This window comes from Peromyscus eremicus, chromosome 8a, assembly GCF_949786415.1.
Source record: "Peromyscus eremicus chromosome 8a, PerEre_H2_v1, whole genome shotgun sequence".
Classification (NCBI taxonomy): domain Eukaryota; kingdom Metazoa; phylum Chordata; class Mammalia; order Rodentia; family Cricetidae; genus Peromyscus; species Peromyscus eremicus.
The window spans coordinates 68159718-68229492 of record NC_081423.1 but is presented as its reverse complement, the minus strand read 5'-3'; the positions used below and the strand labels follow the sequence as shown (position 1 = coordinate 68229492).

Here is a 69775-nt window from a genome sequence, read left to right as displayed (position 1 = left end):
AATAAATACATCTCTCCCCCAAATAAATTCCCCCTCCCCAGCTGAAAATCGAACCCAGGGCCTTGCTCTTGCTAGGCAAGTGCTCTACCACTGAGCTAAATCCCCAACCCTAAATCTTTAAAAAGGAAAAGAAAAGAAAAGGAATCTATTGCAAGTGGTCTGGGTTCCCAACATCTCTGTATTCACAGCTCCATTTCACAGACCTGTGAAACAACACCTTAGAGAAACCAGGCGACTAGGAGTCCCCCTTCACTAAGTAGGCTCTGCTTTTGCCAGAGTGAGGTTTCTGGATACACAAATCTGGCCAAACCACCCCCCTGGCTCACTGGTACCCCGCACGGTGGCCCCTAGCCCCAGTATTTCCCTCACTGAGTGGAGAAAGGTTGATTTTTCTTGCTGATTTTATCTCCAGCCTTCCTCTTTATCAATGCCTATCCCACCCACATCCCTTACCTTGGTACTAGTTTGGGTGGGGGTTCAAATAACAATGTCACTGAAATTAAGGTGCTTCTGGGCATGGTGGCACAGCCTTTTGTGAACTGAGGTTCCCAGAACAAATCCACACCTGTTGGTCTATGGACCAGAACTTCTGTGATTAGCGAGAGTTACAATGTTCCAGATCCAATGCCAAGCTGTCTTGGGCTCTCCTTAGCCCCTCCATAGCCACTTTTGGGATGATCCTGAAGAACTTTGAAGTGCAGTAATGCTAAGAATGTTACCAGACAGCCTTTACCGTCTGTTGCAAATATTCGCCCTGCCCTGCTGTAACTTCCCTGGTGATCCTTCCCACCACTGTGTTTGAAAGTGCCGTGATTTATGACCCACTTTTGCTCTGTGCTGATAAAAACGTCAAGCATCTTCTGCCACGTTGGAACGGGTTATTTGGAGGAACCCGAGTCTGTGTACCTGGGTTACTAAGGTCATTCGTATTTGGCTCCAGAATAAACTTGCTTATTGCCTTTGAGATGAGAACTGTATTTTGTATTGACATCTGTAATACCCGCCCTTGGGAGCTGGAGACTAGAGTATCAGGAGTTCAAGGCCAGCCAGCCTAAGCTCTACATCGAGTTTGAGGCCAGCCTTTGGCTCCAGAATGAACATTCTTGTTTTCTTTGGGTTGAGAACTGTATTTTGTATTTATACCTATAATCTCAGCACTTTGGAGATAGAGGCTGGGGTAGCAGGAGTTCAAGTCCAGCTTAAGCTACATGAGACCTTCTTTCAAACAAACAAAACAAAACAAAAACAAAACCCCAACAACATAAAAACCTAAACAAACAAACAGAAAACAACCAAATAAACACACACAAAAACCCCACAAAAAACAACAACCAAAAGGTTGGAGATAACCCAGTGATTAAGAGCACATGCTGTGCCGGGTGGTGGTGGTGGGCGGTGGCGCATGCCTTTAATCCCAGCACTCGGGAGGCAGAGGCAGGTGGATCTCTATGAGTTCGAGGCCAGCTTGGTCTACAAAGTGAGTTCCAGGACAGCTAGGACTGTTACACAGAGAAACCTTGTCTCGAAAAACCAAAAAAAAAAAAAAAAAAGCACACACGTTGCTCTGGCAGAGGACCTGGGTTCAGTTCCCAGCACTCACACGTTGGCTCACAACTGTCAGCGGTAACTTGTGTGTGCTAGGGGATCTTCCCTCTTCTGACTGGGTGTCCTGTGACTCAGGATAACACGAAACCAGCCTTCTCAGAAGTGAATTACTGTTCCAAGCTACATGAAACTTGAAGGCACTATGCTAAGTGAAGGAAGACCATACTTCATGAGAGACCACATACCACTTGATTCCACTTATACGAAATGTTTGAGACATGTCGAGGCAAACACAGAGGCAGGAGTAACTTAGTCTCTGCTGAGAGGCTGGGAGGATTTTGAAGCGGTGAGTGGGGTGTCAGGGTATCTTTGTTCTAAATTTGACGCGGTGCTGGGATTTGAAGGTGATTTGTCCCTTGAATGAATGCAGTCATTGATGACCAAACTCATGTGTTTTAATGATATTGAGGGAGTAGAGGGCTGGGATGGTGGTATGTGCCTCTACTCAGAGCACTTGAGAGGTAGAGGCCAGAGAATGTATGTGTGAGTGAGGCCGACCTGATTTTCACAGTGAATTCCAAGCCAGTCAGGTCCACATGGTGAGATCCTGTCTCAGAAGACAAGTGCAATAACAAAAGCTAACAGGCACGATGGCGTGAACTGAAGTTCCCAGAGTGATGGGAGCCACACCTGTGATAAACGTTTTACGATCCCGACTGACTGATTAAAACTCCGGTGACTGTAGATACCTGGAATGTTACAGATTGGGAAGGAAATCATCTTGGGCTATCTATAGCACCCTAACAGCCAGTTAGCACCCACCACCTCTGGGTGTGACCTAACATCCTGTGACTATTAGGTACATTAGCTTGGAATTTACAAGCATCCATCCAGCTTCCACCAACCTACAGGCTAAAGCTGTCATATAACATCCGAGGTCTCCAGTAGGTATGTCCTAGCTTTACTGTAACCACCCACAGGATATTTCCCCCAAGGAAGGTCAGAGGACAACTTTATGGAGTCAGTTCTGCCCTTCCACCTCCCTGGAATGTGGTTTGATAGTTAATCTTGGTGGTCACCTTGATATACCTGGGAAGAAGGAGCCTCATTTGAAGAATCGCCTCCGTCAGATCAGCCTGCGGACATGTCTGTGGAGCATTTTCTTGATTGTTAATTGATGGAAGAGGGCCCAGCCCAAGGTGGGGGGTGTCATGCCTGTGCACCTAGGCCTAGGCTGTATATAAGAAAGGTAGCTGAGCCTACCTCGTGGCTCACTCCTTTAATCCCAGCACTTGGGAAGCAGAGACAGGAGGATCTCTGTGAGTTGGAGGTACATAGCAAATTCCAGGCCAGACATGGCTATGTAGAGAGACCTCGCCCCCAAAAAACAAAACAAAACAACACAAAGGACAGGAAGCTGAGCTGGAGCCAGAAGGAGCAAGGCAGCAAGCAGTGTTACTCTGTTGGTTTCTGCTCTAAGCTCCTGCCCGGAGTTCCTGCTTTGGCCTCCCTCCACGACGGACTATAACCTGAAAGCCAAGTAAGCCCTTTCCTCCCCAAGCTGATCTTGGTCATGGCATTTTATTACAGCAACAGAAAGCCAAACAGGAACCCGTGGTTCTGGAGATCGGACTCCATTGTCAGGCTTTCCCAGCCCCTCCCCATCAATGTGTTTCTGTTTATTTGTTGGTTTTTATCTTTTGGTTTTTCAAGACAGGGTTTCTCTGTGCAGCCTTGGCTATCCTGGAACTTGCTCTGTAAACCAGGCTGACCTCCAACTCAGAGATCCTCCTGCCTCTGCCTCCCGTGTGCTGGGATTAAAGGCGTGCACCACCACCGCCTGGTGTTCATCAATGTATTTTTAAAGGACCTTGATTTGTGATTCTGGTCATGTTGTTACCATTTAAAAAAGAAAAAAAGAACTCCATGAAATCATTACTGCGATGCAACATGGTATTTGGGGCAACTTAAATCTACGTTCCTAGGCCATGGTCACATTTGGTCACAGGTGGGCATATTTGGCTTCAGAATAAAATGATCTCTCATTTCCTTTGAGGGGAGAGCTGAGTTTGCATTAGTGGTGATGATTACACAGCTCCAATTATACCATCAGGCACTGAATTATGCACTTTAAAAGAGTGCATTAGAGTCGAGTGTGGTGGCCCATTCCTGTGGTCCCCACAGTGAGGAGGTAGAGGTAAGAGGATCCAGAGTTCAGAGTTATCCTTAGCTACATTGTGAATTTGAGGCTAGCTTGGGCTACATGAGACTCTGCTTCAAAAACAAAACAAACAAATACCACAGCCAACCAACCAGAAAAATAGTGAATTATTTGGCTTGTGACTTATATCTCAATAAAAATTTTTTCATGTATCTTGGGGTTTTGCCTGTATGTATGCCACATCCCCTGGAACTGGAGTAACAGATAGTTGTGAGCTGCCATGTGGGTGCTGGGAATTGAACCCAGATCCTTTGGAAGAGTGGCCAGAGCTCTTAACCGCTGAGCCATCTCTCCAGACCCTCAATAAAGTTATTAAAGACAGTCATTCATCTTAACCCAGAGAGGGTCTGTTGGCATTTTATGGGTGGCAGCAGTGAATCTGACTTCATTTTGTCTTACTATCTCATGGCCGAAGTAGCCTTTTCTGAGGTTGTTTATGTCCAATAGGAGGACCAAATGATCTGGCTGAGGTCTGGCTGTGAGAATTAGGTCCATTCTGGACATCAGGGTCTCTGCTTTTGATCCTTCTCTGGTGATCCTGGGAAGGTCAGCCAAACCCTTGGGGCCCACAGGAATGTGAGTAAACACTCTGGGAAGGCCCCCTGAAGCTCTCATCCCAGCCTCCTGCTGCTGTCAGCCTGCTTCCTTCGGTGGGACACTTGGTGGGGGTGGGGTGGGAGACATGGCCAGAAGAGAACTCTTTCTCTTATTTCAAGGTTATTTTTTTTTTTTTTTAAATGCATCTGTTGCTGTGGTGATTCCCCTGCAGACTTTACAGGCAGGGGAAAAAAAAAACAATCCATGAAGAGACAAGAATGAAACTCGGTTCAGCCCGATTTTATTGTAACTGGTGTTGGACCAGGACCTCTAGAGTCTGGCCCTAGGAGAACATAGAAGTCCCTTGGGCTGTTGTAAGCACAGGTGACATCACTTGTCAGAGAGGGGGTTATCATGTAAAAGCAACGCTCAAGATTCAGGGGGAAAGGTCTTGGATAAGTAAAAAGATAAATTCTTCCGAGTCAGAGTCTGTCTCATCACCAGGTTGTGAAAGGACACCCTTCCCTGTGTTTCAGGAAGAGCAGCTACGCACCTCGTTCCACTGAAGAGGTGAACTGTGCGTTTAACTTTCCCGGCTTCTCCGGTGCTTATCTGTGCACAAGGCCTTTGGTCCTCTCCATGTTGCTCTGCAAACTATTTAACGGTGGCCTTCCTTGTTCATTCTGCGGTCGTAGTCACACCCGCCATCTCTTGTCCCTACTCTTCATCCCCAAGGCTTCCCGCAACTATCTTGTCCATCCAAGGAGGGCAGTAAGCTGGGTGTGAGAGGAAAGGGGGATGAGCTGCCCCCATTTCAGGCCCTGGCAAGGTGGGAAATTTGCCTGGCTCCCCCTCCATCGTGAGACTCAGGATTGACTAGGCCTTCTCTCAGCAGGTACTGAGTGTTAATATTCTGACCTGCGCCTTGGGAACCAATGATAATATTCTGACCCACCCCTTGGCGCCGCCCTGGGTCCTGACATAAAAGCCTCCTTTTGGGGAAAGGCCCTTCCCCTTCCTTTCTCTCTTCTGCTTTTCCTCCCACAAGGTGTGCACCCCTTGATCTCTCTCTCTCTCTCTCTCTCTCTCTCTCTCTCTCTCTCTCTCTCCCTCTTTCCTATCATCTCTTCATCTCTCTAGTATAATAATAAACCATTTCTGCATGGATGCAACGTCTGGGTTGTGAATGTCTACCCACTGCCCCACTGCTATGCCTGCATGGGGTGGGTCACCTGCCAGCCTGCCGCTGCATCTGCCCAGCATGCCGGCATGCTTCCCTACACAGGCAGAATACCCTCAGGGTCCCCTGTGAAATATATCATAACAGGGAGGGCACCTGAAGTCACTACGTATTTTTGTGATCAGAGACCATTAGGGTCAGTTCTAGAGACAAAGTTGGTTGGAGGCAGAGGAATGGCCTTGAAGGAATACCAGAGTGGAATAGATCAGGTTTGGAGTCCCAGCCCACCTCCGCCCCAGCTTCCTAACCTATAACAACTCAGAGAAAGGCAGCTGAGCTTAGTCATCTGAGCAGGCCAGTAGAACTGGGTTAACCACAGCCCTGAAGGAGGTACTGTCTTCACCCCATTTTCCAGATGGAGACACTGAGGCTGAGGAAAGTGAATGTACTTAATCTCTGTGCTGTATGTAACACAGGAGCTCAGGATAAGTGTTACCCACAGGTCTCGAAAGTCTGCCCTCTCCATTTCTTCCCCCTCCCCCCCACTCCTCTCTCTCAACTGTCACAGGAAGCCCAGGCTTTCCTGTCATCCTTTACACAGTACCTCTGACCTTAAGCCACACTGGGTTTGTGTTTTTGAGGAGAGTATTAGACCTTTTCCTGAGCTGTGAACATCAAGGTACAAAATTAGCTCCCCTGTGTTCTGACCTCCATCTAGAGAGGGCCTAGCAGCCAGGTGTGGTGGCATATGTCTTTAATCCCAGCACCCGGGAAGCAGAAGTAATTGGATCTCTGTGAGTTCAAGGCCAGCCTAGTCTACAGAGTAAGAGTCTTATCTCACCGCCCCCAAAATGGCCTAGCAGAATTGAATCAAAATTTTGCCTAATCTAGTCTACAATTCCCACCCTTTCACTGTCTTCCCACTCCTGGGCCTTAGGGGCCTGGAAACAATCCTGCCACCAGATCCCACAGACAGCAGAGGGCTTGGAATCATGTTTTGTGGACTGCAGGGACCTGACCATCCCCTCCTGGCTTAGGCTAAAGATCCATATTATGGTTGGATGTAGTTTGTCCCCTAAAGGTCTATGTGTTGGAGGCTTATACCCAGTGTGGAGATGTGAGAGGCAATGGATCCTTTGAGAAGTTGGACCCAGGGCTGGAGGGATGGCTCAGCCACCTGGGAGCTGAGCTGCTCTGGAGGACTTGCATCAATTTTCAGCACTTACACAGTGTCTCACACTTGTATGTGTCTCCAATTCAAAGGCAAGATTCCAGACTCCAAGTTGCAAATTCCTTTGCCGAGGAATTCTGACCTTTCTGAGTGTTTGGCCATACAGAGGAGGGAAGGGCTGTGGGTGTCTGTGGAAGCTGGCTAGGTCCTTCTGGAGACCTGGGAGAGAGAGACTGTCACTGCCTGGCATGTATACGGGGCAGTCAAGGCTTTGCTCTGACCTATCCCATAGGTAACAGTACCTGCCATTTGGCAGCTGGGAGGAAGACTTGAGATCATGGAAGGTCAGAGGACCTTCCTCTGGGATTTGTTTTCCCACAGAATTCATAGGACAGTCCTGGAATGGTAGGTCCAGTGTGCAAATGCCTGTGACTTCCACGTTGAGTACAAACGTTGTCTGGCCTTCTAAGCTGCCTACCCTCTAGATGGGCATTGCCCTCCTTGCCCTTCCTCAAAATTTCCAAGGTGAATTCAGTTTTAAATCCGTGGGGCAGGTCATGTCTGAGGATTAGCAGTCTGTGTGGTAGCAGTCTGGAGTAGTCTGAGTTTAGAATGGTGGCTGAAGGCAGGCAAGCCCAGAACGCTTCAGCACCCTGGGCTGGACAGCACCTTCAGGCTTCAGTGGTGCCCTCCCTATGTGGAGGGCATTGGCTGTGCTCACTCCCCATGCAAAACATCTCACAGAGAGGGCCAGGTGTGGGGAGGAGATTCATGGCATGGGAGAGTGGATTGTCAGGTGCCCTTGTCTGAGTGGTGCTCAGGCTGGCCAACAGGAGGAATTTGGAGATCATAGCAGTTTGTGGTCCAGCAAGATCTGGGAAGCTTCAACAGGCTAGCATGGCTTGGGTCAGGATGGGGTGCAGGGTTCCTGTTAGAGATTCACACCATCTACACACCTCCCAGCTCCTGAACATGGACTACCTTGACCGGATGCACCCCACAGGCGTGGTCTCATCTGGGGACAGTCCATGTCCTAAGGCTCCAGGACCCCAACCCTTCTGGGGGGGGGGATCAGCAGTGTGTGTGTTGGGGGGTGTTTGGTGCAGAGGTCAGCAGGTCTGCATCCTGCTTAGTCTCCCAAGTTTCCTCTCCACCAGAGGTCTCAGCTCCTGCTCAAGGCTTCAGGCAGTTAAAACAACCTCCATGGTTGTCAGAGGACCAGCCCTGCCTTTTTTTCCTCAGCAAACATGTTCTCAACTGGCACGGAGGACCAAAGGACCTATTCCTGTGTGTAAACAGGCTGAACTCACAAATCCTTGACTGATTGTGGTTCGCACCTCATTTCAGTATTTGGAAGGCTGAGGCAGGAGGATTGCCTCAGGTTTGGTGACAGCTTGGGCTATGTAGCTCAACCATGTCTCGAAGTACATATATCTCAAAAATACATACATACATATATACATATATTTATGAATACATATGTAAAATTGCAGGACTGGGTTCTCTCAAGAGTGGGAATCCAGGGGCCAAAGAGATGGCTCAGTGACGGGTGCCATCCCTGGCGGTGGATGGGTCCTGCAGAGGGTGTGAGGAGTCAGCGGGAGAAGGAAGTGAGCCAGGCCATGGTGGTCGGGAGAATCTTGCAGGCTGACTGACTTGCAGCCAGAGTGTTTCTTTATTTATACAGAATTTAGTAAGCAGGGATACATCCATGATGTTCCAAAATATAGACCATATCATTTTTGGTTTTCAGCATGTGTTTCACTTCCTCTTGTTCATCTTTTAGTCATCATTAACAAGCTATGACAGAACAGAGTTATTTACAATCATTTCCCCTCAAGTTTTGACATAATTAATAAACAGAGTTATCGTTCTTACTCATTAACCCCCTAACCTGAGAATAGGCTAGTTGCTTTGGTTGCTTCAAGGACACTAGGCCAAGACAAAATTTTCAACCACCCTGGGCATTTTGCCATGTCCCAAGCAGTATATTATTTACGCTTAGTGGTCAGAGCACCTAGGAAAAATCCTCAGGCTAAAGCTGCTACGATTATTATTCAAATTGTGGCACAATATAATCAATGTTCACATTTATATCTTTATAGAATTTGTCTATATGTCTAATCCACTGCCCGGTGCCATGCTTAGCTTTTTAATCAGCTTTTTATTAGTGATTCATGCACTGGGTGATACCCTATCTAAAGATTTAGAAAAGTTGCCGGGCGGTGGTGGCGCGCGCTTTTAATCCCAGCACTCGGGAGGTAGAGGCAGGCAGATCTCTGTGAGTTCGAGGCCAGCCTGGGCTACAGAGTGAGATCCAGGAAAGGCGCAAAGCTACACAGAGAAACCCTGTCTTAAAAAAAACAAAACAAAACAAAACAAACAAACAAAAAAAAGATTTAGAAAAGTTGCCCCAGTTAGCTGAGCTGGCTTTACAGGCAAAGTCAACTAAGGTCCATGGAAAGAAAGCCACACCTGATAAAGATTCTGTAAGCCTGACTGACTGATTGTAGAGAGTTGGAATGCTGGAGATGCAAATTATCTGGCTTTCTCTACCTGCTCATGGCTGCTCACTTGTGTGTCTAACCTGACACTCTTGTGACTATCACATGAGACCTTTGGGTTGTATACTTTAACAGACCACTAGCTTCCAACTTCAAATCCAAGGCCTCCATGTCAGGTCACGTCTGAGTCCTGTGGCACAAATTGCCCTGCCTATTATAACCTGCCTACCTATTTTTCCCAGCCATGTATTTGAAGAATACTTTAATATAGGGCTTTCTTTTCTTACCATAAATATAAAAGTGTCATGAAACTATGACCGTGTTGGAACATGGTAACCAGAATCTGTGTTCCTGGGTCATAGTCACTCACATTTGGCTCCAGAAAAAATTATCCCTTTTTCCCTTTGAGATGAGAGCTGTGCTTCTTATTAGAACAGTAGGAAAGAATGGAGAAAGGAAGAATAAAGAGAAAAAAAGCATCCAGGCAGCGGTGGCGCATGCCTTTAATCCTAGCACGCAGGAGGCAGAGGCAGGTGGATCCCTGAGTTTGAGGCCAGCCTGGTCTACATAGTTTCAAGGTAGCCAAAAATACGTAGTAAGACTCTGTCAAAACTAAAGAAAGAAAGAATGTAAGGAGGGGGGAGTTTCTGCCTTGGTCCTGTCTGTTGGGCCTGCTCAGTCCTACACCTCGGCTTCCCATGTTTGCTGAGGAAGGTCCTGGAGCCTGTGACTATTTTTAGACCTCATCTTAGAGCTTCCTGTGGCTAAGCAGTCAGCCGAGGGGCAGCAGGTCTGCCCTTCACTGTATCTGTCCCTGCCAAATCCCCATGAATGGACAATGTGTCCAAGAGCCTTCCTCAGTGTCTCTGTATACCCCGATACTCCACCTAGCTCCCCTGACCTCATCAACTGTCTCTTTACCTCAGATGCTTACTGCTGAGCTGTGGCCCTCCAGGGATGTCCTAGGACGTGGCTCCTTCCAAGCCCACCATAGGCAAGAGCCATGCAACTCGTTTACAAATGCCTCCAAAACCAAAATAACGTGTGTGTGTGTGTGTGTGTGTGTGTGTGTGTGTGTGTGTGTGTGTGTGTACTTGTCATGACTCACATTTGGAAGTTCTTTCTGGTGTCAGTTCTCTCCTTCCATCATCTGGGTCCCAGGGATTGAACTCAGGTCATCAGGTTTGGTGGCAAGTGCCTTCATCTTCTGAGACATTTTGCATCTCTCCCTCTTTTCAAGACATGGTCTTACCTCTAACTGGTGATTCTCCTGCCTCAACCTCCTGAGTCCTGAGATTACAAATGTGTACCACCATGCCTAGCTTAATGTCTTCCTCTTTTTCTTTTTAAAATATAATTTATTTTTCTGTGTGTGAATGAGTGTTTTGCCTACATGTATATATGTGCACATGAGTATCTGGTGTCCTTGGAGGTCAGAAGAGGGGGTTGGATCCCCTGGGACCCTTAGAGTTACAGATGGTTGTGAGCTACCATGTAGGTGCTAGGACTTGAACCCAGGTCCTTTGCAAGAACAAATGGTCTTAAGCACTGAGCCATCTCTCCAGACCCTTGGTGTCTTTCTTAACGATATCTAAAAACAAACCATTAAAACCATTAGCAGTAGGTAAGTCTTGTTTTCTTTCCAGAAGGAATTTACCACTTGAGTCTGAAACATTCACTGTCTTTTCGGATAAGAGGGAAGGCCCAAACTACCTGTGCCAGCCTCTTCACAACCTGAAAACCAACCTTCCTTGCAAAGGGCTCCCTTACACCTTCCCCTGGACAGGCTGGGCTCCTGGGGAGAAGGAAACAGTGAGAGCAGAGAAGGTTCTGGGATGCTGGACCTGACCGAGCTCTGCTGCTGTCGCCAGCTGGAGACTAGCCACCTTGTGGAATACTTTGAACCAGAAACTTCTCAGTACTTGTAGATCTCTCTCTCTCTCTCTCTCTCTCTCTCTCTCTCTCTCTCTCTCTCTCTCTCTCTCTCTCTCTCTTTTTCAGGGGCGGGGTTGAGACAGGATTTCTCTGTGTAATAGCCTTGACTGTTCTGGAACTCAGTTGTAGACTAGGCTGGCCTCGAACTCACAGAGATCTACTGCCTCTGCCTCCTGAGTGCTGGAATTAAAGTTGTGAGACACCACACATGGCAAAAATGTAGATATATTAAGGGGAAAACCCCTGAGACAGAGTAGGAGGGGCTCTGAGGTAGGGTTATCCCTCGCTGTATATTTTTCCTTAAAAAGGATTTATTTATTTAATTAAAAAATTTTATTTTAATTTTTAAAACTTTTTAAAATGAGCATTAATGTTTTGCCTGCGTGTATGTCTGTGTGAGGGTGTCAGGTCCCCTGGAACTAGAGTTACAGACAGTTGTGAGCTGCCATGTGGGTGCGGGGAATTGAACCTGGGTCCTCTGGAAGAGCAGTCAGTGCTCTTAACCACTGAGCCATCTCTCCAGACCCTATTTATTTAATTTTTATGTGTATGAATGTTTTGCTTGCATGCATGTTACATGCATGTATGTGAGTGCACCATGTACATGCCTGGTGTTCAGGGAGGTCAGAATAGGGCATCGGATCTTTTGGAACTGGAGTTACAGATGATTGTGAGCTGCTGCTGTGTGAGTGCTGGGATCCAAACCTGGGTCTTCTGCAAGAGCAGCAAGCGCTCTTAACCACTGGACCGTGTCTCTAGCTGCACTCACTACATTTGTAAGCCATTGTACTTCTTAATTGTTAATGAGCGATCACTACCAGGATCCAGGGGAGAGCTGTCTCTGTTCCCATGACCTCATGCTCATTTTTATAAGCTGTCTCATTTCCATGAAACCATGCTCGGTTTTTTATAAACTCTCTCATTTCCATGGAAGTCACGCTCACTGTCTCATTTTCATGAGATCATGTTCATTTTTATAAACTACTTCAGCCCATCGAGTACGTGCCAAATAGCACTGTTATCAAATGAACAGGGTAAGCAGTATTACCATCCATTTCAAAGCTGGATGTGGTGGTGCAGACCTGTAGTCTCAGCACTTGGAGACAGAGGGAAGACCACGAGTTCAAGACCACATAGCAAGACTGTGTCAAAAGACAAAACAAAACCCCAAAAAGTCATCTTCTCTAAAAAAAAAATATCAAAATTTCTACTTACAGATCTCAGCTGAGATGAATACCAGGGACGAGGTAGAAGGGGGCGAGGTGTAGCTAGTAGGGGGCAGATACAAATTACTGTCAAATTCCAAGTGGTGTAGATTAGCAAGTATTCGGAATAGAGAACATTTGTGCTTACTTTTGGCTGACGGGAAACATTTCTGCACAGAAATGGAACATTTACTGAGAGTTAAAGGAGGGGCAGAAATGTACTGCCCCAGTGAGATAATTCCAGGAAGATCGGAGAGGGCCGTGAAGTGAGAGATGGAAACCTGGCAGGAGCAGGAGGCCTTGCCTGGAAAGCTAAGCGCTCAGGATGGTGAGGACAGCTTGACTGGCTAGTAAGTTTGCTAGCTATCATAGGCTATCACTTATGAGCCACGTACTAACACAGCTTGGGGCGGGGGAGAGTCATACTTGGCACAAATGAAATGTACCCAGTGGCTGATGTGGAGAATCTAGACTCTGTTAACTACTTTTCGGGGAAAGGAAAAGGAAGTAACAGTTGTTTGATGTTTAGATTCGAACACTATGAGTTTCCACTCGTCCTTGGGATTGGAGCCTAAAGTCTACAAGGTTCCTTCTGACTCATTCACACGTCAGTCTCCAGCCCTGTGGATGGGCCAGAGAATTAGGTTCTGTGAAACCTTGCTGAGCAGAATCCCCACAACGGCAGATGTGACCAGCCTAACCCTGCTCCAGAAGTTTCTCAGAAGACAGCGGTCCATCCCCTCTCTGTGAATTTTCAATTTGAGGTCATCTTGGACCCCTTTTTTAAAGTGAACAAGCAAACAAGTGCCCTCACCTCAAGGGCCATCCTCCTTCATCTTAATAAGAGCAGATTTGTCTATTTGCTTGTTGTGTGTGGAGGGGAGGCACATGTGAGCAGTCTGAGGATAACTGGCCAGAATCAGACCTCTCCTACCAGGTTGGGATCTTGAAGACGGAGTTCAGGTCTTCAGGCTTGGCACCTAATACCTGCCGAGCCATTTCGTGGGCCCTGCCTTCTCTTATGTCCTAGGATGGAAACGGATACCGGTGAGAATGTGGAAATAGTCTCCTGAGGACCAATGGTAGCCAGTTTTCAGTGCTGGGATGGAATGGATATGTTAGAAATGCAGAGAGGAGCTAGAATATAGCAAAGCACAGCTTTATCAACTTCAGGCCTCTGGGAAGGGCATATGTGGTGCATGTGAGGAGAATATATATTGAGATGGTCTCAGTATCCCAAACTTACCATGTAGCCTTGGATTCCTGATCCTCCTGCCTCCACCTGCAATTCTGGGATTACAGGCATGCATGTTAGATTTGTGCATTGCTGAGGCTTGAACCCACGACCTCCTGCATGTTTAGCGAATGAAACTATATCCCCAGCCCCCAAGAATAGATTAATCTGCTGATCCTATCAGGACAACCAAGAAAAGTCCACAGCAATGGATCAGGTTCTAGTTCAGTGGTCCTCAACTTTCCTAATGCTGTGACCCTTTGAGACAGTTCCTCATGCTGTGGTGACCTCCAACCATAAAATTATTTTTGTTGCTACTTCATAACTGTAATTTTGCTACTGTTATGAATCATAATGTAAATATCTGTGTTTTCTGTTGGTCATAGGCGACCCCTGTGAAAGCGTTGTTTGACTCCCCCAAATGGGTCTTGACCCACAGTAGTAGTTGAGAAACACTAATCTAGTTGGTAACTCCAATGTTCCCCCAAGTACAGCTAAATTTTCATTAGGCTAAAACAGGTGGCCAGCTTCCAGACGGACCACCAGTATCCTGGAGATGTACATGAGTTCGTAGCTAAGAGACAAAGGGAACTGGTCTTGGACCGTTTTCAGCATTTGGAGCCCTAGGTTGGCGCGTGTCCTGCTTTTCCCCCAGGAGACCCTGTTTTCATCGCCTCACGGGTCTAGCATTTTTCTATCCTGCCAGTTTAATCTGCTGGATAAAGTGGAGTGTGAGCTGGGCTCGAAGAGTACGCGCTACATCAGTTCCAAAGGCGACCTGCAGCGCCCCCTGGCGGTGCCTGTTGCTGGCCCGCAACACCACGAGCGTCTCTGGAGCTACCTCCAGGGCAGTGCCCGTCAGGTGCCAGAGGTTAAAACCCTCCTTTGCTACCTCGCTTCTTTCCAAGGTTTTTCACTGCGCTTCAGGCTCGTGACGAGGAGTAGGTGGGTCTGATAGGAGTGTGTACAGAGCTAGGGTGCTCTCTTTGGGACCTCAAGTGTGGACAGCTAGATGATGGGTCTGGAGTCATACAGTTCCGTCTTCTCGGTATTCCCCAACCTGGTCCCCATCACACTTCCTTTTCTGCCCTGGACATTGAAGAAAGACTGACTGTGATCCCCGAAGCTCCAGAATAGAGGGAGCAGCATCTCTTCCACAGGAAGTGTGCTTAGGAGAGATTCCCAGCCTCAGCCTTTATACACAACGCACAGTAAAAACCTGGAGTGGTCAGTGAAAATTTCTACCCTCGCCACACAGGACACAGATTCAAATGTGGTCATGGATGAGTTGCTGGCCTTCTCTGGCTGTCTCACATTAATTTGTACCTTCTGGGAAGATTCAGGTTCAAACCAGAGCGGGTACAACTGTTGATGAATAGCAACGCGAAGGGTTAGTGGGCCAGTGTGGATGCGTATTGGATCCAAAGCAACAGGCAGCTGATGGAAGCAAAGAAAGACGGCCCAAGGGCCCTTCCGCTTTGGCACCTGGGCCTGGACACCATTCCCATGGTCTAGAAGAGATACCAAAGGATTCTCACTCATTTCCCAGACACAGAATTGTACTGGACTGTCTTGATATTCGGACCCAAGACTTAGCAGCCTGTGCTGGTGGAGTCAGTAGCAGAAATCCAGATTAGAGTCCTTCCAAATATCATAGAAACAACCCTTTTGCCAGCTACAGATTACAAATCCTGTTATGTATCCTTTCCTTTTGACTCTCAATAGCTGAAGAACTCAGGCCTGGTCATCCACTCTACTTGATGAAAGGTCTCAGTGGCGGCAACCAAGCCTCTAAGACACATACTCAGGGAGCACGAGCCAGGACTCCAGGCATCAGCTATGTTGTAGCAGATCATCTCTGTGGAATATTATTTTAAGGTGTGTTCCTTTTGTTTATGTTGCATTTATTTAACTCTGTGAAGCTGTGTTACTTTGCCTGTCTAAAACACCTGATGGGCTAATAAAGAACTGAATGGCCAATAGTGAGGCAGGAGAGAGAAATGGGTGCGGTTGGCAGGCAGAAGGAATAAATAAAAGGAGAAATCTGGGAGGAGCAAGAAGAGAGTTGGAGGAGTGAAGAAGTAGGCAGAGAAGGAGGAGGAGGACTCCAGGGGTCAGCTACCAGTTACACAGCAAGCCATGGAGTAAGAGTAAGATTTACAGAAGCAAGACAATGGGAAAAGTCCAGAGGTAAAAGGTAGAGGGGATTATTTAAAGTTAAGAAAAGCTGGCTAGAAACTAAGCCAAGCTAAGGCCGGGCATTAATAATTAAGAATAAGCCTCCATGTGTGATTTATTTGGGAGCTGGGTAGTGCCCCCCCCCCCAAAAGAGCAAAGAGCAAAAAACAACAACACATCTCAGCAGGCTCAGATGCTCATGGGCACCATTATTAAAAAGGACCCTAAAAGCTGGGCAGTGGTGGTGCACACCTTTAATCCCAACACTTGGGAGGCAGAGGCAGGTGGATCTCTCTGAATTTGAGGCTAGTCTGGTCTACAGAGTGAGTTCCATGACAGCCAGGGCTGTTACACAGAGAAACCCTGTCTCAAAAAACAAAACAAACAAACAAAGGGACCCTAGAGACTGAACAGACAACATAAAAGAGAAGGCATTTGGGAGGAGCATGATTTAAGGTCCTAGGAGCAGAGGTTAGGTTGGACCAAACTCAGAGCTTCAAAGAGGAGCAAGGTTCTTAAAAACATAGGACTCTGAGCAGAGTGTGATGACACACACCTTTAATTTCAGCACTTGATAGTCAGAGACTGGTAGATCTTTGTGAGTTCAAGGCCAGCCAGGACCCTGTCTCAAAAAAACAAAACAACCATGACACTGTCTATACCTAAAGTCTAGAATGGCCTTCAAGACTAATCATAGCCCATCTATCCTGACTCATTAGCCGGCATCCCTTTAGCCTAGAGGCCACTGATCTGCTCTGTGGTCGGTCCACTACCTGCCACAGCTGGTAGTGGAGTGAATTGAGATGAAACGGGGTGAGGGGTTGGGGGGGAGGGGGCGATAGTTAAAGAACACTCATTCTCAGAGTCATGCAAATACAGGGCTTGACCCTAAAAACGAGTCTCGTCCTTTGTCCTTTCTTCTGTCTTCACTTCAAGCCTTATGCTCCTGGGGAAGAGACCATTTTCTAACCACCCCCCAGTATCTGGACATTGTAGGACTCACGGCCGAAGTTCGGCCCAACCTCAAGACAAGTCTTCTGGGCTGGAAGAAGGAGCACTTGCTGCTGTTCCAGAGGATCCGAGTTCAGTTGCCAACACCCACCACAGTAGGTGGTTCAAACTGCCTGTCTCTAGCTCCAGGGGATCTGACGTCCTTTTCTGGCCTCTCAGGGCAATAGCACCGACTGCCACAGGCGCACACGTAAACATATAATTTAAAAAGAATGTCTTTGACTGGGCGTGGCGGTGCACACTTGTGATGGCAGCGCTAGGGATGAAGAGTCAGAAGGTTCGTGAGTTCCATGGCTTGACCTAATCAGAGAAAACTCAGAGGCACTTGCCTAAATGGGTATCGAATGTATCGGCTCTCTACTTATGAGGCCTGGAACAGCGGACAGGATCAAGCCACTGCTTTTGCCTGCCAGGAAGTGCGGAGCGCTGTGATTGGTCCTTGCTTGGGTAAAAGGGAGAGCCGGGGCTGGCAGCGTGGCGTCTTCAGGGAAGCCATGGCGTCGCTGAACTCTAAAACTGTGGTCTGCGTCATCTGTTTGGAGAAGCCGAAATACCGCTGCCCGCTTTGCCGCGTGCCCTAGTAAGCCGGGGCTCGTGGGGGTTGGGGAGCGCGAGCACCCGGCCAGGAGGGAGGACCGGGCTGCGGGCTGCGGGCTGCGGGCTGCGGGCTGCGGGCTCCGGGCTCGTACTGCGGCCGGGGGCTGCCGGCCAGAGGGACGTGTTGCGGCTGCCAGGGCTGACGGCGCCTGTCTTTCTTGTTACAGCTGCTCGGTCACTTGTTTCCAGAAGCACAAAGGTAAGACCCTTGACCGCGGTCGCAGCCCTTGGCCCTTCCTTGCACTCGACAGGGCCCCATGCCCCGTAATCCCAGCACACAGGAGCCCGAAGCAGGAGGATTCCCATGAGGTCAAGGCCAGCCTGGGCTACAGACTGAGATCCTGTCTCAAACCAAAGCAGGTCAACTGCTTTGCTGGAAAAAGTCAGCCCTAGCTGTTTTTTTTTTTTTTTTTTTTTTTTCTTTTCTTCCGTCTTAGCAGTCTATTGTAGCTCTTCGCTATTGCAGAAGCTGCCTGGCCGAGGTGGATTAACCAGCAGCGTTTCTGTCTTTCAAATAACGGTTGTTTATTGTTTACAAAGAGAAGTTTTCTTTTTCTGTGTGTGGTATTTTGAGACAGGTTTTTTTTTTATATTGTCCAGCCTGCCCTCAAACTTACCATGATCTTGTTTTCTCTACCCCAAATGATAGGATTATAGGAGTACAGACCTGGGCCACCAGGTCTGGCTAAGACAAGTTACTGACCTATTGAGAAAAAACCTGGAGATGGAGAAATGGCTCTGCCGTTAAGAGCTTCTAGTTGCTTTTCTAGATCTGAGTTTGGTTTCTAGCACCCACCTACTATTTAGGTAACCTGTAGGTCCATTACCAGGGTATCTGATGCTCCTGTCTGGCCTCAACGGCACCTGCGCACTGCTGTATATACAAATAAAAACAAAACCTTTAAATGGGGGTGGGGGGTGGGGGTCATTTGGGAGTGATGGTGCAGACTTGTAACTCCAGCATGGGGGAGGCTGAAGCAGGAGGATCCCTACAAGTTTCAGTCCATTTTGGCTTCATATTGAGACTGTTGAGAAAGCCTGACACCTGGTAAGTTATGTGAGCACACTTTGTGCACGGTAAAAGTGTTTACTTGTGCATATACATCCACAAATACATTGATTATGTGTGCTTAATAGGTCCTTAAGTATGTATCTTTAAGATTGCCATTATGCTATGTGACTAGAAAGTGTAATTATGGCTTTTTAGTTACTTCTTTTTATTTGGGTGAACCCCCCACCCCCCACTTTTTTGGTAATAGGGTCTTACGTATTCCGGGCTGGCCCTGGATTTTCTTAATTCTCCATCTTCCTGCCGTATATCCCTCTAATGCTGGGTTTACAGGTGTGTCATCCCACATGGTTTAGATTTTTCTGGTTTTTTTTTTTTTTTTGGTTTTTCGAGACAGGGTTTCTCTGTGTAGCTTTGCGCCTTTCCTGGAACTCACTTGGTAGCCCAGGCTGGCCTCGAACTCACAGAGATCCGCCTGGCTCTGGCTCCCGAGTGCTGGGATTAAAGGCGTGCGTCACCACCGCCCGGCGATTTTTCTGGTTTTAATATCAGCGTTCAGGAAGCAGAGGCAGTTGGATCTCGAGTTCGAGGACAGCCTGGTTCCAGGAGAGCCAGGACTACACAGAGAGATCTTGTCTCGAAAAAGATAACAAAACCCAAAAAACCCCCACAACCCCCTCAAAAAAAACCAGCTGGAAATTTTGGTCATCAGTAGCATTTGCCTAGCATGCACTAGGCTCTGGGTCTCGTTGGCAGCATGTGTATGCTTTTTCTGCCTCAGTGGCCTTGATTATTTCTAACAAGAATTTAACGATGTTTTGTTTTTCAAGACAGGTATCTCTGTGTAACCCTGGCTGTCCTGGAACTCTTAACTTTTATTTTTATTTTTATTTTTTGGTCTATTTTGTTTGTAATAAAAAAAAGTTCTAGGACTGGAGGGATGGTTGAACAGTTAAGTGTGCTTGGCTCTTCCAGACGACCTGAGTTTGGCTCACAGCACACATGTTTGTGGTTCTGTGGGAGCCCGTTCTCGGGTTCCTCGTGGCTTTACCCAGCAGGTCCACATAGAGGATGATTAGACCACGGGCCTGAGTGCAGGTGTCTGAGATGGTCTGCACTTGCCTGTGCTGGGGGAGGAGGTCTTTTGCTCCACCCCTTGGTGTCTCTATAAAAACCCTGGGGCAGAGACAGTCGGGGCCCGTTGGAATAGGTTCCAGGCCCTCTCGAGGCTATCCTTTATTTTCTATCTGTTTATCTCCGCGATATTCTCCGCAATAAATCCTTCTATCTAATATTTCCTGCTGCTCGCACTCAAGAAAACTCTGGGGAACTGTGGGGGTGGTTGGGTAAACGCCCCACAGAATGGCGCCATGAACAGGGACTAAAGAAAAAAGAAAAAAAAGGGACTAAAGAAAAAAGGGGGGACTAAAAAAAGGGGGGACTAAAGACAAATGAACAGGGACTAAAGACAAAGTAATAGGGACTAAAGATAAAGGAAAATAATAGTTTTATTACAGAGTTTTTGGCGAAAGTGCTGAGTTCAGCCCTGCCAGTGGATGAGGCATGCCGGTGTTATGGAAAATATATATTTTTTATATATATTGAGAGGCAGGGGTTTTATCCTCGAGAGAAAAGGAAAGCGGACTGGAAGGATGTCCGATGCTGCAGCGAAATTCTCTTCTGTCAAAATTTTCTATCTTCTATCCCTTTCTCAATTTCTATCTGTGAAAAATAAGTATAAGGCATAGGGTAGTAATATAGTTTAGGAAAAACTTAGAAGTGTAAGATTGTGTAGAAAAAAATAGGCAACTAGACAGAAAAACTCTTCAATTTTCTAACTTTGGGGGCTATAAACGCAAACTGGGAAAAAAATCTTTGGGCTTTTTGGGTAGTAAAAAAGCTCTTCTTTGAGCTTATGGGGAAGAAAAAGTTTCCTATGGAAGCTTTTGACCTGGGGACAGCTGAAATGCTAAGTCCAAGCGGCAGGAGAAAGTGATTTCTCCCTGAGGCAAAAATGGGGGTGTAAGAAGTCAAAGTTTAAAGTTGGGAAGTTTTGGGAAAAGTTGGTCTTTCTCCTGGGGAAAAAAATCTTTCTCTTAAACTAAAAGCTTTTCTTGGAAAACTTGGGAACTCTCTAAAAAGTCTTAATCTTTCTCAAACTAAAAGCTCTCTTAAACTTAGAAACTAAAGCCTTTAACTTTCTCAGAAGGACAAATTAGAATCACCTGAAGATATTAGTATGGGGACCAGCTGTGATTAGCTCAAAGGGAAAACAACAAACCTCTTAAGACAGCAAAACCTAAGTTCTTTCAAGCTTTAAAAATCCTCCCTGCAATGCAGGAGGCAGGGACAAGTTCCTAAAAACCTCTTCTAAGCTCTGTCTCTTCAAGCTAGTAAAAGACAGTGGGTCAGAGTACCCTGAGGGAAACGCTTGGGAGAGTGTGGGTAAAGAGCTACAGAGAGCCCAAAAGGGCGGGAAACTTTACCTGAGAAAAGCAAAAAAGCCAAGCTTTTCAGTTACAGCCAAGCTGAGGCATTAAGGGTTTTGTTTGAGTGAGCATTTCAGAATGAAAAGGTGCTCCTAATCGTCCTAACACAAAGATCCCCTGAAGCATTGTATCCTCGCTTCTGACCAAAAACCCAGAGGCGACTGGCCAGCGTCTCTGAGTTGGGGTGCATTTCGGGGATACTAGGGTTCCGGCAGTTGTAAACTTTTTGGAGCACAGAGCTGAGGCAGGAAGGTGCAGGATCCAGGGGAAGATTGCTAATGAACAACCAAAGCTAAAGCCAGTGGGAACAGCACAGTTGTCTGCTTTCCTACAAGTCCCGGGTTGATGGGTCCACAGCTGCAAAAAGAAATCTGAGAAAAGCTTTCCTGTCAGAGTAAGGACCTTCCTGGGAAAACAGTAAAGCTGAACTGTGTCTGAAGCAGTTGTGCTGCTGAGTCAGAACGCTGTCTGGGGAAAAAGCCCAAGCCAGGGCAGAACAGAACTATCCAGGAGTAAAGCTTTCTTTTCTGTCAGAAAGCACCTCTTAGAGAAAAGCTTTGTTTCAACTGACTCCCATGAGATGAGGGAGTGTAGCCCTGAGGGGTGATTGCCTCTGGCATAAGCTCTGTCCTGAGCACCCAGACAAGCAAACGCAACCCACTGGGGGACTGGGTCAGGTGAAGGCCTGATGAAGTAAAACGCCTGTCCTAATGGGAGTTTAGAAATGGCAAAAACCTCCCTTGTTAGACTTTCAGTCTGTACACAAACCACACAAACCCTTAAAACAGAAACAGACAAAAAACTACCCTCAGTAGCAGGGAAAGCCGCCACTGTAGTGTCGGAAACTGTTTGTGGGGTAGAGGGGGATAAACTGAGACCAAACTGGGAACTGTCTGGGAGAAAGACTCTGAAGAAACAGAGAAGGGACATAATCCTCCCCAGAAAATGTGACCTGAAAAAGCTGCTAGAATTTGAGGCAGATTCGGGGGGGGAGGGAAAAAGCCCCTACTTCCAAGGGCAGCTAGCAGAGGTACAGCGCTGCAGATAGATACCTGAAACTCTGCATCTGGGGGGAAAGGAACAAGCAAAATGAGATAGATCAGTGGGAGAAAATCTCTCTGAAAGAGCTATGGAAAAGCTGTTGTACATGATCTTGTTTTTCACTGACTGGCTAAAATAAACACAAGCCCCAAGGAAAGTTAATGCCGGCTAACGAGGCAGGTGCAGTTCTGATTTGGGGGCCAGTGTCAAATGAAGGAGAGACACCTGTTGAAGTCAGCTGAGGAGAGAATAGAAATCTCCCAATGTGCCATAATTGAAAATGTAAAATGCCTGTTCAAATCTCCCATTGCAAAAGCAAAGATCTTTGTTCAAACCTCCCGGGCAAGAATTTGTAAGCAAGTCTGGTAAAAGAGAACCAGTTGACTCTCAGACCCGAAAAGAACTATGGGAAATGACTGATATAAGGGAAATGATATAAAGGACTGATTTAAGGGACTGATATTATGGACTGATATAAGGGAAATGCATTCTGGGAAAGGTAGTTTTTCCACTAAAGATGGCGACATTGCCCTCAAAAATACGTTCATGGTAAACTGAAAATACAGCTTTTAAAAGAATAAGGAGGAAAATCATCTAAGAGTTTAAGTGTCAGTTCCAATGAAACATTGAAAGGATATGGAACTAGGCACTTCGCGGTTTGGGGGTTGGTAAAATGCCTTATTTACCCTAATAGCTGTGCAAAGTTTTTACGGTAGTTGGATGACAAAAGCTACCTTTAAGAGCAAATAAGCCACTTTAAAATCCTTAAAGCAAGAGAGAGCAGTTTATACACTGAACATTGTCTTAGATATGAAGAAACTTATGTGAAATTAAAAATTATTTACCTCTTGAACAAACAGCCTGCAATGAGTGATTCCTTTGCAAATCTAAGGGGATAAGAAACAAGCATTCAAAAAGAAATGACTGCTTTATAGATGGGAAACAAACTTCAGAAAAATTTGTCTTAAAAAGCTTCACCTGAAAGTTCCTTATAAGAAATCAATGCTAAAAATTACAGCCGCTAATAACATCAGGAGTTAAAGCTAATGAAGTGAAAATACTAAATACAGTTTGGAGCTGTGCCATTTGTGGCTTTACTCGCTCCTTTAGAAAAATACTTTATATCACCTAATAGCTGTGCAGTATTTGGCGACGAGCTTACAGCAGCTAAATACGGTAATTTCACCCTCAGGGTGAAGTGAAGTTTTTCAGTGATAGAAACGTTTGTCTGAATTGAAGCACTTAGGGGAACTACTATGAATTTGGGTGAAGGGACAGCCTCTAGTTAAAAACCGTCTACCGCTGACAGTGCATCTCTGCCGGTTTCGGAATGGCTGAGAGAACTGGCAACTTTGGAGTGTGGCGTCATCCTGGGAAGGTTACAGTCCCCTAGCAACAACTATCACAATTCTATAACAACACTCACTAAATCCCAGTGCTTTATAATAAAGCTGACTATACACTCTAAACGTTAGCAATGATGTACGTACTTCCTGTCTAGTTGAGAGAATCTTTCTAATAGAGATAGTGATAATTAAGAGTAAGAAATAGAAAAAGATGAAAATAAGATATGTGAGTTTGTAGAAATTATTGTCTTGTTAGATCTGTGTTAAGAAATCTTTAGGTGTTTGCTAAGTTAAATATATGCTAATGGTAGACCTATATAAGTTTGTAAAATAGATCTATAGAGTTCCTATAAGAATATAAGCTTGCAAGAAGTATCTAATGTAGTCTTAAGACATGTAGTAATAAGCCTGTAAGAAGTAAAGATGCTAGTTGTAAATGTAAGTTTAAATAAGAAATAAGATAGAATGAACATAAGAAATAAATATAGGGCCTGGAGAGATGGCTCAGAGGTTAAGAGCACCGACTGCTCTTCCAGAGGTCCTGAGTTCAATTCCCAGCATCCACATGGTGGCTCACAACCATCTGTAATGAGATCTAGCACGCTCTTCTGTATACATAATAAATAAATAAAAAAAAAAAAAAAAGAAATAAATATATTTGCTAAAGTAGTTCTATGGTTTCCTTAAGGAGTATAAATAAGTAGATGTTAATACGTTATATGTGAGTTTGTAAAATGTAGATGTTGAATGTGAATGCTTTGCAAGGCAAAAGGTTATATGTGAGTTTGTAAAGTGTAAATGTTAAGTGTGAGTCTATTCTTAATGTATATGGTGAAAGAACCTGAGACATACAGAAGTTAGTGTCCTAGCAGACTGCAAAGCAGGCAGTCTGAACGGTTTTTCAAAAGCTCCAGAAGCTGCTAAGAAGCTAAGAATGGCGGACGCCAGAACTAGCACAAGGCATCCGCAGCTGAGATTCATGGAAAATCAACGCAACACAGAAAAACCTGAGCTAACATTAAAAACGGTGCGGTTTAGAATACTACTGTACCTAAAAAGGTCTCTGTCTGTGAGAACAAAAGTTGCAGAGACGCTTGTTTGAAATAAAATTGTTAACGGCAAAACGTTTTGGTTGAAAACCATCTCTTCATATTTGGAAGTGAAAGCCTGATACTAGAATTTATTTCTTGTTTGAACTTTTTGAACTTAAAATGAGATAAAACTACAAAAAGATTTTGGTTATGGATTTCTTCATATTTGGAAGACTCGTACCAGAATTTATCATGTGAATTTTGGGACTTAAGAAATGAACAGTAGAGATTTCATTGCAATGGGACAGTTTTGAGTTTATTCATAGTAATGACCTAGAACTGTTTGCTGGAATTGGGTTAAAAATGGAACTGTTTAAATGAAGAAATTTATTTCTACCTAGAATCAAGATGCAGTTTTGTGTATGCATATATGCTTTATTAACTGGTGATTCATGAATTGTTTTGTGGAACTGTTTATGTAAAATGGAATTACTTATGGAACTGGTTTGTGTTACAAACGGAACTGTTTAAACAGAAGTTTGGGTTTTCTAACTAGGCTTGAGATTTTGCTTAAATTATAAAGAAAAGGGGGAGAGTTAATATTCCTTAGTCTAATTTCAAAAGTTGTTTGAGTGGATTAATGTCATGTTTTTGTTAGTAAGAAATGCAAATGGGTATATTAAGAGACTACTTTTAAAGTATAAAGAGTTTTATTAAGAAACTGCTTTTGGATGTTTTGCTAAGTTTTCAAAGTGTTAATGGTTAGATTGAGAAGACTGCTTTTCAATATGGGTTTGTAGGAATTGTATGAGTTTCTTCTAACTAGGTTTGAGGTTTTCTTTAAAAAATTATAAAGAAAAGGAGGAGCTATGAGATTGAATTATGTTTGCAGAACCCTGTTGATATTAACGCACCCTGGTTTTGTGGAGTTAAGGAAATATTTAAGTTTGATGTGAATACATCGAAGTTTTTCCTATGTTCTGTTAACAAGAAAATTCAAATGATTGAGTTAAAGTTGTAAGACGGAGAAAATTGTTAACTATATATAGCACCATATATGCTAATTCAAATGGTTCTGTTAAGAGTTTGCTTTGAGTTGTAAGACAGAGAATTGTGGCTATGTATAGCAATATTTATGTTAACCTGTTAATGGTAATGATGAAGCTAAGGGATTCTTTAAGTTTGTAGTTGCCTTAAGAGTTTTTGGCTTAGAAAGGGCTTGAGGCAGCTAAGACTGCTGTAGTCACCTTGGACCTAATTCAAAAGAGAAATGCCATCTATATCATCCTCTACTCCCATACTGGGAGGTGTAACAGCTATGGAGATTGCTGTAAGCCATTATAGTTATTTTTTTATATATTAAGAAAGGGGGACCTGTGGGAGCCCGTTCTCGGGTTCCTCGTGGCTTTACCCAGCAGGTCCACATAGAGGATGATTAGACCACGGGCCTGAGTGCAGGTGTCTGAGATGGTCTGCACTTGCCTGTGCTGGGGGAGGAGGTCTTTTGCTCCACCCCTTGGTGTCTCTATAAAAACCCTGGGGCAGAGACAGTCGGGGCCCGTTGGAATAGGTTCCAGGCCCTCTCGAGGCTATCCTTTATTTTCTATCTGTTTATCTCCGCGATATTCTCCGCAATAAATCCTTCTATCTAATATTTCCTGCTGCTCGCACTCAAGAAAACTCTGGGGAACTGTGGGGGTGGTTGGGTAAACGCCCCACAGGGTTCCCAAACACCTGTAACTCCACTTCAGGGGCCCTGACTCCCTCTGGCCTCCACAGGCACTGGTGCTCATGTAGCATATTCTCTCTGTCTTTGTTACTCTATTTCCCCCACCCCAGGCACAGACCTCTCCCTGCCAAAAATGCTCCTTCCCTGCCTGCCAAAGCTTTCTTCTTTAAGTCTCTGGGCTTCCTCAGGTGGACTCAGGGCAGACCCTTCTTACCTTATCCATCTCTGTAGTGACTTCCGTGACTAAACTCCTCCGATGTGGGGGTCATCTCTATTCCTCGTTGCACATGGTAGCATGCATGAAACTGCTGAGAAAATGTGATGCTGTGGAAGTCACTGCCTCCATTAATCCTGGGGAAAGTCCTGTGAAATTAGGGTGGGGGCACACGGCCACCTGAGCGCAGTCAGCTTCCACAGCCCTTCTGCCCAACTCAGAATTACTCAGGTTTTCTTTGGCCCATCGCTCCATGTGACCTGTCCTCCCTCTCCATCTCTACCTCATAAACATGCCTCTCCCTGGCTTGATGGGGAGCTGCAGTCTTGCTGCTGGCACGGAGAGGTTGTGTTTGTGTATGGCTGAAATTTGTGTCTCTCTCAGAGCAGTGCAACCCGGAAGTCCGTCCTGTTGAGAACAGAAGAACAGTGGCTCCTGTAAATACAGAGCCTGAGGACAACAAAGGTGAGGCGGTCGAGGGATTTCAGAGATAGTACTTGGAAAGGAGAGGAGAGAGGTGGATGGGCAGGATGCAGAAGGATGGGCTTGGAGCGGCAGTTCTAGTGTCAGGGTGGGTCACAGGTTGTCACCGGTGGTGCTGAGAGCATCCTGAAGCATGGTTCCAGGAAGGGGCAGGGGCCTGGGGTTTGTGTTGAGCCCTGGTAGGCGCACGTGGGAGGCCTCCTTTGAACTGCTGGAGTCTTAGAGTTTAGAGCAGTAATGGGCTGTCATTCCACTCAGGCTTCATGCATCCATGTATTCATCTATCCACAGTGCCTCCTGAGTATCATGGCTCTGCAAGCAGCTCCTCTTGTTATCACAAAGAGGTCACAGGAAGGGGATGCGCCTTTTGTCCTTCGAGAAACTTCTAGTATGGGCCTGGGCATATCTGCACGGGGATCATGTTTGGCAAGGTTGTACTGGGTCTAATTCACTGGTCCATCACAGGCCTGGAGTCATGACAGAGGGCAGGTAGGGTGTTAAGAACTACAAAACTGGCCCAGTGGCAGTGGTGGCGCACGCCTTTAATCTCAGCACTTGGGAGGCAGAGGCAGGAGGATCTCTGTGAGTTCAAGGCCAGGCTGGTCTACAGAGTGAGTTCCAGGACAGGCACCAAAACTGCACAGAGAAACCCTGTCTCGAAAAACCAAAAAAAAAAAAAAAAAAACAACAACAACAACAACAACAAAAAAAACAACAAAAAAAACGCACCCCACAAAACTGGGCTGGAGAGATGGCTCAGAGGTTAAACATACTGTTTGCTCTTCCTGAGGTCCTGAGTTCAATTCCCAGCAACCACATGGTAGCTCACAACCATCTGTAATGAGATCTGGTGCCCTCTTCTGGCCTGCAGGCATACATGCAGACAGAACACTGTATACATAATAAATTAAAAATATGAATAATAATACTTATTATTGTATAATAAACAAATTTAAAAACCCCCTGCAGAACCAGCCTTCTAGCCTGTAGACCACAGGAAACATGAACCATCATACACCTGGGGTACATTCTGCTACCTTCCTTGTCCTGCAAGACGGGGCATTTGCGGGGTTTTTCTTAATATTTATTTATTTATTTATTTATATGTTTTTGGTTTTTTGAGACAGTTTTTCTGTGTAGCTTTGGAGCCTGTCCCGGATCTCACTCTGTAGCCCAGGCTGGCCTTGAATTCACAGAGATCCACCTGGCTCTGCCTCCTGAGTGCTGGGACTAAAGGTGTGCACCACCACTGCCAGGCAAGAGGGGGTGTTTAGTTGTGAAATCAGAGAGGCAGGCTGTTCATTTTATTTGACTGTGACTACTGGTGTGCCCCTCACTGTCACACACGTGCACACATGTTGTCAACATGGCTGTCCTGGCTTTCTGAGACCTGACCAGTTGGTTATGCTCTGCACTCCTCAGATGATGATGAGTCTGTAGCTGATTTTCTCAACAGTGATGAGGAAGAAGACAGAGTGTCTCTGCAGAGTTTAAAGAACTTAGGTAAGTCTTGGCTGGGCTTGTTTTTTTGTGAACTGTTTTGTTTACTGCTGTAAAGGCAGTGGAACCTGGGAGGATGGAGCCTAAAAATGAGGTGGACCAAAGTCTTGTGCAATAGCCAACTTCATTCATAACATTAGACAGTTTATACCCTGAGTGTTAAGAATAATCACCTGGCCGGGTGGTGGTGGCGCACGCCTTTAATCCCATCACTTGGGAGGCAGAGCCAGGCAGATCTCTGTGAGTTCGAGGCCAGCCTGGTCTACAGAGTGAGATCCAGGACAGGCACCAAAGCTACACAGAGAAACCCTGTCTCGAAACCCCCCCCCCACACACACACACACATCACCTGGGTGAAGTGTACAGTCGCAAAGACAAGCTGCATGAGGCAGAAGCATGTTTTCCATAGAGGCATATAAAGAAATCAGGCGCTAGTCGGTTGTGATCTGAGTAAACTCCTGTCTGCCACACCGGGGAGGGGCATGAAAGACATTCCCAAAACAATTTTGTGTTTGTGAAGAAACACAGGTCACAAAACTCTCGTTTTTTTGGCATTTTCTCACAAGCACTCAGAATTCCCTCTGCACGACTCATTCTTGGAGTGTTCCAATACCATTTCCTTTGTATAGGGTGTGGGTGGGTCCCTGAGCTGTATCGGCAGGGGCTGAGATACCTCAGGAATCTTGAGGCAAGTGCTCTGCTTCAGGGTGATACATTCAGCACTGCGTTTTCTTCTTTCTTTCGTTCTTTTTTTTTTTTTTTGGACAGAATCTTACTGTATAGTCCTGGCTGGCCCAGCACTCACTGTAAACCACGCTGGCCTCAGACTTGATGCCGCCCTCCTGTCTCTGCCTCCTGATGCAGTATTTCCGTACTCAGAAGAGTTGCTGTACTGCTGTGTATGATGTGTGGGACTGTGGGCTTGAGTGGGGTTCCAAGGACAGCTTTCCAGGGGTCTTTCTGTCCTTTGACTGTGGGTCCCGGGGAATCACACTGAGGCCACCAGGCCTGCACAGCAGGTTCCTCTACCTGCAGAGCCACCTCACTTGCCCCTTCTTATCTTGAAAGATTTACTTGTAAATTGTGTATGTCTCTGTGCACCTTAGTACAGGGGCTGGTGGAGGCCAGGAGAGGGCGTGGGGTCCCGGAGCTGTAGTCGTAGGTGGTTGTGAGCCCCTCAACACGGGTGTGGGAACTGAACACAGGTCCTCCACAAGAGTAGCAAGTGCATGTCACCCCTGAGCCGTCTCTACCTACCCCTCCTCGGCAGGCACACATAGAAGTCAGAGGACAACCTCGTCACTAGTGTGGAACTCGGGTCATCAGGCCTGGTGGGTAAGCATCTTTACCTGCTGAACCATTTTCCAGCTCTTCTTTTAAGATGGGATTTTTTAAAATTATTTTTTTTTAGGGCTGGAGAGATGGATTAATTGAGTGCTTACTGTGTAAGAATTATGACCTGACTTTCATCTCCAGCATCTCTGCTTATTTAAAACAAGGCAACAAGCTGAGTGCTGTAACCCTAGCACTAGGGCCGTAGAGGCAGGAGGATCCCAGTGTCTTGTTGGCCAGCTCAGCCGATCTGTCGGAATTGGTAAAGGACCCTGCATGAAGAAAGTAAGGTGGAAGCCGAGTGTGGTGGGATGAACTTTAATGCCAGCACTCCCAGCCACGGCTACGTAGTGAGAGAGCCTGTCTCAGGGGGTTTGTGGTGGGAGTGGAGAACAATTGAAACAGAGGAAGACACCCAGTGTGGACCTCCATGTGTACATAAAATGGGATTTGAGACACCTCATCGTGTATGTAGTTCTGGCTGGCTTGGAATTTGATTGTAGTCCTAGCTGACCTCAAACTCAGATCTGCCTGCCTCTGCCTCTTGTTTCTAAGGTTGCCTGCCTGCTTGCTTGCTTGTTTTTTCTCCTGGTGGGTCTGGTATAATCGCAGGGGTTTTTTTTGTTTCTTTGTTTTGTATATGAGTGCTCTATTCTGCTCATGTGCCTGCATGCCAGAAGTGGGCATTAGATCCCATTACAGATGGTTGTGAGCCACCATGTGGCTGCTGGGAGTTGAACTCAGGACCTCCAGAAGAGCAGCCAGTGCTCTTAACTGCTGAGCCATCTCTCCTTCCCCTACTTGCTTGTTTGTAAGATTACTATGTAATATGGTGTGCAGGGTCTTTCCTGTCCAGCTATAGGATTCTGTCAGCAAATCTCCCACCTTGCACATGCCAGGTGTTCTATTGGAATCCTACAGATTTTGCAGGTTGGCATAATTTTGCCTTAAAAATATAGCTCATCTTCCTTGCTTACCTAAGCCTTTCTCCACCTTCAGGCTCAGATTAGGCACTGTTGTAGCTTCCCGTAGTGCCTTGGTCTTACTAGTAATTTTACTGCTCTAGTCACACTTGACGGTAGTGATTTGTGCCTCTTACAGCAGCCTGTGGGGCAGACACTGTTACCTGTTGTCTTCCATGCTCACTTTACAGTCTAGTCACAGACTGGGTAATCACCAGGGAGAGGCTAGTGCTCACCACATTTTAATTATGTGCATGTGTCTGTGGGTATGTGCCACAGAAGCAGAGTCGTCACATCCTCCTGGAGCTGGAGTACAGGTGGTTGTAGGCTGGCTGCCTGATTGGGTGCTGGGAATAAACTTGGGTCATCCCTCCCACCCCCACCCCCACCCCCACCCCCACCCCGTTGGTTTTTAGAGACAGGGTTTTTCTGTGTAGCCCTAGCTGTCCTGGAATTCACTCTGTAGCCCAGGCTGGCCTCGAACTCACGGAGATCCGCCTGCCTCTGCCTCCCGAGGGCTGGGATTAAAGGTGTGCACCACCACCGCCCAGTGAACTTGGGTCCTTTTAAGAGCAGTGTGTGTTCCTAACCACTGAGCCGTCTCTCTCTCTAGCTTAGTCATGCACATTTTTACAGCACCGCTCCTTTGGTGCTTGTAGTAAGACTTCTGTTATTGGTGCCAATCTCACTTGTGTGTGTATGTGCACACAGGCTAGCAGAGGGAGGCATTGAGTCCCCATCATTCTCTACCTTATTCCTTTGAGGCGGAGTCCCTCATTGAACCAGGAGCTCACACCTTGGCTAGGCTGGCAGCTCACAAATCTGTGATCCGCCTGTCTTGCTCAGTGTTGGGTCACAGGTGTGCCTAGGACCATGCTTGGCCTTTAAGTGGGTGCTGAGACAGGAACACTGGTCTCATGCTTTGCATAGCAAGCACTCTTAACTGCTGAGTCATCTTTCCAGCTCAGATCTTTGTTCACATGTATTCTTTTTTTTTTTGTTTTTGTTTTTTTTTTTTTTTTGTTTTTCGAGACAGGGTTTCTCTGTGTAGCTTTGCGCCTTTTCCTGGAACTCTCTTGGTAGCCCAGGCTGGCCTCGAACTCACAGAGATCCGCCTGGCTCTGCCTCCCGAGTGCTGGGATTAAAGGCGTGCGCCACCACCGCCCGGCATGTTCACATGTATTCTGAAAGTTCATTTGTGAGTAGTCATCTGATGTTCAAGGCAGCTTGGTTCTAGGATGTGTTTCTCAACGATGGTCAAGTCCCTTTTATAAAATGGTGGAATACATATAACTGATGCACTTTAAATCATCTAACCTAATTTGATGCAAACAATGTGTAGTTATGAGGAAAAAAGTTCACATTTGGTACAGATGTTAAAATTTGGTTTTTTTTTTTTTTTTTGGTTTGTTGAGACAGGGTTTCTCTGTGTAGCTTTGTGCCTTTCCTGGAACTCACTTGGTAGTCCAGGCTGGCCTCGAACTCACAGAGATCCGCCTGGCTCTGCCTCCCGAGTGCTGGGATTAAAGGCGTGCGCCACCACCGCCCGGCTTGTTTTTGTTTTTTGAGACAAGGTTTCTGTGTGGCCCTGGTTGTCCTAGAACTCGCCCTGTAGACCAGGCTGGTCTTGAACTCAAAGACGTCTGTCTGCCTCTGTCTCCTAAGTGCTGGGATTAAAGGCATTTGTTGAGTGGTTTAGATGTGTGGTTGGTTGTACAGCCTGAGGACATGGGGGTGACAGCGTAATGGCTGAGGAGATACAAGCCCTTCATAGTCGATCACACTGGAAACACTTAGCTTTCAGCCTCTGCCCTGGGTTCCCCTTGAACTTAAAAGCTGGCATTGATTTTTAAGGTGAATCTGCAACTTTAAGAAGCTTACTGCTCAACCCACACCTGAGACAGCTGATGGTTAACCTGGACCAGGGTGACGACAAGGCACAGCTGATGAAAGCCTGCATGCAGGAGCCCTTGTTTGTGGAGTTTGCAGACTGCTGTTTAGGAATCGTGGAGCCATCCCACAACAGGGATTCTTAAAACTGAACGTGCTCTATGCTCAAGCTGCCCACTGCTCCTCCTAGGAGGAGGTTGTCTCCAAGGCTGCTGTAGGACACGTAGGTCTTCATCACACGGCTTGCTTCAGACAAGTTGGGGATACTCCAGGTGCAGAGCCTTTATGAAGAGGGAACTTGTAGCCCTGGAGTGGTGGCTCAGCTCTTCCAGAGGACCCATCTCCAGCACCCACATGACTGCGAACAGTTGTAGTTACAGTGCCAGAGGATCTGACCCCCTTCTTCTGGCCTTTGAAGGAACTGTAAGCATGTGGTACACAGCCATACAGGCAGGCAAAACTCACACATACATTAAAAATAAAGGGAAAAGGCTATTTATATTTACGTGGTGGTTTTAAATTTATTTCTGGTACAGTTCAGATGTAAATCTTAAATACCAAGTTTATCCATTTGAATTAAAAACTGATAGTGTTACTGAATAAATTTAAGATGTGATTCTGTTGTACATTGCATTGCTCATTGTTCTTGGTAACATTAAATAAATCAATTTATTAAATAGTATTGTTCCTTGATGAACTATATATGTAAGTTTTTCCCCAGCCAAAATTCTAGAGCCAATTTCAGGGTGATGTGGCCCTTTTAAAGTGCTTGTGGATGACCCAGTATCTCTCCTGCTGTAGGGACAACATTCTTGCCTGACAGTCACATCTGTTGAACCTGAAGACAGTAAGCTGGGACGTGGTGGCCCTAATCCTGGCTTGGTAGCTAGCACCCCCAGTTCCTGCCAGTGCTGAGGCAGAAGCCCTGGCTCACAGACAAGAACTGCTGCTTGCATGTGCAGCTGGAGTCGCTGTGGGAATAGCTTGGCAGTTGATCAGATGTCTTTGGCAAGGCAGCTGGCAGGAAAAGGCCTCATGGAACAAAGGCACTAAAGATCATGCAGGCAGGTGGGGGCAGAAGAGTCACACTTGGACTGGCCTGTGTCTTTCTAGCAGAATCTGATTAAAACCAGTAACACTAGAGTCTGAAGGTTCAGGGCAGATGTCAGCGTACTGAAGTGGAGATTTCCTGCAGTGAAACTTTATCGAGCCCTAGGGAGAAAGAGATGCACTGTGAGTGGCAGGACCCAAGGACACCCCAAAGAGAGAAATCAGGAGTAAAATGTCACATCCACTCAGCATGACAGGGAACCATAGGAAGGAAGATCAGAGCAGTTCTCTTTACCCCTTGTCAATTTCAGGGAGATTTTGTACAGATTATGTAGCATCTTGTTGACTCCATTTCTGTCCTCTGGTCCCTTGTACCAGGCTGGGTATTAACCCAGTCTTACAGAGGAGAACAACGGAGGTTCTGAGATCATGTACCATCACCAAGGTTATCCAGGGCAGGGGCTGAGCTGAGACCAGGCTGTGGGGGTCTGCTTTCCAGTGAAACAGGTGGCATAAATAACACACAGGACCTGCCATACATTAACCAAGTGATAGAATTTGAGGAATCTGCCAAATGCAGTGTCATCTGAGGTGACAAATTATGGCCACACTCATTTCTTAGAAGTGGGACTAATGTCCAACAGTTAACTATGCCACTCTTTAATTCTTTACCCATCTGGTAGAGGAGACAGGGCTGAGGTACATGCCTAACTGAGGAAGAGCCAAACACTCAGGCTAAATGCTCAGAAGCAGTTATGAAGGGCTCTGAAGATCCCGCTTTTAGGTGAAACAATGGCAGAAATCCACACTGTAGATTTTGGCTTACTCAGCAGGTTAGGGCTTTGTGCTGCCTTCCCACCCCCCAGAGACGGGCAAGCTTTGTTCACTGCCGTTCTCAGTGAACAACCTGGAGCTGTGGGAAGGACGACCACGGTATCACAGAACGAGAACATACCCGAGGCAGTGCTCTGATGGACGTAATGCCAGCCTGATCTTGTTGTGGTGTCTGGAACTTGTTGCTAGGGCTGCCCGTGGGAAGCCGGAGGCAGGCATGGGCCACCAGTTCCCTCTGAAAGCCTCGCACACCCACTGCTGAGTTGGCGAGCACCAGTCCCAGGGGCCAGAGGTGGATTATTGCCCCCAGTAGTTTAGGATGTGCTGTGGGCAGCGAGGAGCTCAGGGAGCTGGGAGCTCGAGGCATGGGTTTCTCCTCCATACCATCCAGTTCTTTAGAGGCAAGACAGGCCATTCTGATCTTAAAGAGAAAACATTCTTTTATAGCTTTAGGTTTGTCCAGCCTTCTTTCTAAAAGAATTTTCTTTTGCATTCATTTATTCTATATGGAGGTATGCTATCGTGGACATGCTGAAGTCAGGACAACTTATACATCCTGAGAATTGATCTTGGGTGGTCAAGATTTAGCCCTCTTTAAAAAAAAAAAAAAAAATAGCTAGGCGGTGGTGGTGCACACTTTTAATCCCAGCAATAGGGAGGCAGAGGCAGGTGGATCTCTGTGAGTTCAAGGCCAGGCTGGTCTGTAAATCAAGTTCCAGGACAGCCAGGGCTACACAGAGAAACCATGCCTCGAAAAACCAAATAAGTCATTTATTTTTGTGCGTATGCATGTTTTATGCATGTGTGTGGGCATGAGCATGCCAGGGTATGCTTGTGGAGGTCAGAAGACGATTTTGAGAGTTTGTTCCTACCACAAGGGTCCTTGGGCTCAAACTCAGTTGGTGAGGCTCGGCAGCGAACACCTCTACCTGCTGAGCCATCTTACCAGCTCTTTGCAGCACTCTTTCTGGAAACATCAGCTTGACAGGTAAACTGAAGGGCCGTGGCTGCGATGCCCTGACTAAATGGCTCCACGTGGCAGAGCGTGAAGAAAGTGCAATTCTGTTGGCAGTTCGTCCCTAGAGTTGCTCATTCCACACTACTTCCACAGCTGCCCTGGACTGGAGCTGCCTCTGTCCATCTCACCATACAGGGGACACACGGCTCAGAGGCTGCACGGCCTGCCAGCACGCTGCCGTACGGCAGTGCCAGAGACGTCCCTCAGGCCTGTCTGGAGCCCAGTCTCCAGTACTGCCCACCCTGGCCTCCGGTCATACTCACTCTCCACCTATGCCATGCGCGCTTGATGACCGTGGCCGCCGTGTGTAGCCTTCTGATGTGTTTCCGGGTTAGCCAGGACCGAACAGCTAAGGAAACAGCAGAGACAGCAAGACCAGTGTTAGAGCTGTTAGTCATGTGGCCAATACCGGGGTTGACGTGGAAATGTGAAATCTGTTTTTCCAGTGATGCACTATGTCAATACATAAGGCAAAATGGGGCTTAAGAGTCACTCCTGAGCCTGCAGTGGTGGCACACACCTTTAATTCTAGCACTCAGGAGGCAAAGGCAGGTGGATCTCTGTGAGTTCGAGGCCAGCCTGGTCTACAGAGCGAGTTCCAGGATAGGCACCAAAACTACACAGAGAAACTCTGTCTCAAAAAACCAAAAAAAAAAAAGGTCACTCCTAGAAAGATTGCTCAGTGGTTAAACTGCTCTTGCAGGGCACCCAGATTTGGTTACCAGCACCCACATGGTGATTCACAACCTCTTTTTTTTTTTTTTTTTTTTTTCCCGAGACAAGGTTTCTCTGTGTAACTTTGGAGCCTGTCCTGGAACTCACTTTGTAGACCAGGCTGGCCTCGAACTCACAGAGATCCGCCTGCCTCTGCCTCCCGAGTGCTGGGATTAAAGGCGTGCACCACCACCGCCCGGCTTTTCACAACTTTTGACTCTAGTTCTAGATTTGATGCCCTTCTGGCCTCCAAGGGCACCCACACACACGGTACACATACATAGTCACATGTACATGTGCGTACACACACACACACACACAAAGGGCACCCCCCCCACCCACACACACGTTATATTGCCCACAATCTTGTAGATCCCCACACTGAAGGGCACCTGGGAGCTCTAACTGGCAAGGACCCAGGCTACCACTGATCTCAGACTCAGTCCTCAACAGTGCCCAAGGAACAAGAAGGATCTGGATTATCTGTGCCTTATAAATGTATTTTGGCTTGTGTGGACATGTAACTCCATGGTATAGCACTTGCCGAGCATGAGTGAAACCCTGGGTTTAATTCATGGCACTGAAAAAAGACAAATGATTTTCATTTTCAAACTCAGCTTGCCAGGACTGTGTTGGTCACGCCCATCATATGTTATCAGCCTCACCAAGGTGGCTGGGTCCCACCTACCTGCCTGAACGAGCACCGCAGCCCGCCTCTGTTTCTCCTGCTTCCGGAGACGGTGTCGCCTCCAGCCACACTGGATGCAGCGGGCACACTGCTCCAGCATCTGGGCACGCCCACATTCCAGAAGCTCTAGCTGAGAGAAGAGGAATCCATTGAGGTCCTGGGCCCTCTTCCCCCTACCCTGAAGATGGTCTACACTGTAGTCTCGTCCCCCAGCCACTTTACCATGGAGTCAGTCATGAAAATCTTTGTCCTGCCACAGTATAGTGGGACTTGTGTGGTCTCGGCTGGGTCACCGGGAGTGCTTGCTGTCTGAATTAAAGCTGGCAGAGCATGGAGAATGTCTTGTAGTAGAGGCTGCAGTGTGGCCTCGTTGGCACAGAGAGGCTGCTCTGGGGTGGGAGAAAGGCTTCATCAGTGCCTGCTTGTTCCCACACGCTTCTGTAGCCTGAAGAGACTGATCTCCCCAGAGCCCTCTAAGCCTCTTCCTTCCGTTCTGGATCTAGTCATTTGTAGAGCTAGTCCTGATGTCCCTCACAGTCCTGGCCGTTGGGGAGTGTTCTGAAGCCCCCACTGCCCCATGTCTCCTTGGCCACTCCCTCAGCCCCAGCCCTTACCCCTTACAGTCAGCCACGTGGAGAAAAGGAAGCCATACCCAGCTGTGGGAGAGCCCTCCCAAGCTTGCCGGGCTGCCTCTGTATGGGAGGGTTTACCTGAGGGCTCTGACCGCAGTTAGCGGCCCAGCGCCTCTCTGGAGACAGAAGCCACCAAAGCAGATGCAGGAGACGAGAGACGATAGACGAGAGACATCCACAGAATGGACCAGGGCCCAGAGGGCTTGTTGGTAAGAGAGACAGGAGAGCAAAGAGGAGGAGGAGAGGGGCACAACTCCAGGACAAAGAGCTGGCTGGTGGGCCAGAAGGGGGCTGGGGCTGGGGAGCAGCCGTGCTTGGGCTGCGGTCTGCCCTAGTCCCCGTGTCTGTCCCTCCATCTGTCCCTGAGCCTCTGCATCCCCACATTCTTTTTTTCAATTATGTATACAGTGTTCTGTCGGCATGTGTCCCTGCCGGCCAGAAGAGGGCACCAGATCTCATTATAGGTGGTTGTGAGCCACCATGTGGTTGCTGGGAACTGAACTCTGGTCCTCTGGTAGAGAGTAGCCAGTGTTCTTAACCGCTGAGCCATCTCTCCAGCCCCAACACATCCTTAGTTATGGACAGCTACACTGTGCCCACAAGGCTAGACTTTTGCCCAAGTGCTCTGGACACGTCTCTTCCTTTGATGCCTCCTGGGACCTGGAGCTCAAGCTGGCCATGCAGGGCTGGTCCAGATTCCTCAGCTTTCCCTTCTGCCTGCTTGTCCCACGGCAAGGCCGAGCTCACCCTGTTTTTGTCTCCCTCTGTATCTGTATGGAGCCATGCCTACCAACACTGACCAGTTTTGCCCACTTGTTACTCAGCTGCCCACAGCTCTGGCTTCTCCTTGGGTGGCTCCACAGCCTCACCCCCAAAACCTTCCACAAAGCCCGCAGAGTGGACGAGAGCATGAGGTAGATGGAACATTGGCTCTCTCCCCTGAAGGGGCCCTCTCATCTACCCAGGAAATGAAGTCCATGTTTCTTGATTAGGGCTCACCTGGCACCCTAGCCTTACCTGTCACGTCTACGTTGTCTCGTGCCTGGAAGCTTTTGTTCAGATTACCTGTCACGTGCAGTTTATACCCACACACTACCTCCTCTAAAGTGTTTTCCCATGTCCACATCGACTGGCATCAGAGCGGGCTCTCTGCCTTTCTACACCACTGTCAACTGGGCTTCGTCCCCACACTACCAACAACCGTTCGTCTCTGGACCCTCACCTCTGAGGAGGTTCACCTAAGTCCTCAGCAACCGATGGCTGAACAAATGACAGAAAATGGGCCCCACTCACCAGTGGGCCCTTTGGCAGAACACAGGCCCCAGAGGCCAGAGGATGTGTGAGGTCGGAGCTTTCTCAGCAATTTATATCGTTCCACGAAGTTCTGGTGAGAGACCCTGGAAACCAAAGTAGGCAAAAAGAGAATGACCGTGAGCCAGGTGTCTAGCTGGGGCTCAAAGCCAATGCTGCCCGACCATCCCTACTGAATGGAGGATTGTTCTAGAGATGCCAAGGGCCACTCAGTGGGAAGCCTGCAGATACCCTTTAAAATCAAACCTGTGGTTTCTCTGTGTAACAGCTCTGGTTGTCTCAGAACTCACTCTGTAGACCAGGCTAGCCTTGAACCCAGAGATCTGCTTGTCTCTGCCTCCCTAGTGCTGAGATTAAAGGCATGTGCCACCACGCCCTACTTTATGTGTAGATTTTTAAAAACTTTACTATGTATATGAGAGTTTGCCTGCATGTATGTCTGTGCACCATGTGTATGTGGTGCCTGTGGAGGCCAGTGGAGGGCTTTAGAACCCCTGGAACTCGAGTTATAGATGGTTGTGAGCTGCCATGTAGGAGCTGGGAACTGAACCCCAGTCTTCTGGAGAACAGCCGGTGCTCTTAACCCTGAACCATCTCTCAAGCCCCAGACCCTTTCTAAAAGAAAAATAAAAAAGATTTATTTTTATTATATTTAATTGTGTCTGTGTGGGGGGTGAGTGGGTGTGTGGGGTGTGTGGGTATGTGCCTGTAAAGTGCAGGCGTCGATGGCGGCCAGAGGGGCTGGGCCGTCCTGGAGCTGGACCTACAGGCAGTTGTGATCTGCTTATGTTGTGGATGCTGGGAGCCAAACTTGGGTCTTCTGCAAGAGTGGTATGTACTCTTAACCTCAGTCATCCATTTCTCTGGCACCCACCCAGTCCTCTTGTTGATTTTTGAAACAGGGTCTCACTCTAGCCCAGGCTGGCCTCAGACTCACTACATAGCCCAGGCTGGCCTCAGACTCACTAATAGCTCAGGCTGGCCTTAGACTTGTGTTGCTCTTCCTGTCTCAGCATCTCAAGTGCTGGGGTCAGAGGTGTGTGCTACTGTGTCTGGCTCATACTTAACTTCCTTGTCTCTACAGGAACGTAGGCCCTACACAGGCAGAAATTATACAACGAGTGGCTGAGGAGATGGACAGGTGCCATCCCTTTGCCTTCTGCGTGGACTGCCACAGACAGTTCTCCTCAGCCCTACCTCCCTCTGTCTGGCCCAAGTTCTGAGTGCCACCAGGCTCTGGCCCTACCGCAATGTGGCTGGCTGACTTACCGGATGGGAAAGCCGGCAGCACTGATGTGGATGGTCTCTACAAGGCCACAGGCCTCCAACTGACTCAGGACCTGCAAGGGTGGGAGACAGAGCAAGCATCTACAAGCTAGAAAAGCTATTTCTTTTGTACATCTCTGGTCCTGAACTCCAATGACAGGCAGGGTTGGCTGACAGAGATGTCTGTCTCCATGGGACCATGAGAAACCAAGGGGGCTGAAGATCTCCCTGCTAGAAGAGGTCCTGGTGGAGCCGCAAAGGCCCTGTCTGGTACCTGGCTCCTGCTACAGCTAAGGTCTGCAATGGTCCTGGCTGTCTGTCACCTGTCCAGGGCGGATACCACTTCACAATACAGAACTATTTATTCTCTTCCGGCGTCAGAGCCGCTCAAGCAAGGAAGGTTATACTGCGAAGAGTCTTGCTTGATTTGAACCCAGAACTTTACCACACAGCCAAGTTCTCTTGGCTACACAGCCACATTTACCAGGTGACTGTTGGACATTCTTCAGTGCGGTCCAGCACTCACACATCATCTATACCCCCTCAGAACCTGAAACCTTGAGGAATGATTTTGTGTAAACTAAAATGAGATTAACAATCCAGGGACAGCCGTACTGCATAGACTGTAGAGATGTTAAATCACAAAATACCCATTGCCCCGAGCAGGTTCTGTCTCTTGTCAGAGATAGGATAGGTGAGCAGGGAGCATGATGTTCTAGAGTCCCCATGTGCCACCTTGGCGAGGCCTTGGTGCAGTGTACAGAACATACGACACATGCTCGCCCAGCCAGAGCATGGGAAATAAGCCCTCCTTAATGTCAGGCCCAGCCTCACAGACTGCCTGTGATCACTCCATCTGGAGACGCTCTCCCTTTAGGCCTTGCCAGATGGGGTTTGATGCTAGGCAGCTGTAACTCAGGATTAGTTACCTCTTCCTGGAGGAAGGTCTGCGGCTGATTCTGGCTGTTGGGCTTGATACAGCGAATGTAGTGGGGTGTTGTGCTATGTAGGACCTGAAGGAGCTGTTCCAGTGAGGCCTGTAGACGGAGAAATCTGGGGTAAGGCAGGATTGGGGCAGCTATGGGTCATAAGCTGAATTCCGGTTAGTGAGTAGATTATGTCCTTGGTGGCCCTCCCAGCCTTGAGAACAGGACCCACATATGCCCTGGGCACTATTAGAAATTCCCCTCTCCCATCCTGGGACTCTGTGTAACAGCCCTGGCTGTCCTAGAACTTGCATTGTCTATCAGGCTGGCCTCAAACTCACAGAGATCCACCTGCCTCTGCCTCCTGAGTGCTGGGACTAGAGGTGTGCGCCACCACCGCCACCAGGTGGCTTGAAAGTTTTTAAAGAACACGTGCAAAGCAGAGTTTAACCACCCATTACTTCTCACCCTTCCTCCAGGGATGCTTCGGGACCAGTGGCTCTCACTGGCTGACCCTCTGGTCTGGGGCTTGTCCCTTTCCTACAGAACAGCTGCACAGCACTCCTGCTGTTCTCTGATGTGCCACAGATGTGACTCAGACAGTCAACTTATGTCACAGCTCAGCCTGTGCAGGTATAGTCAGTAGTGTCTGATGCTGTGGCTGGAGCACGCTCCTCAGACAATAAACCTGGGGTTCCCAGGGTGCCCTCTCAAATGATGGTAAAGTGGGGGTTAACATATGAACAGGGACAAATAAAAAAGTGGCAGGGTGGGTGACCAAGTTGTTGAAGGGCAGTGGTCAAGAGATCCCAGGAAGGTGGGCAGAAAGGAAGCAGGTAACACCCAGGGAAGTGGTAGTCTGGGCCAGCCAACACAGGCTTTGAAGAGGGCAGTCAGAGCTCCATAGAAAGTGCTACTCTTCTGTGACTGCCCCGCTGGCAGGGCTGAGAGCCCCCATCCTGTCCTATCCCGTGGTGGTGTCCGTTTCCTGTGGTCTTCAAGCATAAACCTGAAGAGACCAGGACCATTCCTGCATGGCACACTACTGACCCCTAGTGAACAGCCCCAATCCTGAGGGGGGCTCAACAGACAATTAGAGTGAACTGAGCACTTCATATCAGCACCACCAGACCCACCTTGAACTTGGACACCACAGTCAACGCAGGAGCCCTGCTCTGGCCAGACAGCTCCTCCTGGGTCTTCTCTTCAGGGTTAGCAGGAAATAGCATCATGAGCAGAGGGTCTTGGGACTGCTGCAGGAGCCCAGTCAGCTCAGGGGGAACAGGGTCCTGTTGGGAAAGGGCAAGGGTGGCAGGCAGGTGAGCTGCTTCCCAGTGCTGGCCACTGCTCTGGCACCCCTACCCAAACACAAGGCTTCTTGGAAGGGCAGGGCTGGAGTCCCAAGCAGAGTGGGTCTGCTGGCCAAGAGGAGACACAGGCCACTTGCAGCAGGTCAGGATGGATTAGCAAAGATCTCAGGCAGGGCTCAAGAGGGTGACACATCTGACAGAGGACTGATCTCCAAAGTATATAAAGAACTCAAGAAACTAGACATCAAAATACTGAACAATCCAATTAAAAAATGGGCTGAAGAGCTAAACAGAGAATTCTCAAAAGAATCACAAATGGCTGAAAGACATTTAAAGAAATGCTCAACATCCTTAATCATCAGAGAAATGTAAATCAAAACAACTCTGAGATACTACCTTACACCTGTCAGAATGGCTATGATCAAAACCACTAATAACCGTCAATGTTGGAGAGGATGCGGAGCAAAGGGAACACTCCTCTACTGTTGGTGGGAATGCAAACTTGTACAACCACTGTGGAAATCAATATGGCGGTTTCTCAGAAAATTGGGAATCGAACTACCTCAAGACCCAGCCATACCACTCTTTGGCATATACCCAAGGAATGCTCAATCATACCACAAAGATACATGCTCAGCTATGCTCATAGCAGCATTATTTGTAATAGCCAGAACCTGGAAACAACCTAGATGCCCGTAAACTGAAGAATGGATTAAGAAAATGTGGTACATAGGCCGGGCGGTGGTGGCGCACGCCTTTAATCCCAGCACTCGGGAGGCAGAGCCAGGCGGATCTCTGTGAGTTTGAGGCCAGCCTGGGCTACCAAGTGAGTTCCAGGAAAGGCGCAAAGCTACACAGAGAAACCCTGTCTCGAAAAACCAAAAAAAAAAAAAAAAAAAAAAAGAAAATGTGGTACATATACACAATGGAGTACTACTCAGCAGAGAAAAACAATGAAAGCATGAAATTGGCAGGCAAATGGATGGATCTAGAAAAAATCATCCTGAGTGAGGTAACCCAAACCCAGAAGGACAAACATGGTATGTACTCACTCATAAGTGGATTCTAGATATAAAAGCAAAGAACAATCAGACTGCAACCCACAGAACCAGGGAGGCTACATAGCAAGGGGACCCTAGGATGACTGTGGCTTATAATAAGTTTTGGTTTTACTCAATTACTGGGCAAGCCTCAATGAAACATTTCACTATTAGGATAAGAATTTATACTGTATCAAGCTAATAATAGAAAAATAAATTTAAAAAAAAAGTGAAAAAAAAGAGGGTGAGCCTGGATTTTGAGGAGACTCAGGAGAGAAGACGCCAGTTAGGAACTACTTTGTGTGTGCAGCAGTAACTCGGCCCAGGCGCACCTTGTTCTTTTCCACCAGGCCTTCCGTGTGGTAGCGTACAGGTCCTGCGAAGTGCATGACCACAAAGCTGGGCTCCCGGCTGAGCTTACTCTGGCCCAGGCAGGGCTTGCCTGCCAGCGCACTCTCGATGCGGGTCTGCAGCTGCGCTGCACTGCTGGGCCGGTTAAGGCGGCATTCCTGTGGGGTGGGAGCGGGCAGTCATCACAGTGACGAGGAGGTCTTACCACATCTTCACCGTCCTGGCTGTCGGGCCCCCAGGGCAGCAGAGCTGTAACACAGGCACAACAGCAGCAACTCCGGGGAGAGAGCACAGGGATTGGCACGCTTATTTGCAGATGTGGGAGAGAGACGGACTGAAGAGCACACAAAACAGTCACCGAGGCACCAGAAAAACCCGGGGACCAACTCTGCTGCTTGGCTCGCTAGCCAAACCTCCCCTACCTCATTTATGAGGGAGCAGATGCTGATGGGGCTCCCCTCGAGGAGATCTAAACAGGTCTGGTTGTCCTGGTAGTTGACGAACGACCACTCCAGGCCCTCAACTGCGTATTCCTCCTAGGAGCAGGGGCGCAGTTGGAAGAAGCAAGTTCCAGAATAGCATTAAGGAGGGAACAAACCACTTTCTTACATAGTTATTACTTATCAATTAATGTGACAAGGAACAAAGGTGCCTGTCACGACTGGGCGGAGCTAGGAGGAGGCGGAGCACCCGGAAGGAGGACCTGTCTTGCCCACGCCTCACCTGCTGCGCCCTCAGGTAGTGAGCCACGAAGTGCTGCTGGAGCTTCTCATTGGCATAGTTGATGCACAGCTGCTCCAGACTGTTGTCAGGGAATGACTCAAACCCATACACATCTAGCAGACCTTCGAAGACAGAGAGACCATGGGGCTACCACAGGATATGGTAGAGACGACAACTCCAGGGGTCCCAGTGAGGTCTCACTTAGAAGCCTTGGGACGAGGTTGAGTGATCGCCTGCTCCCATCACCCACCTAGGGTAGAACCCAGGGCCTCTTCCCCCACCCATACCACGTCAGAGCAGGCAGAAAGCCAAAAATCTGAACGAAGGGCAGCCCAGGCATCAGTACACTCTTGAGTCTGAATCCTTGGCCCCAATAGGCTCCTCCTTGAGCATATCAGGTCCCATTTTTGGTGTGATACCAGGAAATGTTCTCTGAAACAACCAAGTTCAGAGGACCATGATCTCACCAGCCTAGCTGATGCCCCTCTTTAAGCAAACTGTGTTGGCACCCCTAGGCTTTACTTCCTCCCCCAAGATTACAACAACGCTGATCTCAACTGTGTCTCCCCATCTAGCTCTGAGTACCCTTCTGGGATTGGAGCTAAGTCTCTGGGAGAAAAAGGACCATCAGGGACATGGCATAAAGTGGTCTGTCTGGAGCGCCACGGACATGTCAAATGTGGGCAATCAAATCACCAAACTCCTGGATGGATGGACGAGGACACCAGCCGAGACGAGAAAGGAGCTGCTCAGAGGCACACAGGTGACCCAGGGATCCTCCCTCCACCCAGGAGGCTCCTGGCAGGGTGAGCCTTGCTACCTATGAAGGCAGTCCATGAGCTGGAGTCTGCACAGATGCTGCTGTTGATCACTGATACCAGCCAGTCGAACAGCCTGTTGATGGGAAAGAGTGGGATGTGGGGAAACTGCTCTCCCAGGAAGGACGCTACATGCTAGAAGGCCCTGTGTTCTGAACCTACCAGGGCCAAAGGCCAACCTCTTGTTTCTGGCTTATGCAATCTCCCCCCCCCCCCCCCCCCCCCCCCGAGACAGGTTTTCTCTGTGTAACAGCCCTGGCTGTCCTAGAACTCACTCTGTAGACCCGCCTGCCTCTGCCTCCCAAGTGCTGGGATTAAAGGCTTGACCTACTGGCATATACATTTCCAGGTATACACAGCCCTGACCTGTCCTCATACAAGACAGCACAGGAGAGCTAGGTGTAGCTCGGTGTAGCTCCTGGGTGGGCATTAGTCGTGTAGCCCATCACCAGCTGATGCCGTGACTAGGAGAGACCACTGCAGGTCCTAGTTAGGTTAGTAAGGAGCCGAGTGCATTGAATTCCCCTGAAAAAGGAGCTGCCACCTCCTACTCAGTCCCAAACAAGTGGTCCCAAGTCACAAGAATAATGGCATTCTCTACTCTGAACTGTCACTAGCCCATAGAAAATGAAACTTCTATACAAGGAGGCACCAAGCGTGACACTGTTGAGGGCCTTCTTTCCTACACACTGCCTTCTCCTACCCAGTTCTGGAAACAGGGCCTACCAAAAGACTCTGGGGTGGAACCCCAGCAACCACTGCTTCAGCCAAAAAAGTGCTGGGGTCACAGGGGGCCACCTCAGTTTCTCTTTAAGTAATTACTCTGCAAACAGCTTAATTCAGACTTTATTTATTTATTTATTTATTTATTTAGCAACAACAGGGGTTTAAACACTCATGCAAGATATTAAAATGAATGAACTAGTGTAACATGTTCATTCTGTAACTCTTCATTTTGCAGTAACTTGTAGCAAAGGATTAGAAATCTTTTGACTGCAGGATGTAGTAGCACACACCTTTAGTCACAGCACTGATAGTGAGTTCCAGCCAGAGCTACATAATGAGACCCTGTCTCAAAATAACACCCCCAAAACAAAAATCTCCCAACTTTTGACCTAAAACCTGCTTTGAGGCCATAGTATCTGTCTCTAGTTGCCATGGGCTCAGGCAGACCTCAGATTCTTGGCTCTGAACAGGGTTGTCCAAGATCTCACATGCACATACATATACAGTGGTCACCAATAATCTCAGGGCATAATCTGAGCCCCTGACAGCTTCTACAAGGTACTCGAAGGTTCTCAGAACTCAAGATGAGATAACCCTTGACCATGTGGCTCAGAGGAAGGAGGTGCCCATGTCCTGTCCCAAGCAAGGTCAGGACCCACCTTCCCTGCTGTGCTGCCTTGCCTGCTGCATGCTTTGCTGGCACTGACTCTGAGCTGAGCTTCTGGCTCCATTGCTGCCTCTCCAACTCCCCAGGTGAATGACCTTAGGAACCAGGGTACAGGAGACAGAGGAGCCTATCCACTACTCAACAGTCTGAATTGGAACCGTAAAGGTGGAGATCCCCTTTGGGGCCTGTTTGCCAACAGAGAGCTGAGAAGGCTTTCCTCACCTATGGCCAAGGTCAAAGCAGGCTCTTGTACTTGAACAACAAGCTGAATCTAGGTCAGGAATGTGGCAACTGCTCCATTCAATACAGGTAGTGTTTAGGGCAAACCTGGAGTCCCAGCAAACTGGTCTGCTTTATTCAGTACCTCCATCTTGGGCCTCCATCTACTGCCTGACAAGTGTTTAGTCCGACCTCAGACAGGTTAAGAACCCAGCGGGGGGGCTGGAGAGGTGGCTCAGCGGTTAAGAGCACTGGTTGTTCTTCCAGAGGTCCTGAGTTCAATTCCCAGCAACCACATGGTGGCTCATAACCATCTGTAATGAGATCGGGCGCCCTCTTCTGGCCTGCAAGCATGCATGTAGGCAGAACACTGTATACATAATAAATAAATCTTAAAAAAAAAAAAAAAAAAGAACCCAGCGGGAAGTGAAGGCCCAGAGTAAATGGCTCACCGTGCATAGATCAGTTTGGCCAGACAGTCTCTTCGGGTGTCACACTCGGCTCGGGAGCACGGCTTCCGGAACACCTGCTGCTGCTTGCCTGCCTTGATGGTTCGAATCTGCATAGTCTCCAGCAGCATGTCCTCTGCGAGCTGCAGCAGCGAGGCTGAGGTCCTGACAGAAACTGGGAGAGGAGAGTCCTCTTAGGCAAACACCCTCCAGTGAAACTGAGTGGACGGAGGAAACACAGGTACTGATGGGTGAAGAGGCTTGCACAGGCCTCCTTACGTGGCAGAGGCAGGACCTGAAGTCAGTGTTACAATTGGACAAATTACTTTCTAAACCACTTGACTAATTTTCTTATTGTAAGATGGAGACAACAGTGTTGGCTTCACCAGAGGCTGAGCAGTAAATTATCCATCACAGGCCCTACAGCAGATGGTTAATCCAAGGGTGCCAGATGGAAAAGTTCACCCTGCAATTTCCCACCGCACCTCAATAACACTAGTCACTTTCCTGCCAGGTACATTCCCCGCATCCTTGTCTCTCACCCTTGGTACCATCCATCAGTTGGCAGGGCTGGGCTTCATCTTCTGAGTCAGCAAAATGGACATTGCCAAGGTGCAGCAGTCCAGCTAGGATCTGAGGGCAGAAGGGATGGTCAGGAAGCAGGGGCTTGAAGAAGATACAGAGGAAGAAAGGAGCTCCTGATGACTGTCCCACTGTCTACCTCTGTCAGACAAGATTTCATATAAGTTAGAGCATCCCAAGACAATCTCTTTCACATCCCATGAGGCACATGCCATGATGATGCCCGTAACAGAGATGGGAGAGGTTAATGTCGAGCCTAGGAGAAAGGCAAGATTAGAGACTAGGGCCGGGCGGTGGTGGCGCACGCCTTTAATCCCAGCACTCGGGAGGCAGAGCCAGGCGGATCTCTGTGAGTTCAAGGCCAGCCTGGGCTACTAAGTGAGTTCTAGGAGAGGCACAAAGCTACACAGAGAAACCCTGTCTCCAAAAACCAAAAAAAAAAAAAAAAAAAAAAAAAAAAAAAAAAAAAAAAAAGATTAGAGACTAGGCACCAAGACTTCCGATGCCTCCCAGAACAGCCAGTAGACCTTACCTCCATTCATCCTCTGTCCCTACTCCTCACCTTCCGGAACAGTCCCTGTGGGAGTACTGCTCGCTCCCTTAGTTACGGGCCAGTGTCATTTCTGCCTGATGGGGCTTGGTCATGGCTTCCCGGAAGCCTTTCTCAGCATTACTGGGCTGTGATAGTCCAGCCTGGGGGAGGAACTGTGATCTTGGTCTCTACAGTAGGTACCACCCTTCTGCCTTTACCTTCAATGACCTACAGCGGTAACTTCCAGTATGACGGCAAGCAGACCACTTGTAGACCCAGTAAGTCTGGAAACCCTTGGACCTCCTATTAAGAGAGCAGAACCTCTCCTGCTATTTGCCTGGTCCCAGACAGTCTCCTTACGCTACCAGTCTTCTGGCCCCAAACTACCCCAGGAGAGGGCACCTGTGCCCAATGGGCAGCATGGCTGTGGCATAGGGTCCTAACACTTTCAGTGGAATGGATGAGCCTTGCCCTGGGAAAACCACCTTCCTGATCATGGTGTCTTCTCCGCCAGATGAGTATGTCCTAACACCTTCAAACCAGCACCCACGCCAAGACTCCTGGTGTTGTCCATTCCCTCTAGCCTGTCTCCATGTACTGTCCTGCACAAACTCTTACCTGGCGGGGTCCATACTGGGTATGACACCTTAGCTTCCTAAACACCATGTGGAGGCCATCAATATCCCCATCTTCCTTCGGTGGCTTCTGTCTCTGTGCCCAGCCCGCCCTACACATTACATGCTGTTGCTCTGGGAGATGAGGAAGTAAGGGAAGCAGCTGGCCCTCAGCAAAGGCAGAAAGGCAGTGAGCAGAGAAGTCGGCTCACCGGGCTCCCAGAGTGAGAGGCAGAGGACAGAGGGGAGGAAGAGTGGGCATCTGGAATAACAACGCCCGGAACCAACTGTATCACGTAGTGGTGTCTTGGGTAGGTTTCTTTACCTCTGATTTTCTCAAGTATAAAGTGGAAATAATCCCCATGCATAAGAGACTGTTGATAAAAATCAAGTGAGCAAAGGTGTGAACATCACTTCTAAGCTTTAAAGTGTTAGACAAACAGAGAAAGATTATTTCTCTGTTATTGTCACAGTAATAAAACCTGTCCCCTCCCACAAAAAACAAACCAACAAACAAACCTGCCCTAAAGTCCTTGTGCTCTGGGTGTGCGAGTCACTGTGCCATGTTCATTACTAAGTACTATTATGGTATGTCAATGACCCCACAGTGCTGGCCAGCTCCTTGGTATGGTCCTGTGAGGCCTGAAGTCCTAGACACTCATGGAGAGAGTCCCAAGTCCAGGGACAATTCATGAGAAGGGCTACCATCACCTCTAAGTGCAAGTAGCATGGCTTTTCTTCTGACCTTAAAGATGTTGTTCTGGGTGGGGGTGTCGATGCCCAAATGGAGCATGGCCTCTCTGGTCAACTCGAAACAATCCTCTGAAAAGAATCCATGTCACAGCCCAGTGGTCAGCAGGGTCAGTGGGGAAGGGGAGACAGGCCCTGGGAAGAATGGGTGGGGCTCTGGGGCAGTCTAGGGTACCAAGGAGGCTCCTCCTACCTTCCAAACTGTTTTCTGGATTGGGTAGCCAGGAGAAGGCAGCTCCCTCAGGGAGGTGCCACTGGAGCCTTTCATCCTCAGTGGCTCCTTTGCAAATCTGTGGGGAGGGATGTACAGGAGGCTGAGCTGGGGTTGGGAGGGCCTTCAGGCCTGAGGATAAACCGAGGAGTGAGAAATGGCAGCAACATTGCAAGGCTGAGAGGTCCCCCAAAGTAAGCACGGGGTGAAAGAAACACCACTGTCCAGAATGTCTCCAGCCTGATGGACAAAAAATGTCTTCCGGGACAGCTGGCGGTCTGAAGCAGAATGCAGACTCTTGCTGGGGAGTCCTTGTCTCAATTACAGAGGTACATCCCCTTACCTAAAGAAGCTCCTAGTCGGGGTGCAAGGGGCCCTACCAATGCCCTGGAGAAGCCCAGTCCAGGGAAGGAACACAATCCCAGAGCAACCATCATGCTGTTGTGGGAAACAGTTTCCATCTTAGAAGGGTCCTCAGTCTAATGCAGGTGACAGAGTTTCCATTCAGAAGACAGAGTGCCTGCCTAGAGGACCTTCTGATCTGAAAGGGGCAGAAAATCATACCTCTAGGCCCAAGCTGTGCCTGGTGAGCAGCTCTGCTTGAGAGCAAGTGAAGGGGCCAGGTGTGGAGCATGCTGGGGTGGAGGGACGAGCCACCCCGCTCTGCTTGTGGCACAGTGCATTCCACCTGGCACAGACCTGGTAGAAGATGTGGAAGTTCCTCTCGCTGGAGGCCTGACGAGCCACACGTGTTTTCTCTAGGAGGTAGGTCTGGACTGCAGCTCCTGTCATCTGCTGGGCTCTGGCACACAGAGGCAGAGCCCCATTATTATCCCTTCATTCCACGGCCATTACTAGCACTAGCTACCACAGACTGCCACCTAGCAAATCCCTTCCAAGCTCTTCTGGGGTTGGGAACACTCACAATGTCCTTGGGAAGCCAGGAGTTCAAGGTTAAATTGGGCTCTATGAGACTTTGTCTCAAATAACGAAACTCAAAATGTGTTTGAGTGTTCTGGGATATTCTCTTGCATGTAGCAAGGCATGGCAAACATCTCAGCATTATCACTTTGGCCCATCTCAAGGTAGGAGATGATGCCCTAGTTCAGGGTTATATCCCAAAGAGGCATTTTAACAAGAAATTTCTGAGTCATAAGAGCACTAGCTCAAGGTCACAGTAGCTCTGGCTTTCTAGGCTAAAAAAGGACACCCCCAGAGTTCACTGAGCTCAAGAAACCCACACATCCCACATAAAAGCTATGAGCAGAGTTTTGCCCATGGGGATGACGCAGGCGGGAGACTGCCCCAGCTGCCTCCAGTCCCCATCTCTGCTGTCCCACGTGCTGGATGGCAGTAGCTATTACCTGTTCAGCTGGAGCTGGATGAACTTCCCAAAGCGACTGCTGTTGTTATTCCGCAGTGTGCACGCGTTCCCTAGAGATCACACCGTGTTTATGCCCACTCCCCAGGTTTCACAACTCTTACCAGCTGCTGTGGCTGCGTTCCCGTCCCTAGTCACCCAAAGTCCCTTTGCTGATTTCCATGTCATGGGCGTCAGGACTGAAGAATGGGCTCTCAGGCTTTGGCACATGGGGTCAAGAGATTTACAAGTATTTCCCAACCAGGAACAGGAATGAGAAAGCCTAGGCAGTGAGGGTGTTTTTTCTTTTATGTGTATGAGCGTTCTGTCTACATTCATGTGTGTGTACCACATGTATGCCTGGTGCCTGCAAGAGGTCAGAAGAGGTGGTTGATCCCTTGGAACTGGAGTTATAGGATGGTTGTGAGTCACCATGTGGGTGCTGGGAACTGAACTCAGGTCCTGTACAAGAGCAACAAATGCTTTTAACCACTGAGTCATTTTTCCAGCCCAGTCAGGGACTTTCTGCTTTGACAAGAAGAGGGGAAAGCAAGCTGTCACTACTGGTTTTAGACACAGACACAACATGTGGACTCCAGGCCCAACATGGACACTAATATAGCTATGCCACCATAAACCAGGGAGAGTGGCGTACTTCTTTAATCAGAAGCAGAGGCTGGCAGATATCTGTGAGTTTGAGGCTAGCCTGATCTACATAGTGAGTTCCAGGACAGCCAGGGCTACATATCAAGATCCTGTCTCAAAAACAAACAAACCAAAACCAAAAATAAATAAAAAACCAAAACATCCCCCCCCCCCCCCCCCAAGCTATGCTACCTTTGACAAATTTCCTTTTGGGAACATTAGGAAACTGAATGGAGAGATAAGATTTGGACTAGATGAGCCCAAGACACTCTCTCTTTGACTGTTTTATATGAACCAAATGACACCAGCTCTAGCTGGCAGTGGATCTTGTAGACGCTAGGCTCTACCAGTGAGCTATATCCCCATGTGACAGCACCTTTGAATGGAAGGGAGCTGAGGAAATCTGGGAAGAGGCTGGGATCCAGGAAGTGAAGGACAATCATTCTCCAGCCCAGTGAGAGGTTGTAAAGCACTACCTCTCTCCTGGAAGATGGCGAATCCCAGAGGAAACGGGGCTGGAATACAGTGAGAAGAGACAACGCTCACCGAAAGCTTCCATGACAGGGTTAGAGTTCAGGATCCGCTGTTCAATCCTCTCTGCGATCTTGTGGCTCTCGCAGGAAGCAGGTGGGGCAGCCACCACAGCATAGAACTTCATCAGGCAGCGGGATGTCCATGTCTGTAGCAAACACAGCCGTGTGGAAAGTGTCCTCCTCCTCACCCCTCCCACTGCGGAACCGAGAGAGATGCCTACTACAGTACTTTCCTCCATCACGTGCTGCTGCCCGCCCAAATTCCTGAAGGATGCTCAATTTAGCTGTGGCCTTGGGCAAGGCATTTCCCCGTTTCTCTCAGCTCAGAAGATGCACTAAGGAAAGAGGCTGGAACACAGGAGGAACACCCTCCCCACACCCCAAGCCCAGACCTGACAGGCTACTTGGCATCTCTGAGGCCCTCACAGCTGTTATCCTAGAATAGGTTTTTGTACATTTTTTTTTTTTTTTTACAAACCCTGGAGATGCAGGGTTTATATTTGTTTTTATTTCTTTATCATATCTAGTTTATATATCTACTTTTACTTTTATTTATTTATTTTTGTTTTTTTGGGATGGGGTTTCTCTGTGTAGCTTTGGAGCCTGTCCTATAACTCGCTCTGTAGAACAGGCTGGCCTGGAACTGAGAGATCCGCCTACCTCTGCCTCCTGAGTTCTGGGATCAAAGGCATGCACCACCATGCCCAGCTCTTTATTTATTTTTGAGACAGAGACTTACTCCTTGTTAGCCTAGAACTTTCTTTGTAGACCAGGCTGGCCTTGAGCTCAAAGAAATCTTCCTGCTTCTGACTCCCCAGTACCTTAAAGACATACCATCCTAGCTTGGAGGTGGTGGCGCACGCCTTTAATCCTAGCACTTGGGAGGCAGAGGCAGGAGGATCTCTGTGGTGATATTGTGTTCCCCAATATATTTTGCATCCTAATAAACATATCTGGGGTCAGAGAACAGAACAGACACTAGATATAGAGGCCAGAAAATTGTGGCACACACACGCCTTTAATCCTAGCATTCCAGAGGCAGAGATCCGTCTGGATCTCTATGAGTTCAAAGCCACACTGGAAACAGCTAGGCGTGGTAACAAGAGCCTTTAATCCCAGGAAGTGATGGCAGAAAGCAGAAAGGTATATAAGGCGTGAAAACCAGGAACTAGAGCTGGTTAAGCTTTTAGGCTTTTTGAGCAGTACAGTTCAGCTGAGAGGCATCCAGTCTGAGCAAACAGGATCAGCTGAGGAATTGGCAAGGTGAGGTGGCTGTGGCTTGTTCTGTCTCTCTGATCTTCCAGCATTCACCCCACTACCTGGCCCCAGGTTTGTTTTATTAATAAGAACTTTTAAGATTCGTCCTACAGATCTCTGTGAGTTCAAGGCCAGCCTGGTCTATAGAGCAAGTTCCAGGACAGCCAGGGCTGTTACACAGAGAGAAACCCTGCCTCAAAAACAACAACAACAAAACAACGAAACAACTTACATCACCATGGCCAGCTACATCTATTTAGGTGAGCATCTGATTTCAATCCCCAGATCGCATGGAGAAGAGAACAGACACCTAGGACTGCCATCTGACCTCTACATCCATATACCACTGCATGTTCACCCATGATACAAAATAAATGTAAACAATGAATAAAAACAAGCCGAATGCTGGCCAATCATGGCCTATGCCTTTAATTCTAGTACTCGTGAGGCAGAGACAGGCAGATCTCTATAAATTCTACATCAGGCAGGTCTATCTAGCAAGCTCCAACCAGCCAAGGCTACATAGTAAGACCCTGTCTCAAAGAAGAGCAGAACAAAAATTGAGTTTTGGAACCAGGTGTAATCCTATCACTTGGAAGGTAGAAGCCAGAGGATTTTTATAAATTCAAGGCCAGGCTTGGTTTCTACAGTGAGTTTCAGGCCAGTAAGGACTACAGACCCTGTCAAAAAACCAAAACCAAAACAAAACAAAAACTCAAAACCAAAAATAAACAAATAATGACTAAAGAAAGTATTTAGATTGTGTGTATGTTTGTAAACAGGATCACACTTATGTAGCCCTGGCTAGCATGAAACTAGCTATGGGAGACCATGCTGGCCTTGAACTCACAGAGATATACTAGCCTCTTCCTCCTAAATGCTTGGATTAAATGCTTGTGCCTCCATACCCAGAAAAGAAGGTATTTGGAATATATTAGAAGCAGACCTGAGAGGCTAGAGAGATGGCTCTGTGGTTGGTTCAAAGGATCAGAGGTCAATTCCCAGCCCCACATGGTGGCTCACAACACCCTCTTCTGTCCCCCACCCCCAAGGCACATTATGCATGTGCTGCACAGACATATATGCAGGCAAGCAAAACACAAAACACTCTTACCATAAAGTATTTTTTAAAAATTAGAAACAAGGGGCTGGAGAGATGGCTCAGAGGTTAAGAGCACTGACTGCTCCCGAGTTCAATTCCCAGCAACCACATGGTGGCTCACAACTATCTGTAATGAGATCTGGTACCCTCTTCTGGCCTGCAGTCATACATGCTGTATACATAATAAATAAATAAACCTTAAAAAAAAAAATCTAGGGTTTGGAGAGATGGCTCAGAGGTCAAGAACACTAGCTGTTCTTCCAGAGGTCCTGAGTTCAATTCCCAGCACCCATATGGTGGCTCACAACCATCTGTAATGAGATCTGGCTCCCTCTTCTGTCCTGCTCTGTCCTGCAGGGATACATGCAAACAGAACACTGTATACATAATAAATTAAAAAAAAAAAAATCTCTGCTAAGCTTTAAAAAAAAATGTTTAAAAAAAATTAGAAACAAAAGACTTGAATAAAACCAAGTACCCCATTTAAAAAACAACAACAACTTATATCACCATGCCAATTACATCTATCTCTATTCCCCCCCCTCCCCCCAACGCAGGTTTCTCTGTGTAGCCCTGGCTGTCCTGGAACTCAGAGATTGCCTGCCTCTATAATCACATCATTTCTTCCTTCCAAATTCTCCATTATGCCTCTCTTTACTCTTTTTTTGAGATAGGGTGTAGTTATGTAACCCTAGCAGGCCTTGAACTCAAATCTCTGTCTTTTAGTCTCCTTAGAAAAAGAACACAACTGGATCTTTACACGTGGACTTTGTGTCTCACGTAGCTCAGGCTAGTCTTGAACTTATAATTTAAGGATGACCTTGAACTTCTGCTCTTCCTGTCTCCACCTCTCCAGTGCTCTATTATAGGTGTGGGCCACCTATAACACACAGTTTATTTCTACCCCCTCATGTCAGGCAATCACTTTACAGCTCAGCTGCATTCCTGGCACCGCCCCACCCCTTTTTTCTTAACAAATTTAGACTCTGATAATTTGTAACATTTCTTCTTTTAATGTTTGGTAGAACTTATAAGTGAAGCTGTCTGGGCTTGGTACTTTCTTTGCAAGAATATTATCAATTTTAACCCCCCCCCAACTAACTAATTAAATGTTAAAAAAAGAAATAAAAACAAAAAGCAGGCCTACTCAAGGGCCATGATGGCTACTCAGTGAAGGGTTACTGAGCTCTGCTTGTGTTGGTCTTAAGCCAGGTTCTGCCCCAGTTCCCAGACTACTCTTTGTCCAGGAGCTGAGTTTTCAGGCACTTTGCTGACCTATGGCCTCTCTACCCAACTTCCTGTCTTCCTTTGTTTGCTTAGAGACTAAGGTCAGAACTAGACACTGCATTTCTCACCTGCATTTCTTCCATGACACCTGTCTACCCCTAGCCTGCAGTCTAGTGCCCACACTGCATTTCTCACCCAGGCTTCTTCCACGACATCTGTCTACTCCTAGCCTGCAGTCTAGTGCCCACACTGCATTTCTCACCCAGGCTTCTTCCACGACATCTGTCTACTCCTAGCCTGCAGTCTAGCGCCCAGGAGGTACTTAATGTTCAGTACCTCTTGGATAGGTGAGTGTAGGCAAAAGGGGCTCATAGTCCGAAGAATCCCTCATATGGTGCTGTAGAAAGGGAGAGGCAGCTGGCTGCGGCCTGGGCGAGGCTTCCTCTCACTGGTGCTGGAAGTCCTTGTCTATGCAGCACGTCTCACCTGCTGAGGCCCGCCATCTATAAGGCCCTCTGGCGATCCCAGAGCTTCTCATACACCGCCCTTGCTATCTATCACTGGCAACCCCAATAGGTTTTCATTTTTTAAAAATATTTATTATGGTTTTTTATTTTATGTATAGGGGTGTTTGCCTGAATGTATGTCTGCATCACACGTGTGCAGTATCCTGAGGTCAGAAGAGGGCATCGGATCTTCTGGAACTAGTTTTAGATAGTTATTAACCATCACATGGTTGCTGGAAATTGAACTTGATCCTCTGTAAGTGCAACAAGTGCTCTTAAACAGCTGAGCTGTTTCTCCAGCTTCAATCCCAGCAGGCTTTGGTCTCTTCCAATCTTTTCCCCATAGTAAACCCAGCTACTTTTGGAGGAGCACTACCATGTGCCAAGCATGCTACCCAATGCCTTACGTGCACGAGCTCCTACTTTATATTATGTTTACTTCATTTATTTGTAGATAAGAGTCTTACTATGTAGCCCAGGCTGGCTTGTGGTCCTCCTACATTGCCTCCTGAGTCCTGGGATTACAGGTGTGTCATCACTTCAAACAACACAGGCTCCTTTCTGCTCACACAGAAGTCCCATGCAGGTGCTGGCCTTCTACTCCCTCCCATTTCACAAGTGAGAGGACTGAGGCATTCTACCTGATGGACATGACGTTGGGTTCCCCAACATCTGACTGCTGTTTCTAGAGATCCCAGAAGCACCTTCGGTGAGAAAGTCAAGGTGCGAGGGAAAAAGGATCTCACCAGGGTGGAGCAGGGCCAGCAGCAGAGGCTGCACCAGAGCCCAGTCTTCTGGTGTGGTGCTTGCTGAGCACAGCACAGACACCCTGGTTCAGTCAGGCAGCCCATCTGTGACTGACTAGGCAGCCAATGATGCCCCAGGCAATGGCCCTCGCCTTTCTGCTCACCTAGCCAGGTATGAGGGACAGGATAAGAAACTGGCGCTCCTACCTTTCCGGCTCCACTCTCTCCACTGACCACAATGGATTGGTTGATTGGCTCCATCAGGCTCTTGACGTTCCTGTAGGTCTGTTCACCCACTGTGAAGATGTGGGGTTTCAATTTCTGAAATATCAGAGTGGATGGTCACGTGAGCACCTGTTTTCAAAAGTGGCTGATCCAATGACAGCCTAGACTGGGAGGCTACCAGAAGTGGTGTTAGCATGCTTCCTCCAAAAAACCTTGCCCGGATGTCAGAGTTAAGACCCAACTGCAAAACTCCTATGTTTGATTCATCCATGGTGGTTCTCTCAACATGGATGCAGCTAGCTTCCAGCACTCTATGACCTTAATACTTTATGCTCTCATCTGATTTTCTTTCCTCCTCCTCCTCCTCCTCCTCCTTCTTTTTTTTTTTTTTACAGGGTTTCTCTGTGTAGCCTTGGCTGTCCTGGAACTTGCTCTGTAGACCAGGCTGGCCTTGAACTTACAGGGATCCACTTGCCTCTGCCTCCTGAGTGCTGGAATTAAAGGCGTGCACCACCACTGTCCGGCTCTGATTTTATTATCTTATGTGTATGGGTGTTCTGCTTCTGTGTATGTCTGTACCATGTGTACAGTGTCCTTGGAGGCCAGAATAGGAGGTCAGATTCCTTGGGGCTGAAGTTAAAGATGGCTGTGAGCCAACATACTGGCCTTAGGAATTGGATCCTGGTTCTCTGGAAGAGCAGAAAGTGCTCTTAACCACTGAACTATCTCTCTACCTACACCCTCCCACCCTCCCCCACCTCTGCCGCCGCCAGGTTTTCCTGTAGCCTGGTCTAGAACTTGCTATGTAGCTGAGGATGACATTGAACTTCTGTTCTTTCTGCCTGTACCTCCCAAGTGCCACCACACCTGGTTCTAGGGTTGGAACTCATATCTATGTATGCCAGGTGAGCACTTGACCAACTGAGCTGCTTCTGCATTTTTCTCTAATAGTCTGAGTCTGCTGCTTATTTTATTATACTTTATAATTTGGAAGAAAATTTCTTCTTAAGTTACTGCCTGTATTAGTTCATTTCTACTGCTGTGACAAACCATGACCAAAAAGCAACCTGGGGAGGAAAGGGTTATTTTGCTTATACTTCCATATCACCGTTCATCACTGAAGGCAGTCAGAGCAGGAAGTTAAGGAAGCCAAGAACCCCAAGCAGAAGCAGATGCAGAGGCCTTGGAGGAGTGCTACTTACTGGCTTGCTCATACTGCTTTCTTATAGCACCCAGGACCACCAGCCTAGAGATGGCACCACCCACAATGGGCTGGGCCCTCCCACATCAATCACTAGTTAAGAAAATACCCTAAGTACTCTAAAGGTTTGCCCACAGCACAATTTTGATTTTTTAAAAAATTTTATTTATTTATATTTTATGTATGACTGCTCTGCGTGTACACCTGCAGGCTAGAGAAGGGCGTCAGATCTCATTATAGATGGTTGTGAGCCACCATGTGGTTGCTGGGAATTGAACTCAGAATCTCAGGAAGAGCAGCCAATGCTCTTAACCTCTGAGTCATCTCTCCAGCACGATCTTATGAAGGCATTTTCTTTCTTTTTTTTCTTTCTTTTATTTTATGTGCATTGGTGGTTTTGCTTGCATGTATGTCTGTATGAGGTCAGATCCCCTGGAACTGGAGTTACAAACAGTTATGAGCTGCTATGTGGGTGCTGGGAATTGAACCTGGGTCCTCTAGAAGAACTGCCAGTGCTCTTAACCACTGAGCCATCTCCCCAGCCCATGGAGACATTTTCTTTTTTTGTTTTCTTCAAGACAAGGTTTCTCTGTGTAGTTTTGGTGACTATCCTGGATCTCACTCTGTAGACCAGGCTGGCCTCGAACCCACAGAGATCCGCCTGGCCCTGCCTCCCGAGTGCTGGGATTAAAGGCATGCACCACCACTGCCCGGCTGGAGGCATTTTCTTAATTGAGGTTCCTACCTATGAGATGATTCCAGGTGTTTGTGCCAGGGTGACATAGAACTAGCCAGCATGTTACCTAAGAAGTCTGCACATTAGTTAGATGGCTAACCTCAAAGATGAGCTATGCGAAATTCAGAGGCATAATAATAACCTGCCAAGGCCCTCAGCAAGTAAGTACACCTGTGTGATCTGAATTCCAAGGCCACTCTTCTTTTTTCTTTTCTTTTTTTAATAATTTACTTTTATTTTATATACATTGGTGTTTTGCCTGCAATTTATGACTGTATTCAGGAATCAGATCCCCCAGAACAGGAGTTGTAACTGTCTGTAGACAGCTGTGAGCTGTCGTGTGGGTGCTGGGAACCGAACCCGGGTCCTCTGGAAGAGCAGCCAGTGCTCTTAACCGCTGAGCCATCTCCCCAGCCCTGCCACTCTTCTTTCATAAACACTGTCTTCAATGTGCTGACATCCAGCTGGGCACTGTAGAAAAGGGGACCATGGCCCGACTTTTGCCTTCGAGTATCAGGCAGATAGTGTGTCAGACCAGGAAGGATCTCTTAGGACTCAGGATGGACTTCTTTGACTCCACTTGATACTTCTCATCACATGAACCTCAGGGCAGTGCCATCTGCACCATGCCTCACTAGCCTAGCCAGCAATGATCACCTACAGCTTCCTGAGAGCTGTCTGTCCTTCTCGACCTGTCCTTGCTGCAGTTACCTAGTCCCTGAACTGTTAAGAAGCCTCAGTGTTCTCCCTGTTTCTTTCACTTCAACCTTCTTCTTGCAGACTCCGTTCAAAGGCCTACCTCCACAAGGAGTAAATCCTGCCTGCGGTGGACTTCTGCCCGACTGTGCTCATCTTCAGACCCTTATCCACCACCTCTCGACCCAGGCTTCCTCCTGCTAGCCAGCTTGTTCTTGCCTCTCCCTGAACACGTGTCCATTTCCAGCCTGCATCACTACCTCCCATCCCTCAAATAATTTAGTCTCAGTACAGAAGGACACGTGCTGACTGCTCAAGGGCAATCCCTACTGTATGCACTTTCATTCTCGTCTGAAAAGACAGACACAACCACACCTGTAAGTCCTTTCTCATAATAATAATCAAAACCTTTGTTCTGTTTCTAGTTTAGGTTTCAACCTCAGTTAAATGTTTATCATCCACACTGCACCTCAGTTATGTGTCCAATTTCTGAGAGTTCCTGTTGGGCAGGGACGTGACACCAGCAAGCTTTGAATGACTGTATTACTGGGGCAGAGATGAAGAAGGAGGGTGAGGCCACAGGGAGGCTTAGGCAGAAGCCAGGGAGCCTTACCTGAGGCTGAGGCGCAGCATGGTACTCCTGCATCAGCTCTGCTGCGTAGAGTTGAGGTATGGGCTTGAAGGGGTTCAGAGCTACCAGGGTACAGCCAGCATTGGTATAGAATATGTCCTCTGTGTACCGGGCCTGCAGGCACCTCAGGACTGAGGCAAAGATGCTGTTAGCCAAGTCTGGCTCAAATGCAGACAGAAGCCCAGACGCACATCTGCCAAGCAGCCCTCCCTCTGTAATTAGCTAAGTGCCATTAGAACCCTGTAGCTCCCTGATGAATAGATAGAAGATCTAATTAAGACGAGTCCCAAACCTAGAGCAAAGCCTGCCCTGGGGAGCCCAGGTGCAGTGGCAGGTTCCCTGGGGCAGAGGCCAGGTCAGGAGTCTCAGTGCTTGGTCTGAACTAGGCAAACAGTGCTGAAGACCCTCGCTACGTCCCTACGCTTTTGGAGCAGCTGTCTGGAGGAGAGGAAGGCCCATACCTGTTTCCAGTGTCACAGGATTCACCTTGGTGAGGTCATCCAGCTGGTGGAGTGGGGCCTCCCCACCCAGGAACTCCTGTAGGTCTCCCTTGAGGGATGCCCTGCCTTGGGCATCAGAGCCTGAACTGTGGCCATTCACCTGCAGGGGAACAACACAAGAGCCATGAGACCTGGGTCTTAGACCAGTTGGCAGCTAGTAAGGGTGGAGCCTGCACAGGCGAAAGAACAGGTTTCTACAAGATCCAGGTGGCTCATGTTTCAGCTCTGCTGCTTATTAGTGTGCGAGCCTGGTAAGTCACCTCTATGAGCCATGTTTGCTTGTTTAGGGGGGGGGGCGGCTATAAACTCTACTCCCAGATTATAGAGGGGAAAAAAAAACCATACAGAGCACTTTAGTCCAGGTCTTGATAGTACGTATTAATAATCAATAGCCTTGGGCCGGGCAGTGGTGGCACACACCTTTAATCCCAGCACTTGGGAGGCAGAGGCAGGCGGATCCCTGTGAGTTTGAGGTCAGCCTGGTCTATAGAGTGAGATCCAGGAAAGGCGCAAAACTACACAGAGAAACCTTGTCTGGAGGGGGGGAGAAGATCAATAGCATCCTTTTCTCCTCTGCTGTGAGCTCCAGCTCAGGCAGTTTTTAGGCTACAGGCTACCAGCCTTACAGAGCTGCTGTCTGTACAGCACAGGACGGAATGGGAAGAGAAGACAGGCATCTAGCTGGAATCAGCTTAGGAGGCTGAAGTCTTGGTATGGCTTGTGTTTCTAATGAGACTGGTGAACCCTCAACCATACGCCCCTCAGGAACATGCCAACGTAGGAGCACAAAAATGAGTTTCTCTTAAATATTGTGAGGCTCAGGCCCATCATAACGTACAGAGCAGGCTCTTGTTCTCAAGGGTAATTGCTACAGCCTACAGATGAATCTATGGAAGGGCAAGGATGGAGGGAAAAAGGAAGAAAGGAAAGAGAAGGGAAAGGGTGGAGGAGGAGAAAGGAGGAAGGGACTACTTACAAAACCAGCTGCAATTCAGGAACAGTTTTGATCAATTGGGAGTTGAGTATAGTGACCAAGAGCTTGGGTTAGATTATGCTGGGCAGTGGTGGAGCATGACTTTAATCCCAGCACTCAGAGGCAGAGGCAGGCGGATCTCTGTGAGTTCGAAGCTAGCCTGGTCTACAGAGTAAGTTCCAGGACAGCTAGGGCTACATGGAGAAATCATGTCTTCAAAAGCAAACAAAACAACAATAAAGGAAGCTAGACTGTGCTGAGCCTGGTGGTAGGACTGTTTCCTGAGGCAGGAGGACTGTTAAGTGCAAGGCCAGTCTCAGTAATTTAAGTCTCTGGTCTCAAAATAAAAAGCAAAAATACAGGAGATACAGTTTGGTGGGTGCCTGCCTAGCCCAGGTTAGGCCCAGGTCAATCCCAGGGCTGCAGATGAATAGAATGGAAATGCGATCTAGGTTACCCAGGTTTGACTCCTGACAGCACCATTCATTCTTGTACAATCTTATTTCTCCGTGTAACAGTTCTGGCTGTCCTGAAATTCGATTTGCAGACCAGGCTGGCCTTGAACTCACTGAGATGCACCTGCCTCTGCCTCCTAAGTGGTGGGATTAAAGGTGGTTGTCACTACCGCCTGGATTTATTTAAGTTCTTTTGTCTCTTTTTATTTCAATTTTCATTAACACTAAAATGGAAATGGTGACTGTGCCTACCTCTTAGTTACTCAAGTAGTTATTGCAGGTGGTACACACCTGTAATCCCAGCACTCAGGAGAAGTAGGGGACTGCCATGAGTTCAAGCCTAGCCTGGGCTACTCAGAAAGATCTCAAAAAACTAAACAAGAACTAGGGTGTGATGGTGCATGCCTTTAATCCCAGGACTCAGGAAGTTCATCTCCGAGTTTGAGGCCAGCCTGGTCTACAGAGCGAGTTCCAGGACAGCCAGGGCTACACATAGAAACCCTGTCTCAAAAAACCAAAAAAGAGAAAAAAATCAGGGCAAAAAATTCTAAACATTCTTTAAAATGTTGTGTTAGGATAGTATGACTAGATAACTTTAATGTCCTTTTTGATTGCCTTTATTTTTCCAAATTCCTAATAATGAATGTGACCTTGAGTCAGCATTTAACTCATCTGGGTCTTATCTCCAGAATGGGGACATAACAGCACTGTATAGTACACACTACTATATATTTTTCACTGCAATGTGAAGATGAAACAAAATCCTCAAATGTAGTACCTACTACAGAACAAGGGCTGGGCACAGGGCAGTCACAAGAATGGCTGTGGTAAAAATAATCGCTTTTGGAATAAGGAAAAGAAAAAGAAAAGAAAGGAAGAAAGAAAGAAAGGAAGGAAGGAAGGGAGAGAGAGAGAGAGAGAGAGAATGAGAGAGAGAGAAAGAGAGAGAGAGAAAGAAAGAAAAAACAACTCAGAGTAAACAATTGTCCTGTCTGCTTTTTTGTAGCTTGAAAGTTCATTTCCTATCAAACAGCAGGATAGTCCAGTAGCATCCGCCATGGCTTTCTTGAGCCTGGTAAGTCCCACCTTGGTTATCCTGCTAGAGCTCACCAGAGCACAAACTCCCTGAGCCCTTAGTATGGGACCAAATTTAGGAAAATCAAATTCCAGCAAATACGTACCATTGTGCTCAAGGGATCTCAGCTACTTATGAAGGATGCTACCAGGTGGAGGTATGAGGTGGAGCTCCACAGTGAAAGGTAGTCACGCCTTGTAGCCAGGGATACAGCCTTTTCAGAGGCAGACTGCTGGACTCCCACATAAGCTACTTTCTGCATTTTTGCACAGGCAGACATCTTTTGTCTGGACTGCTTATGCTCCTTCTCAAGCTGTCCTAGAACTCAATATGTAGACCACACTGGCCGTGACCTCATAGAGATCTTCGAGCCTCTGTCTCCCAAATGCTGGGACTAAAGGTGTGTGGCACCATGCCTGGCTTACTTGGCTAATTCTTTATTATTCTTTTTTTTTTTTTTTTTTTATAAATAAATTTTTTTTTAAAGATTTATTTATTTATTATGCATACACTATTCTGCTTGCACACATCCCTGCAGGCCAGAAGAGGGCACCAGATCTCACTACAGATGGCTGTGAGCTAGCATGTGGTTGCTGGGAATTGAACTCAGAACCTCTGGAAGAACAGCCAGTGCTCTTAACCTCTGAGCCATCTCTCCAGCCCCCTCTTTATTATTCTTAAAGGCTCAGCTTCAGTGAACATCCTTGGAAGCCCTAAACTTCCACTGTGATTCAATAAAACAGCCCAGCAAGGACTTCTGTCAGGATATGCGCCATTTAAGGTCATCAAAGAGACCTAGACTCCTTTACCTAGCTCAACTTATCCACTCCAAGCCACAAAACCACAAAAAAAGAAGACATTCAAGTTAGGTATCTGAAGAGCACTGGAGAGACTATCTGAAGAAGGGGTCTTTCCTGTCCTTCCAGCTGGGAGAACTGCAGTCTTCATTCAGACAGGCAAATAGGAAAGTGTCTCTGGTGCTTGGTTACATCAGCTTTACCTGCTGAAGCATCATGCTTTAGTGTGGGCAGCCCGAGTTCTGTGTCATAGACACAAGCAGTGCTGTCTATCAACCTGGTCATGGGGCCACTGCTCCAGCAGCAGACTCAGGTGTGCGGGAATCTCAGCCAAGTCATCTCAGAACCTGTAGCGTGAGACAGAAGACAAGGGCCACACAGGTGAGGGCACCTCTGGGGTGACTCACTCCTACTCCTCCCACCAAGCAGGAGGAACCCAAATGAGAAGCAGGCAGGCCTGGGCAGAGAGTGAGAGTCTGTGCCTTCCCTTGCTAATTAGGAAGTAAGGAAACGTTCATGAGAGCCTCCAGAGACTACCTGGGACGCTTTCAGACGTTCCTCTTACAGTAAAAGGCCAAGGGCAGTTTTAAGGTACGTTAAGTGATGGGCTGGGTTTTCAAAATCTTCTGGGTCAGTATGCTATGGAGAATGAAGATACTCGGGGGAGATAACCTGGGCCCGCTCATCACCACTAGACAGAAATACCCGTGTATGTAAACGCAGTCAGCAGCTGATGGCAAGCAGGGCCTGGAGTCAACGCCCAATGTTCCTGGGAGGCTGCTGTATGAGAAGGTTATCATACTTCAGTCACTGGATGGGTATGTAACCCCAGGGCAACCCTATCACCCCAAACCCTCACCTTGAAAGCAGGGGTAGTTAAATCTACCTTATTTTGAGAGTTTATGAAGGTCAATGAGGTCAAGGTTTAAAAGCACAGTACAAATCTGAGTATCACTGAGCATGAATATTAGCATTAACTATAGAGTGGATAACCCACCTGGGGACACTCATCAGTGGGGGAAGGCCCAAAAGGTGAGATTGAGATTGGTAGCACGTGCCTGTCATCTCAACACTCAGGAGGCTGAGGCAGGAGGATCTCAGTTTGAGGCCTGTCTAGGCTACACTTTAAGACCTTGTCTCAAACAAACAAGGTGAGGCCGGGAGAGAGGAATCCGTCTGAGAGGAGGGGTGCTGTGAGTGAGGATCTCAAAAATGGTGAGCCTCACTCAGACTTGTAATTTCCCAGGCCTCAATCCCTTCCTAGCAATGAGGAAAGAGGATAAGGGACATCTATAAGGGATTGATGAGCCGGGCGGTGGTGGCGCACGCCTTTAATCCCAGCACTCGGGAGGCAGAGGCAGGCGGGTCTCTGTGAGTTTGAGCCCAGCCTGGTCTCCAAAGCCAGTTCCAGGAAAGGAGCAAAGCTACACAGAGAAACCCTGTCTCGAAAAACCAAAAAAAAAAAAAAAAAAAAAAAAAAAAGGGATTAATGGATTAATCCTGATAATAGACTTTCTGAGGCTCTGAACACACCTAATCTTTGAAGAACCAGGACTAGGGACTTCCATGGAAATGGGGAGGGGAAAAATTCAAGCAGAAAAGGGTATCAGGACTGTGCTAGACACCCTCACTCTGGACACTGTACCCATCATCCGAGGGTCTCTGGTGACTCAGCTGGAAGCTCACCTTGGGAAGAAGGCCAACCGGGAGACCACAGCAACGCCGAGTTAGAATCCAAAGCTCACAACCCTCCTAGAACACATCACAGGAGCTCCCTAAGCCTCATTTTCAAACAGCTGCCAATGGTCTAATACTATACCACAAAGTGCAAAATTATGGCTCGTATAAGCAAGTACCTGTGAGAGCTTAGTAAACACTGGTTATGACTATGCGGTGTCAGCTCCTGGTTGAAGTCAAGTCAGATCAGAGCAGTTTTCTCCAGTTCTCCGGGCTCTCTTGCACCCTCCTCTCGCGGTCACCACCAAGAATTTCTGGAAAGGGTGTGACCACAGGCAGAAGAGAGTAATGAATAGGTGAAAGACCAAGTCCAAAGCAAGTGGCAACCAGATTACAACCCCCTCCTCTTTCAACTCTGCTTTTTTTTTGACAGAGGGCTATGAGCTGGGTCAGGGTCCTGGGGGCCCAGCCCTCTTGGCTCCAGATTCCTGGCGGGAACTAGTACTTCCAGCACTGGCAACGAGCCCGCGGTGCCCAAGGCTGGGATGCCACTCCGGAAGCACCTGGTACAGAGAGAATACGTCCTTCCCGGGAAGGTGGATATGACCCTAGTCAAGGGCGCAGTTTCCTTATGCCTTTCTCCGTCCCTGGGTAGGACAAGGAAAGCGACAGACAGACGTCTAGCCCCGGTCAGCCAGAAACACCCCCTTGTGGCCCCCTGCTGGCAAGCTGGAAATTGACCGTGAAGGTCCTTGTCCTGGGCAAAAGCTGTGCTACCTCCAAGAGGGTAGAAAGAGAAATGCAGAATTATTAGGTGAGGTGCCCCCTTCTACTTTAGCTCTGACCTCCCTAACCCCGCGGGCCGTGAAGGGTTTCGGATCTAGGCGGAGAGTGCCACTCACCGGTCCCACGACCTGGGCGCCCAGCGTGTAGTCCCGGCCCGGGGCGGGTGGGCAGGGTGAGGAGACGGGAAGAACCCGGGGAGGGAAGAGAGCAGAGGGAGCGGGAGCGGCTAGGAAAGAAAGCCCGCAACTCCGGGTCGCCGGCGGCCCGCAGCGGCTCCGGCTGAGTGGCCCGGGGCCCGCCGGCTCCTCCCCAGGGGCGGGGCGCGCACACGCGGCGCTGGACGCACGTGGCCGGTCCCGGGCCGCTGCACTGGCTGGCGGGCTACTCGGGAGGTGAGATGTTTGGAGACCCTGGGGTAAGGTGTGGTGTTCCCGTGGCCTCCCGAGTTCGGGGTGGGAAAGCGCGGCTTCCGGGGGCCCCGGGGGCTGATCTCCTTGCAGGTCGCGGTGGCCGAGTCTGGCGCGGGCTCCTCGGACCCTCTACCCGACCCGCCTCGCCGTGGGTCCGAGATCGCACGGCTCGGTCTCCAGAACCCAGCCCAACACACTGAAGGGCGTGGGGAGCCGGCGGGGCGGGGACTGTCGCCATCCCCGGCGGCGGGGGCGCGCGGAATCTGCGGGCCCGGAAGAACAGGCTGCGCCCGCGCCGGCCGGAAGCGTCGCTCGCGAGGCGGAAGCGGAGGGAGCCGGCAGGTGCGGTGGGAGCCTGGTCTGTCAACGCCGGAGACCCTCTGTCTGGGGCCGGGCGTGGTTGGGGCTGTCAGGTCTGTCAGGAGAAGGACTTAAAGGCCAAAAGAGCAGGGCCTCTTAACGGTGAGATGCTGATGCAGGGCCCAGGCAGACCATAATGGTCTACCTTCAGGGGCGTTGTACACTGTGATTCATATCTGATCGACGGAAGTGTTCGCTCCGTGTGCAGCGTTTCAGACAGTAGTAATGTGACAGAGGAGGTTGTAGGCTTCGGAAAAAGAAGCCATTAGCCCTGGTATGTACTATGCATCCATTCGGTCCACCTGCTCCTCAATCTGAAAATGTGGCCGCGTGTGCATAGGAGGAAAAGAACAACCTGGGTCTCATGCATTCACCGGTAGGTGTCCAGTGTTGTAGTAGGTTTTGAGGCTCTGGACAGAAACCTAGGGACCCTGACTTTAAAATACACTTAGAATTTCTCTTCTTTCCTGAAGTTTTATTTTAAAGTTCTTAGCAATGCGTTGGCAGCTTTCATGAAGGTTCTCATAACATCAGTATATATCACGATATACATATAACTAATTATATGTAATTATATATGTGCATACACACACATATATATGGAGAGAGACAGACAGAAATTATGCTTTGCAATAGAAATTCCTGACTGTGATGCCATTTGGATTCATATCCCAAATTTACTTTCTTTTTTTTTTTTTTTTTTTGGTTTTTCGAGACAGGGTTTCTCTGTGTAGCTTTGCGCCTTTCCTGGAACTGGCTTTGGAGACCAGGCTGGACTCAAACTCACAGAGATCCGCCTGCCTCTGCCTCCCGAGTGCTGGGATCAAAGGCGTGCGCCACTAACGCCCGGCCCCAAATTTACTTTCTTAAAGACCAGGTCTGGGGGGCTGGAGAGATGGCTCAGTGGTTAAGAGCAGTGACTAATCTTCTAGAGGACCTGGGTTCATTTCCCAGCACCCACATGGCAGCTCACTGTGGTGGTATTGTATTCCCCAAAATATTGTGTACCTTAATAAACTTATCTGGGGTCAGAGAACAGAAAAGCCACTAGGTACTTAAGATAGGCAGTGATAGCACACGCCTTTAATCCTAGCATTCCAGAGGCAGAAATCCATGTGTTCAAGGATACAGCCAGGCATGGTGACTCATCACACCTTTAATCCCAGGGAGTGGTGGTAGAAGGCAGAAAGATATATAAGGCATGAGGACCAGAAACTAGAAGCATTTGGCTGGTTAAGCGTTCAGGATTTTGAGCAGCAGTTCAGCTGAGAGCCATTGGGATGAGGACACAGAAGCTTCCAGTCTGAGGAAACAAGACCAGCTGAGAAGTTGGCCAGGTGAGGTTAGCTGCGGCTTGTTCTGTCTCTCTGACCTTCCAGTGTTCACCCCATTACCTGGCTCAGGTTTGATTTTATTAATAAGAGCTTTTAAGATTCATGCTACAGCTCACAAATGTCTGTAATTCCAGTTCCAAGGGACCCAACACCCATGGCAAAACACCAGTGCACATAAAATAAAGAAAAAAACTGCAGTTGAAAAAAAAAAAAAAAAGACCAGGTCTGGCTGGATGTGTAGCACTTGTCTTTAATCTAAGCATTTGTGGGGGAGGCGGGGCAGTGCGGCCAGCAGAGGTAGGTGGATTTCTTGAGTTCAAGGTCAACATATTGAGTTCCAGGCTACACAGTTGAAACCTTGTCTAAAAAAAAAAAAAAAAAAGACAATGTTTCATGTAAGCCAGGTTGACTGGGAACTCAGTATGTAAGCAAGGACCATCTTGTGTCTTAAGAGATAGGATTACATGTATGCTTCACCACACCCAGCCTCCAAATTTACTTTCCTTTTTGAGTTTGCCTTATAGTGAAGATGCAACTTTGTATTAGAAATTTCGTATCTTCTCTTAATGTATCAATGTTGACTCTTCCCCTAGAATCTTAGCATTTAGTAGGGTCCGTCAGAAATTCTGCCTGGAATTGAAATCACTAGGGCCTAAAATGCCTACCTCTTTTTCTGTGTAGCTCTGGCTGTCCTGGAACTCACTCTGTAGCCCAGGCTGGCCTTGTATTCACAGAGAGCTGCCTGCCTCTGCCTCCTGAGTACTGGGA

General features: G+C 47.9%; 2 protein-coding genes and 1 long non-coding RNA gene across 6 annotated transcripts; 1 reads left to right on the top strand and 2 right to left on the bottom strand.

Moving 5' to 3' along the window:
• The first annotated feature begins 17176 nt into the window (after window positions 1–17176).
• On the top strand, window positions 17177–41219 carry Znhit3 (zinc finger HIT-type containing 3). Of its 3 annotated transcripts, none has more exons than XM_059271405.1 (5): window positions 17177–17301; window positions 17486–17517; window positions 26562–26642; window positions 28083–28163; window positions 39676–41219. In XM_059271405.1, the coding sequence occupies exons 1-5, from the start codon at window positions 17216–17218 to the stop codon at window positions 39681–39683; spliced, it is 288 nt and encodes a 95-aa protein (XP_059127388.1). In that variant the 5' UTR covers window positions 17177–17215; the 3' UTR covers window positions 39684–41219. The 3 variants fall into 3 exon arrangements, with proteins under 3 accessions (XP_059127388.1, XP_059127387.1, XP_059127386.1); XM_059271403.1 differs by lacking the exon at window positions 39676–41219 and adding an exon at window positions 32309–33026 and having other exon boundaries at window positions 17182–17301; XM_059271404.1 differs by lacking the exons at window positions 28083–28163; window positions 39676–41219 and adding an exon at window positions 32309–33026.
• Myo19 (myosin XIX) lies at window positions 33268–64785 on the bottom strand. Of its 2 annotated transcripts, XM_059271406.1 has the most exons (24): window positions 64644–64785; window positions 61102–61240; window positions 60623–60771; window positions 57359–57472; window positions 52327–52459; window positions 51140–51209; window positions 50475–50577; window positions 49758–49854; window positions 49560–49636; window positions 47629–47719; window positions 47090–47261; window positions 45028–45101; window positions 44208–44329; window positions 43907–44020; window positions 43466–43642; window positions 41920–42072; window positions 40787–40894; window positions 39861–39931; window positions 38574–38677; window positions 36871–37037; window positions 36649–36778; window positions 35510–35595; window positions 34350–34649; window positions 33268–33556 (listed from the first exon to the last, which is right to left on the bottom strand). In XM_059271406.1, the coding sequence occupies exons 1-24, from the start codon at window positions 64656–64658 to the stop codon at window positions 33428–33430; spliced, it is 2895 nt and encodes a 964-aa protein (XP_059127389.1). In that variant the 5' UTR covers window positions 64659–64785; the 3' UTR covers window positions 33268–33427. The 2 variants fall into 2 exon arrangements, with proteins under 2 accessions (XP_059127389.1, XP_059127390.1); XM_059271407.1 differs by lacking the exons at window positions 49560–49636; window positions 50475–50577; window positions 51140–51209; ... (3 more) ...; window positions 61102–61240; window positions 64644–64785 and having other exon boundaries at window positions 49758–49832.
• A 1339-nt stretch (window positions 64786–66124) lies between these two features.
• Window positions 66125–67603, bottom strand: LOC131916287 (uncharacterized). The gene is made up of 3 exons (XR_009380527.1): window positions 67020–67603; window positions 66297–66431; window positions 66125–66192 (listed from the first exon to the last, which is right to left on the bottom strand). It is a non-coding gene; the product is annotated as an uncharacterized LOC131916287 (long non-coding RNA).
• Window positions 67604–69775: the final 2172 nt, after the last annotated feature.

Bases quoted from the DNA above. Each gene is read 5' to 3' on its own strand.
- Znhit3 (XM_059271403.1), top strand. From the start codon at position 17,216: ATGGCGTCGCTGAACTCTAAAACTGTGGTCTGCGTCATCTGTTTGGAG. The intron at 17,518-26,561 runs GTAAGACCCTTG...TGTCTCTCTCAG, and splicing joins TTGTTTCCAGAAGCACAAAG to AGCAGTGCAACCCGGAAGTC. The intron at 26,643-28,082 runs GTGAGGCGGTCG...TGCACTCCTCAG, and splicing joins AGAGCCTGAGGACAACAAAG to ATGATGATGAGTCTGTAGCT.
- Myo19 (XM_059271406.1), bottom strand. The intron at 40,895-41,919 runs GTGGGTCTGGTG...CTCCGTCTACAG, and splicing joins CTGTGGTGTCCAAGTTCAAG to GCCTCACTGGAACAGCTCCT. The intron at 33,557-34,349 runs GTATGTTCTCGT...CTTTCTCCCTAG, and splicing joins CCATCAGAGCACTGCCTCGG to GGCTCGATAAAGTTTCACTG.